The 72089-nt window shown below is 33.1% G+C and overlaps 3 protein-coding genes across 4 annotated transcripts; all 3 read left to right on the top strand.

The window, feature by feature from the left end:
* The first annotated feature begins 13479 nt into the window (after positions 1-13479).
* Positions 13480-18685, top strand: LOC103495852 (uncharacterized). The gene is made up of 5 exons (XM_008457529.3): positions 13480-14130; positions 16262-16374; positions 16454-16822; positions 17174-17888; positions 18022-18685. Exons 1-5 carry the CDS (start codon positions 13893-13895, stop codon positions 18093-18095), a joined length of 1509 nt encoding a protein of 502 aa, XP_008455751.1. The 5' UTR covers positions 13480-13892; the 3' UTR covers positions 18096-18685.
* Positions 18686-23377: 4692 nt separating this feature from the next.
* LOC103495851 (4-alpha-glucanotransferase DPE2) lies at positions 23378-44545 on the top strand. Of its 2 annotated transcripts, XM_008457528.3 has the most exons (23): positions 23378-24042; positions 24219-24608; positions 30275-30392; positions 30508-30563; positions 30677-30804; positions 30903-31029; positions 31115-31311; positions 36858-36936; positions 37070-37108; positions 37390-37509; positions 37723-37824; positions 37923-38006; positions 38113-38355; positions 38455-38580; positions 40717-40791; positions 40881-40952; positions 41480-41596; positions 41745-41842; positions 42005-42164; positions 42532-42630; positions 43515-43712; positions 43930-44023; positions 44178-44545. In XM_008457528.3, exons 2-23 carry the CDS (start codon positions 24255-24257, stop codon positions 44390-44392), a joined length of 2901 nt encoding a protein of 966 aa, XP_008455750.1. In that variant the 5' UTR covers positions 23378-24042; positions 24219-24254; the 3' UTR covers positions 44393-44545. The 2 variants fall into 2 exon arrangements, with proteins under 2 accessions (XP_008455750.1, XP_016901815.1); XM_017046326.2 differs by lacking the exons at positions 43930-44023; positions 44178-44545 and having other exon boundaries at positions 23699-24042; positions 43509-43658.
* A 14710-nt stretch (positions 44546-59255) lies between these two features.
* LOC103495849 (phosphatidylinositol 4-kinase gamma 8) lies at positions 59256-63193 on the top strand. Its single transcript, XM_008457527.3, has 4 exons — positions 59256-59659; positions 60200-60242; positions 60324-60434; positions 61014-63193. The coding sequence occupies exon 4, from the start codon at positions 61083-61085 to the stop codon at positions 62730-62732; it is 1650 nt and encodes a 549-aa protein (XP_008455749.1). The 5' UTR covers positions 59256-59659; positions 60200-60242; positions 60324-60434; positions 61014-61082; the 3' UTR covers positions 62733-63193.
* The last annotated feature ends 8896 nt before the right edge of the window (positions 63194-72089 follow it).

The following is a 72089-nucleotide window of genomic DNA, read 5'->3' as shown; positions in this document are numbered from 1 at the left end:
CCTAAATTACGCTATGTTGAATGATTTACTGATGAACTATTAAAGCAAAGGAAATGTTTCAATGTTTTTCAATATGTTTTATCCTAGTCCAAATATTCCATGAAACCTATTGTATACATATGGTCAACTCCACATTGATGGTAGGGTTGACGAGCCTATAGTTTATGGACCATCAGGAAGGGTATATTTTTATGCCTTAAGGAGGATTATAGTGAAAGTTGTTTCCTATGACTGTTTTGTCTTAGGACGAAGGAGTTTAGTATTGCCTATGACTATGGATCATGTCTTCCAAAAGCTATGCAAAAGTTCAATGTTTCAAGTATCATGTTATGAAATGACTGTTTATTGATAAATGTTATTTAAGCTTCAGTTTTATGTTAAACTATTTATGAAAACATGTTTTATAAAACGGTGGCTCACTAAGTCTTTTAACTTACTCTTTCAAAATGTTTTCCCTCTTTCCAGGTATGAGTCTCTGTGTGCTAAACATACTACTACTAGACTAAATCAATTTTCAATCATAAAAGGAAATAATTTATTAAAAGTATCATCATGTTTTTATGAAAATTTATACTTCCATATCTTATACATTTCATGTACTATTTATAAAAGTAATTTATAAATGGGTTACACTACGATTTAAAGTTATTTTCAAGTTTAAAGACTTCTGCTAGAAAATATTTTATGTTTTACACTACTAGAAAAAGACCCTTTCTTGACGGTTGGTTTTTTTCTTTTCTTGACAGTTTTTGGTAAAAACGTCAAAAAATTGGTGGTTTAATAGGAAAATCGTCAAGAATTTTGATGAAAAGGCGGAGGAGAGGTAATTTTCAGATTTCTTGACGGTTTTAAATCGTCAAGCAATATGAACGTTTTTCTTGACTGTTATAAATGTTGGGTTTTATGTCCTAAAACTTGTAGATAGTAAATATAATCAATTGATCGTCATTAATAACGTGTTTTATTATTATAATTTCAATAAGTGTTATTGATTACATTATTAGTTTTGTCTTAATAACCTAAATCCAATAAACTAACATCCTAAGTTGTTTGATGAGTCTTGAACAGTGTGTAGAGACATAAGGGGATCAATGTTCAAGATCAGCTTAAAGGGTCTATAGTATAGGGTTAAGGTTGGGTACCTTATCCTGTTAACACTATGGATACGACTCATTTGTATTTGATACAAACACATTCACTCAATGTGTTCGTGTATGCGACATGTGAGTGAGGGTATCCTATGCAATGAGTTTGCATAAGACTAGACCACGAAATAGTAATCACTAGATGTAACTTCGTTAACTAGTTGGATTTCTATTTCATTAGGATGACCTAGGTGACTTAGTCTTTATCCTGAGTGTATTATGAACTCCTGTTTGCGAGGAATTGTCCTTTAATTTGTACGGGTGAGAGTGGCCAAATTGTCGACTCAATATTCTTATCATTTTGGGGAGAAGACCGAGTGGGGAGCTAGGAATAACATAATTACACAAGATGAAATTCACTCTTTCCCACCTTTAGGGTAAGTAGATAAGTGTTCCCTTAAATGGTGTCTCCGGGACTTGAACAAAGGGCCCTACCCTCTCTATGGCACGAGAGGGGTTTCTGTTTAGTGGTTGGACCATAAACAGGTTGTTCATTAGAGAAGTATTGGTATTTAAGGACTAGAAGTAACCCAAGGATAAAACGGTAATTTGCCCCAGCTGGTTTTACGAACACTTATGAAGGACTAACTTACTGGTATTGGTCTATATCCGTGGACACAAAAATATATCTACAATGAAAAGAGTTCAACTGTGAGTTTTTAATGGAGTGTACACACAGTTAACGAATATCGATTAATGTGGTTAATGAATTTAGCCAATGAATCTCATATCGTTGTAGCTTCTGATCAGTAGGTCCATTAGATCCCCTTCCTAGCTCATAAAGAGTAATGTGATTTATTTATATTGGTTGTAATTTGAAATGTTCAAATTTACTTTTGGAATTAATATAATGTATATTGATACATTATAATATAAAGTTTATATTTTAATTAGACTTTATTATATAAATTTAATTTTGCATATTATTCAAAATTAAATTACGAGAGAATAAAATATTTGAATAAGTTCAAATATTAGTTTAATTTGAATTAGATTCATATTAAAACTATAAGTTAAAATTTAATGTGTAAATGATACATATTAAAACTATAAGTTATGAGAGAAATTTATGTTTGAATATGATTCAAATTATGAATTAAATTAAATATAAGATATTTAATTTAGAAATTAATTAATTGGAGAATTAATTAATAGTTTAGTTTAATTTGATTTAATTAAATTTGATTTAAGGAAATTAATTTAATTAAAACTATAGGTTATGCGAGAGATATTCATTTAAATATGATTTAAATGAAAATATTAATTAAATTTGATTTAATTAATTATTTAATTATTTAATTAAATTAATTAATTAGTTTAATAATTATTATTAAGTTAATAGGGAACGTGGGTGGTTTTCCCACGTTCCCATTTATTATCTACAACTTCCCACTTCTTCCGTCTGAAGAAGTGGGAATACTTTGCGAAACAAAAATAGGGATGCGTTCTGCGAAGTTTGAATTACTCTCCCATTTCTCTCTGAACAAAATTTTCTCTCTAAAAAAAATTCCCTTCTTCCAATTTTGGTTCCCACAAACCATCTCAATCAGAGAATAGGAAGGTTTCCAAGTGGTGGTGCCCAAATTGGTGATTGAAAGATTCAGAGTAGTCAATGAGCATAAGTTTTCTTCTCTGTATTTTTCTTCAAAGCATGTTTAACCATAAAAATTGTTTTTGTAATTTTTTGCCAATGTATTGGTATTTTTAAGGTTCCAATTAAAATTGGGTTTCTGTAATTCTTCCGCTATAAAGGGTTTTCATCCCTTCAATAAACTGTCAAGGATTATCTTCTAAATTCTTGACGTTTTTAAAACGTCAAGATTTATTATAAAATCGATATTTTTGACATTTTTCAAACGTCAAATAATATGTAATTATACTTGACGTTTTAAAAACGTCAAGAAATATCGATTACATTCTTGACGTTTTAAAACGTAAAAAAATATCGATAAAATTCTTGACGTTTTAAAACGTCAAGAATTTTAATGAAAAGGCGGAGACTGAGAAATTTTAAAATTTCTTGACATTTTTAAAACGTCAAGTAAGAGAATTTTCCTTGACGTTTCAAAAACGTCAAGAATTACTAAATTAATTCTGTTTTTAGGGTTGCCCGTGTTACCCTTTCCCCAAATGCACCTTTTCATTTTTCCTTCGTTCACGCCCTAGATGTCTCTCTTCCATTTCGTTTTCGTTCATTCAAGCCCCACCCTCAATTCAATCCTCTCTTCAATTCGATCTCTCTCCACATTCACTCTTTGATTTGTCTCAAACCTCTCTTCGATTTTGTTCACGCCCAAGGTCAGAAAAATTCCTCTCTTGTTGGTTGGTGTATTAGAAACTGATCTGAGTTATTTCAATCTTCAAATCTAAAGGAATAACAATTGCTTCCTTCATAATCTTTGGACACTAAAAATAAACACTACAAAGAGTGACAATGAGCAGTCTAGATGGTGGAGACAGAGGTTAATCTATGTCCCATGATTTTCTTCTCTGTCTCAAATTATGTTTGAGAGATTTCTGGGGTATTTTAGCCAAAAGAGGTTGTGGTTTTTACAGTATTAGTTGCTAAAGAAAGTGGTGGTGGTCAGCGACGGAGGATCTCACTATTAATCTTACTTCGACTCTCTCTTATTTTTTTTCTCTCTTTCCCTAGCTCTCTCTCTTTTGAGGGTTTATTTTTGTTATTTGGTTTATGGGATCTAATAGCATAATCAATCCCTCAATCTATTTGTTCTTCCTATTTCTATCTTACTAAGTAGGCATGAGAAACATAAATGCCAAAGAGTGCCTTCCCCTTTTTTGTTAATAAGTTTCGGACATGTTAGAAGGTAAAAAGTTTAGTTGATGGAAGCTTTGTGCATTGCTTTCATTGATGTCAAAGATATTGCGGGAAGCAAAAGCAATTGTATGTACATATAAAGAGATTTATACATGCATATTGAAGTCTAACATTGGATACACAATAAAGAAAAATTTAACAAGTCTAGCTTCATGAAATTACAATTAACCATAGCATGATTTAACTTTTCGTGTGTTGCTTTGTACATTAAGGGTGTGTTTATTTCTTTTCTTCTTCTCTGCTGTGTTGTTTTGTATTCCGATGGATTGTGATATCAATTTCTCCATTTAAATTCATTTCTTACCCTGAGGAAGAATGTCTTATTCTTTGTGATAACCAAAACATAGTAGGTTGTTGTTAATGTTGATGTTTTCTCTATGCTCTTAAACTATTTGATGAAATGCCCGAAAGAAAGTTAGAGTTGAATTCCCACACGTTTGTGTGATTATGAAGTTGGGTGGTTTTCTCGTATGTGTTTGTTTCTTTGCTTGGTTGTTAAAACCCTACATTTTTTTCAATTATAAAACTACATATCACTTTCTTTCATCTTTCTCTAGGAAACAATATTTAAATATCAGGTTTTTTTTCCCCAAATAGTTAATGTGTTCAATCAACTACACCACCCTTTGTGATTTTTTCCTGCCTTTCAAAATTGTTAAACAAGGAACAACATATCTAACCTCCATGTATTTTCTTTCAAAAGAAATTTAATTGTCTTCGATGGACGAATTCTTTGATTTACAACACATCAACCCAAAATTGAGTACACTAATAAATTGTTGGTTAGTTTCCATGAATAAAAAATGAAAGCTCCTTACAACAATAACTTGAATTGTAGCTTTAGTAGTTGATGGAAATTAATTTGTTCTTAACCAAGTTTGAGATGCATTTGAGTTTCTTTAATGCGGAAAAATTCCACATAAATGAAGGTTGACATAATGTGAATGGAATAAGCTTCTTGAACTTAATTGCAAAACTTTTTTTGTTTTTTTCTTTTTCTGTTCACCTGATTTCTTGATTTCAATTATATGTAGTACACATTAAGCATGTGAGAATGACAATGTGATATAAAACTTAGGTTTATACTTCCTGAGCATTACCCAATGGAAGCCCCATAGGTTTAAACATAATCCATCCAATCTTGAGGCTTGAAATCATTTCTATTGTATTGTGTTTGATTTTTGCTGCAGGTTATATTTCTGCATCCAGCTCCTCTGCTTCCTCATATCTATAGCCATGGTCACATTTGTCTAGGTTGGTAAATGGATAATTTTGTATCTATTTTTTTGTTGTTGGAATATATTTTGTTCTTTGTGTGTTTAGGTTTAGTGGTGACTATATATTGTTTGTTTCATCATCCACTTTACTTAAGAGATTGTGTACAAAGGAGTTTGTTTAGGAAAAATACTAAACTACATTTCGGGTCAGTACCTATCATAATTTGTTACTTGGCGCACACACACTCACCACTTGTTTATATAGACCCACACGCACAGGAACACAACCAAACAAAACCAACTAAAACCATCAATATGAATTTTTGTATCATTCACAACTTCAATTTTATTTTTATTTTTATTTTTATTTTTCTGAAAGTCATTAACATCAATATTCATAGTTTCTGTAATTTCTTATCTTTTTTTTTATGTTTGCCCTACTTTGTGGAAGGGATCTATGAGATATGCCCGTGAGGTTTACAGGTTAGCAATGCAATTTCTTGGTTTTTTTTGTTCACCCTTCAATATTGGTTAAATCATATTTGCCTTTTAAATAATATCATATTCAGTGAGAATTTATAATGTTTTGAAGCTTCTTTTTATTGCAGTTAAATCAGGAGGCAAGTTGAAGAGATGTGTCTTCCTCTACACTATGTGGAGATGACATTCTTCAATTCCGTACATGCCTTGCTGCTTCTTTTTCTCTCAATGCAACCAGATGGAATATACAAGCATTTATCTTATCTTGTACTTATCTTGGGCTTTGTTAAGCTCTTTTTATAGCATAAGTTTTGCTGATTACTCTATAATAACTTAATAGCAATATTCTTAGATATTTGTATGATTTTTTTTCATTTATTCCTAGTTTCTTAATTCTCAATCTAATTCGGTACACTTGATGATAAAATGCAAAGTTCATGGAAGTGGTGAGATAGAGCAAAATTATTCCTCTTTTGTGGTATTTGAAAAAAAAACAGATTATGCAATTTTTAACGAGTTGGTGCAAACTAATCATAAGTACATCCATAATATTACTTGAATTGATCAATTTTAGATGCCTGAATAGGTTCCAAATTGTTAAGATGGATGTGTTTCTATTTTTTTTTTTCAAGAGTTCTAAATTATTATCACATGGTTGTAGCGAGAGCTTTGTCATACTATTAAGCCATATGATTGTTATTGGAGCATAGGTACTTTAAGTTTTGTTAAAAAAAGAAGTGTAAATAATGTTAAATTCTCTTTTAAATTTGATTTATTTTTATGTAGCTCAAGTCCTTGGGGGTTGATAGCATAAATAAGAAGGGTGGGTGCATAAAGTTAATTGAAAGCAGTTTTTTATGCTCACATGGGTACTGAAGTTTTTGTGTTTATTATTTGATCATGTTTATGTGTCTACTTTCTTATTGGTAGTTTTTTTTCTTGATAGTTTTTTTTAAATCAATTCAACATTGCTTGCCACTAGTAGAAATGTGTTGTACTCTTCCTTTTACACAACTCACCACGTCTCTCTTTTGTAACTATTTTCTGTATGTTTATTTTGTATAGTTCCCTTTATTTTATATGTTTATCTTGTATCCCAGGACATAATTACAATAGGGCTTTGGTTGCAGCATCGATTGGAAGCTATGGTGCCTATCTTGCTGATGTGTAACGACCCAACTCCTTATACTGAGTCGAAGTCATTACTAAATGTAAAACACATGGTTTAAGTCACAAAGTTTAGTAAAAACAAATAAAATTTCAGAAATTTATTTATGAAAATCAAATCAAAGTAATATGCAAAAATAAAATTTAATACTAAAGTCCTACTCGGGCCCTATCTACTTTCAAAGAAATGAAATAGTAAATAGTGAAGAAAAATAAAATTCAGGCACTGAACGTCAAAAACAGGTGTAAGCGGAAGTAGAAATCCCTATGGCTCGCCACGGTCACTTATGGTCGCTCGCCAGCTTGCCTTTGCCCCTACCTCGGCCTCTACCTGAAAAACATGACATGAAGAAAGTGAGTATAAAATACTCAGTAAGGGACCCACTACCAGTCCCACTAGGTGCCTGTTAGCTTCCTATTAAAGTCCTGTAAATGGTACCCAATCTCTGGCACGTTCCCGAACACGTGCAACATGCGCTCCCGTAGGAACGAAAATCTGGTCTTCGGTGTCTCGGGGGAGCACCTAGGACATGCTGGTCTGTAGTGAACCCGGGGGTAACACTAAGACAATCGGGATGCGAGGACCCCGTCGAGTCACTCGAGTCATATCTATATCCATGCTAGACTGGCGCCCCGTCGGACCACACAGTCCTAAATAGGTGGTGATCCCGAAGGACACCCATGCAGGTACGACTCTAATAGGCTAAGCTAACAAGTACCCTAACCATAACATACATGCACGTAGCATCATCATGTAATCATAACAGACTAATCATCATCTCACTTTTCACCTCAACAACCAACGTACAGTCATAACAATTCACGTCATCACAATATCATGCCATCATGTAACCATATCATCAATCGCATCATGCTCTCATTAATTACACGTGTCATACAGTCTAGTCCTTAACATGCACAACTGAAGGTGTATGTGGTCTCATAGTTCTAAACATAGAGCTAGTAGTAGAAATCTCTTACCTGGAGATTTACTCGACGAGTCCTAACCGCAAGACGAGTGTGCTTTCCAAGCAACGAGGTCCTAACTTTTTAATAACGCCAAAATTCATAATTAAGTCACCAACGACTAGAGGCCCAAAAACTCAGTTGAAATAACTTACCCTAGGTCGAGGTTGAAATGCTTGAGCCCCTACTGAAGAAATCCAACGCTCCAAGTCAAATCGTCCAAGGTGGTCCTTAAAAGAGTTAATTTAATTTAGTCCAAATTAAATTATTTAGTCCAAAAATTGAGTCTTGCTGGGTAAGCCAAAACAAATAATCAATTTACCAAAAATTAGGTGGAAAAGGAACCGGAGCAGACTGGCGGCTCAAGGGCAGGGGGATCGGCTCGGCTAGAGAAGCAGGAACCGGCTCGACTGGAAGACTGGGATCGGCTCGGACACGGCGCAGACAGGCGCGGTGCGGAGAGAAGCGGCTCGGCTACGACGCGGACGCGGCTCAGCTTAGGCGCAGGTGCTGTGCGCGTGCGGATGCGGGTCGCGGGTCGCTCGGGTCGCGGGGCGGAGGCTCAGCCGGGTCGGGTTTACGCGTGAATGGGGCTCGAGGCGATCTGGCTAACACCGCGGCTTCGACGGCTGACCTTAGCGATGCTCGACGACGGCTTGCTGACGAGTTTCGACTGACGAGACGCGGCGGCTTCCGAAGCTCTCGACTCGACGCGGTGGCGCGAAACGGGCGATAGGGTTCGGCTTGCTTGTCGCGGCGGCTTCGCAACTCTCGACTCGACGCGGCTAGCTTCCGATCGATCTGGCTGGACACCAACGGCGAAGCGGCTGAGCTGACGGAAGAGGCTTGAGCGGATCGGGTACGCGACGGTGGCGGCGGCGGCGAAGCTGAAAGCGGCGACTACGGTTTCTTCCGTTTCCTTTTTCTCCTTTCTCTCTTTTTTTTTTATTTTCCAAAACACGGGTCCCAAGGCTCCTTTATAAAAGAAAAAGAACCCTTTTTCTTTTCCTTTAATTAAGTCAAACTAACAACTTTTTCTCTCTCCAAGTAAATCCTCCAATATCCTCAATTTGGTCCTCACATCTCTCCCTTAACCAACCAATCATTTAATTAACAACCAAAACTTCACCATTTTATTTCCAATTAAAACAATTAAAAACCAACCAAAATAAAAACTCCAAACTTTAATTAATCACAAATCAAAAGACAAAGTTCCTCAAAATTTGCATTTTCCAAAACCACACTTAACATTAATAATAAAAGAAATTAAATTTGTCGGGGCGTTACATGATGGCTCAGATTGCAGGTGAATTTGAAACAATTAGTTACAAGGAGTTTGTAAATATTTGGTATTGACGGTTCCCAAATGTCATTAAAATGTCATTAAAAAGCATACTCTTGATGGTTCCCAAATGTCATGAAAAAGAATACTCTTGACGGGTACAAAATGTCATAAACAATCACTTTCTTGACGGTTATTAAATGTCATGAAAAATGCACTCTTGACGGTTTTAAAATGTCACGAATATTCGTATTGTTGACGGTTTTTGTCATTCATAGCCACATTCTTGACGGTTCTAAACTGTCATTAAAACTTATAATTTTGTCGGTTCTAAACTGTCATAAATAATTGAATACTTGACGGTTATAAACTGTCAACATTAACAATTCTTGACATTTTTTACAACTATCAAGAAAATTGCCTTTCTTGACACTGGATTCAACGACGGTTTTAAAACCATCAAGAGAGTCAGTTTCTGTAGTAGTGTCAAGTTAAGGATCAGTTGAAGTTGTTTCAAAGGTGAATGATTTCAATTGACACCATGTCACCTTTCGGATATAAAGAGTAGGTGATCTAGGAGGGGGTGTGACAATTAGGGGTGTAAGAATAACCCAGACTACCCAACCCATATTATGTGGGTTGGATTGGGTTGAAAAATTTTAATTTTTTCGAGTTAGGTTGGGTCTCGAGTTGAAGGGTTGAAAAATTCGGTTCAACCAAACCCAACCCGAATTAATATAATAATGAATATATATATATATTTATATTATATATTATATTATTTTTTTAATAAAATATAAACTTAAAACCCTAAAAACACGTCTATTGAACGGCGAACGCCGCTTCTTCACTTTGCCTTCGTCTTCCTTCATCTTTCGATTTCATCCTCACCAAGTCGCCCTCATCGATCACATCATCGACCACACGCCCCTAAAATGTCGTTCCTTCGTCTGATCGTCTCTTCTTTTCAGCCTTCAAGTTCGTCATCTCAATTCTCTTCAAGTTCATCTTCAAATTCGCCTCTTTGAAATCTCTTCTCAGTTATCTTCAAGTCCTAAAAGGTTAGTACTCGAAATCTTTGAAATAAAGATTGTCACTGAAATTCTTGATTGAAATATAGCTGGATTTTGATTCTTTGAATGGCATATTAGAGGCTGACATTATTCATCATCATCCTTTTATGTTTCAATTTGTAATGGTTTTGGTACAAGAATTGTAAAAATTGGTTTGAAACTTCGATTTTTGGGTCTCAATTCCATGCTTTGATATTCCACCAACCAAGATTGGAAAACTATTGTAGATAGCCGATTGCAAGGGGGGTTTGTAAGTTGTACTTATTGATTCTTTTTAGTTTTTTACCAAACAATTCTGTAGCTTGATGGCTTAGAGAGGGTGGACTATAATTTTGTTTATTCCTGGTCATGAAGCCTACTGGGTACAAAAGAAATTGAAAGAAAATACAACTTGACCAACCCAACCCAACCCATATTTTATAGGTTGCATTGGGTTGGAAACTAAATTCGGGTTATTCGAGTTGCCAAACCAACCAACCCGAAAATATGGGTTGGGTTGAGAATGTCTCCCAACCCAACCCAACCCGATTACACCCCTATACAATTTACACTTGCCATTTAACATACATCTCTTTTACTCAAAATTATTTGATATATAATTTAACAATCACTTACTCGATATCACTTATCAATCTATCATAATAACCATGAAATAAAAGATCCAACAAATTTAACCAATATATTTTATTAACATAGCAATTAGATTGCCAATCAGATAACAATCCATGACAATCAAATAGAAGTCAATTTCAAATGATCCTCACACATAATGAATCTAAATCCACCACAGACCACACAAATGTCGAAATCTGCCATCGACAATCCTTTGATCAACTTCTTCAGCTCACCAATAGCTTCAAGTTCAAATCGCGACGACGGCAGCAACCATTGATTTCATTACTGACATTGGATGAAAACGAAAGCGGCGATGGCCGGTGAGTGCTGATATGGCTATATTACGTTTTCCTTATTCTTCATCTTCCTATTTCCTTCTCTTTCTCACACCTCTCTCATGTCCACAAAATCCATTTTATCCCATCAGTAGCAACTTCAATCTCTCTATTTCCATTCTTCTTTCAACTTCCATCTGCCACAATACTTTATTTTCAATTAGGGCTAAGAAAACCAGTAAGTTTATTTAATGATTTGCCACGACCTCCCATGTCTTCTATACAAATGAGAGAAACAAAGACTTTTCGATTTAAAAAAGGGCTATGTTTTTAATTTCCATAATAAGTTTTGTTTTCCATCTTAATTTTTTTAAAATGTCATAATTTTATTTTCTTAAAATGTCATAATTTTAGTTTTAATTTAGAGTATGTTTGGATTACATTTCAAAGTGTTTAAATTTTAAGGTGTTTGATAATTTTTCAAAATGTCTCTTTAAAAAATGACATTGAAAAATAATTTATCTTAAAAAAACATTCCAAACCAAAATTTGAGAAAATAGGATTTTAAACAAAATAACTTATGAAAAAATCTAACAAAAACATGCAGAGTATTTAAATTTTAAAGAGGTCTTTTCAAAAATATAAAAAAAAAACGGCAAAATATCTACCCTCTATAGAAAAATCCCGAAAACGAAAAAAGCCCAGAAGCACACCTTGTAAAATACCAAAAATGTCCCGTTAACCACGCCGTCAACAACTCGCGCCTAATATATTTGCAATCGTTTAGATTTGGTTATTGATGTTTAGATAGGACTACAATTTATACACAATCGTTTAGATATGGCTATAACGCGATCGTTTAGATATGACTACAATTTATGTTTTCAATTTTATAGTTTAATTTGTTACACAATCGTTTAGATTTGGGGACCCAAATTTAAATGATTTTTTTTAAAAAAAATTGGTACACGATTTTTTTAATTACACGATCGTTGTACACAGTCATATACCAGTCGAAAGAAATCAAAGCTGAAAAAAATGAAGAGGAAAAGAAGAAAAACAATGGAAAGGTTAGACGAAAAGAAAGATGGAAGGGCAAATCTGAATATTTAAAAATGACTACCTGTTTCTCAATTTTAAACTCATTTTAAAAAAATATATTCTTGAAAAATATATTTTTACATAGATAATCGAAACACGTTCTTAATTATTTTTAAACTTCAAAGAATGTGTTTTTTTTCTTCGAAAAATTTTTTTCTTCGAAAAATTATTCAAACTTTAGATAATTCATTTCGTTTTTAGTTGGAACAATAAAATTACTAACTATGTTTTGTAATAAGTTATTTAAAAATAAGCCATTCTAAAATAAATTTAAGTGTTTAACAATCTCTTCAAATGACTTTTGAAACACTTCTAAAATGCATTTTAAAGAATTTGTTTAAAAGTATTTTTTATGTGAAACAATCTAAACGGACTACAAATGGTGAAAAACCAATTAAAACTTCAATAAAAGCAAAGTTACTATAAAATGAATCTTTATTTTTTTAAAAAAAGATTGGAATCTAATTCCTAAAGATTGGTTACCTTATGTTGCATTTTTTATGAAATCCGAAATTGATATAAAGCAAAATACAATAATTTAGCTTGAAAATCTCAATTTAGTATTGACTAAGCAAATATATATCTATGCTAATTAAAAGTTGAAAACAAAATAATTCAAATATATCCTCTCTAAATGGAATCAAATGGCTATAATTAGAAGAATTTGAATGTCTAAATTAAAACAAATATTCATCTCAAGAGGTCACCAATAACAAGACAATATAACTTAGGTTTACGAAGTTTTTTTCACAGTTTTGCAATATATATATTTAAATTAAATTAATATCATTCTTCTTTTGATACTAACATATTTAAATTAATATCTATTTAAAAAAAGTTTTAAACTCTTATATATATTAGGTTAATGGAGAAAGTATCCTATAAAAAAATAATATAAATTGTATTATCTTTTTTTTAAAAAAATGTTATATAAATTCCAATTTTATTGAATTATATATAAATTTATAAATAATCATAGACATTTTAATACATTTATCAAAGTCTTCTAAAATATCTATAAGACTACAAAACAAATCTATAGTTATGTAAAGAAACACCTCCTATTATTTGTATCTTTTTCACTTAAGAAATCAAATGGGAAGGTATTATTGCAACTAACAATGAAAAGAAACACCACAAAGGCTTTAACTTTCAATTTCAAAGACATTTGAATTTCAAAAAATAAATAATAATAATAATAATAATAATAATAATAATAATAATAATAATAATAATAATAATAATAATAAAATAAAATTTAAAAAAATAAATAAATAAAAAGGATGGGTGGTAAGTTGAGTAGTCCACCATCCAAGAGGCCCCAAAAAGAGTAGAGTTGTCATTTGCAGTTCACTTACTGTTCAAGTTATTCATTTTCAATCCAAACCCTAACAGCAAAATTTAAAAAAGCAAAAGAAAAAAAAAAACCATAAAATAAAATGGCATAAAGTCCTAATCTTTCTTTAATCTTCAACTTGAATTTCAAATGACCCACTTCAAGAAATCAATCTAAGACAAAAACCCACAAAGTAAAGTAGAAAATTTCAATCTCCAAGCAATTTTTCACAATTAACATCTTTCATATTCATCGCACTCTTATTATTACACACACCCACATTCAAATTTCACTCCCTACTTCCTCTTCTCTTCTCACTCCACCGCAATAATGGCCGCACCCAACTCGGGCTACTGCCGGAATGGCCCTTGACCCTCTTCTACGGCATTGTTCCCGATGGGGAAAAACGACGGAGAACAGCCACTGCCGTCCGCCATCGACTCCAGGCCCTCCGGTCTGGTTGCCGATGGTCGATGCTGTCGTGGGTGTGTTTCGATTCGAAGACTCATTGGCTTCAGATGCATCTTCATTCTCCTATTATCCGTTGCCTTGTTCGTTTCTGCTGTTGTTTGGCTGCCCCCTTTTATCCATTATGCAGATCAAAAGGATCTGGGTCTCAATCCGTCGTATCGAGGTGGGATTCTTCATCGATTTCTGATATCTTTTGGGGGTTTTAAGAGTTCCTTGATTGTTGTTTCTTTTGTGGGGTAAATAGATCTGGGAATTGTTTTGAAAAATCTCGTTTGGATTTTTTAGATTTTGTTTCTTGTATTTCTGCTGATTGTGTGTGGTTCTGTGTTGGCTGAGGAAAATGAGGGCTGTTAGAAGGATTCGGATTGGTTTCTTTGGTGGATTTGAACTAATTTTGATCTGGAATTTGTTGAGTTTTTTATGGCGTTCTTCTTGGTGGGTTCCTAAAGGCTTGCTGGTTGGAGGAAGTGAGAAGTAGAAAAAATAAATAGTAGTTTTGAGTAACTGAAGGCCCTGATTTTCAGGCTTTGATTATCATATTTCCTAATTAAACATGCGGCAGCTCATTTGAGCTTGTACTAAGATTGGCCAAGAATCAGTTATGCTTGTTATCCTTTATATAATTAAATTAATTACTTGTCTTCATCATTAGTGAGAAACTTTACTCAGAGGAGATCTATACCTTCCTTTATCCCCCCTTCTTAAAAAAACAAGAAGGAAGAAGTATAGAGAGCATGGATTACTTGTTTCAACCAAAAAACTTGGCTTATTGGCTCAAGTAAATAGACAAAAATGTAACGTTTAAAATTTGTACGTATGTATGTGTATATATAACTTTTGAGTTCAGCAAATATGGGTGGAGATTTGAAATTACGACCTCAAGGATGGGAAGTGGTACCTGAACCAGTGAACTCTTATGTTGGCTAAAACTTGTAGAATTGACCTTCGTCATGTCATTTGTCAAAACTTGGATAAACATATAATTGTTTGATAATCAATCCCTTTTCTGATTAATTGGATGTTAGTACTATTACCCACTTCTTAGATTTTATGTACTTGTGGAAATGCTAAGATTTTTTCTCTTTTGTCTTTTTGAATATAATCATTTACTTCAGTCGACTAAGGCACATTGCTGTCATATACCTCTTCCCTTGAAAAGTTTTTCCGTAGATGTGAGAAGCCTCACCATTCAAATAAGAAATGGGAAGAAAGTAATTTCTCTAATTGGTTCGGCTTTTCTTTAGTGTAAAGTTAGATATTTGTATTTTAAATAGATCATCCATTTTATGAACCAACTTTGCGAGTTTCCTGTGAATCTGTGACTTGCTCTTCTCCTTGGATATTGGTTAGATTGGTAGGGTCATAGGGTTTGTTTTATAATGATGCGTGGAGATTCTTTTTTGCTTTTGGTTTGAACTGATCTATAGACTGTAGAAAGGGTTTTGAGTTAAAGGAGATTGGATTTGGCTTGTCTCAGCTTTTTAGTACAACTCATTGTCCAAATACTTCCACAATTCAAGAGCCTTATTGTGATCTTCTTTTCGGTTATGGTGGATTTCTTATCTTCCCCTTCCTTTTTGTCTAAGGTATAAATTGTTTTGTGCATAATGATTCAGAACAGTGTTTTGGTTTTTTTTTCCAAATGATCTATTTTGGCTGTTAAGTTGCATATATCAATTTGAAATCAAGCATGGGTTAATGGCTATTTCATTTTTTTAATCACAATACATTCAGTGGAACTATGGTTTCAAGTTTCAATCATCACATGACCAGTTATATGGCTAGTTCATAAACTAGTTTTAAGTTGATTTCAGTAGATCTATGTAAACAATGATGTTATTTGATATCCATCTGGGTAGAATGTTGCCTAGTATTCATGTGTTGAAGCAAGGTATTGATTCCACAATCCCAGATGATGGAAAATTGCAAGTTTTTTGAGGTCAGTACACGTATTGTTGCAACATTTCTTGACTTGTAGGTGGGAGGATGTATCATTTGTTTAGTTGCTCTTGTTTTTGTTGATGTCTTCAGCATTGTTTTTGTGACCATAATATAGCAAAAGTAGTATGTTGACTTCTTAAAATTGTTTGGCATCACAAAACCGTTTTATCTGGTTATAGTTAGAGCAATTGTAATTGACATTGTAGTTTCTAAAGATTATCCTTCCATCTCCAAAACTTAACATACTATGTTTGTGCAGCAAGAATTTATATTAATGATAAAAGTCGAGATAAATTCTTTAACCAGAATTGAAATGGCTCAATATACTTTCTCTAACTAATTTCTGTTTCCAGGTCATGATATTGTAGCAACATTTAATGTTGAGAGATCGGTGTCTTTGCTGGAAGACAATTTTGATCAACTCCGAACCGACATTTTTGAAGAGTTTCCTATACCTTCTATCAAAGTATTTACTCTTTCTCATTCTCATTGATTGTGCACTCTATATCCTTAACGCATATTGATGCGATGCTCTTTCAATTCAGGTGAATATACTGTCTCTAGAACCATTGTCTGGATCAAACCGTACAAAAGTTGTATTCAGCATCGATCCAGATACTGATGATTCGGAAATCTCGTCAACGTATCTAAGTTTAATCAGGTCGATCATTACAAGTCTAGTAACAAATCAGTTCCTCAGCATTACCAAATCCACATTCGGGGAGGCCTATTCGTTTGAAGTGCTGAAATTCCCTGGAGGAATAACGATAATCCCGCCACAGAGTGCATTTCTTTTGCAAAAAGTGCAAATTCTTTTCAACTTTACATTGAACTTCTCTATTCATCAGATTCAAGTACATTTCAGCGAACTGACCAGCCAACTGAAGGCGGGATTACGACTAGCTCCATATGAGGTTTTGTCTCTCTATCTGCTCATTTCATTTTTGAGCATTGATTTGATTGGATGAATTTAGGTTTCCTATGAATAATTTTTTTGTTTTTTATTTTCTGACTTTAAAAATAAGATTGTTAGCAATCAAAACCTTAATTTGTACTCTCATGAGTACACTAGCTACCAAATTGTTTTTATTGTTTTTTTCTGTAGAAAAAAGTTGTATTTCTTAAACTTATCATTATTATTCTTTTTCTTAATTTCAATGAAGTTGTGCTTTGATATTTGAATTACTTTGTACTTCTGTTGTAAAAACTAGCAAATGCTTGAGTTTGATCTTTGGTGGTTATTAGTTGTGTTGTGCTAAATGCAGATTTTATATATTAAACTTTGGAATGCGGAAGGTTCAACTGTGACAGCCCCTACAATTGTCCAGACTTCTGTACTTCTTGAAGTTGGAAATACTCCGTCGATGCGACGGCTGAAGCAGCTGGCTCAAACAATCTCGGGTTCTAATTCTAGCAATCTCGGCCTGAATAATGCGGAGTTTGGTAAGGTGAAACAAGTTCGCCTTTCTTCAATTCTTAAACACTCCCTCAATGGCAGCGAGGGGAACGGCCCCGTAAGGTCGCCTTCTCCTGCTCCTACACCCCAGCCCCATAACCACCATCATCCTCCAACTCACCACCACCACCACCATCACACCCCTCTAATCTCTGCAATTTCACCTGCCCCTGCAACCGAGAAGGGTGCACCAGAATATGGTTCGCCTGCCCCTGAAAGAAGTGCAGCATCACCTCAGAGAAGTTATACGGCTGAGCCGCCCGGTTGTCAATATAGGTACAAGAGGAAGTCTGGTAGGAAAGAAGGAAAGCAATCTCATTTAACCCCGCTTGCGTCACCCAATATATCTCCTGATCATTCTGCTGCATCGCCATCACCACAACATCAAATAAACCCACCAGCAGCTCCCGTCTCACCAGCTCCGGCATTAACTCCATTGCCAAACGTCATTTACGCTCATGTTCAACCACCTTCCAAAAGCGACTCTAATGACCCCGCAAATCCATCAGTTGCACCATCTCCATGTGAGTAACAAATTGATTCTGGTGGGAAACTAATTGGACAGTCTTTTAACTACAAAAGTCCCATATATTTCATTGAACAATCCCAAAATCTCCATTATAGAAAACCTTTTCGATTGACTCTTTGATTTTGCAGCTGGCGCAGATCGTTGTCATATGATCACTCAATGGGGATTCACACTGTTTCTTATTCTCGCACGCCATATGTAACATTAAAAAAGAAGACTACCGGTTTTCTGATGAACATGTGTCAGACGCAAGAAATGCGAAGGTTATTACAAAATGATAAAAAGTGCAGGAGTTTCTTTAAAAGTGTAAGCAGAGTAGAGGAAAGCAAAGCAAAAGAGGCATTGCTTGATGAAAGATGGTTTCTTTTCTAAGTGTGTAAATGTAAATATCATCTGATTAAGAAACTTGTTGCTGATGCAGTTTCAGGTCAAAGTCCACAGAGGTGGCAGGCCTTTAGAAACTTGCATATTTTCCCACTGTTTTTGTGTATTATTATGATCTTCTCCATAAAATGTAAGGAGATAGAGAAGGAAGAAAAAGTGAAAAAAAAAAAAAAAGAAAGAAAGAAAGAAAGAAAGAAGGAAAACAGAGCAAATGCGTAACTTTTTTCTTTTACCATTGTGTCTTTTCCCATAACATTTTGTTCTGAACTCTGTTTTAGGCTTTTTGTACTCAAAATGGCCTTACTCATCTTGTATTGCTCAAAATTGAAGCTTGTACGTATATATGAACACATAACACAGCTTAATCCCTCCACTTGAATGCAACAACTTTAGTAGTTTTTGGATTGAGATCATTGTATTTTCATGATTGAAGGATTTAGAATTTGTTGATCAATATTTGTAAGGGGCGATAAGATATAAGGTTTACGCAATTTTATTTTTAAATTGGCAAAATAGCAAAACAATAAACTACAAATACCCTCTAATTAATAGGAACTATGCAACACTTGAATATTCTAATTTTTCCCAAAGTAAACCATCTTCTCCCAAAATAAACCATCTTCTAGAAAACATGCATGCAACCACTTCACTTCTTCAAGAAAACCCTTTCCTTCGAAAAATAAGATCGTTTTCTCCATTCCTTTTTTTAAACGCCTTCCACCTCTGTTCTCTCATGTTGCGGTGACTTTTAGGATGGCCTTTTTAATATCGCTCCATCGTTCCCCTTTAAGATCTCTTTCCACCGGCCTTTCGTTTGTACCTTTAGGACGGCCTTTTTAATATCGCTCCATCGTTCCCTTTTAAGATCTCTTTCCACCGGCCTTTCGTTTGTACCTTTCTGTTCGTTCTTCAACCTTATGTTCATTTTCTGGTAGATAAAAAATACGCGGTCCTCAAATTTTCTTCTTAAGATTTGTTCCTGATTCTTCAAATTTTCAAATCACTTTCCATCGGCATCTGTTTTCGATTTTGTTCTTGACTGGTGTTCTTCTATTTTGAAAATATAGTACTAACTTTTTTTTTCACTTCAGTGTTAAATTTATAGATAGATATATTTATATTTTATTTGTTTAATTTAATCTTTCTAAAATAAAGGGCATGCCCTTTATTTTAAGAAGATTAATTGGGATTTGTTATGTAGTTATAAATATATATTGTCCTTAACAATTTTTATAAATCGTAGAGAATATAAAGATGAAAAAGGGGAAGGGAGAGATCAAAACAAGAACAAGTGATCGGTTAAGAGTTGCGGGGATCACTGGTTCTAAGAAATGATTGCCAACTAGAATTCAAAGTATGTCGAGTTCTTATGAGAAGGTACAAATACGGGGTATTTTCAATATCAGTTCTAGGTATTTCACTACTCAAATATGGGGTATTTCCAAAATCAGTAGCGGAGATACAATATCGACGACAACAAGTAGATCATTATCGGGGAATTTCGATATGACTAACATAATCCAAGACACATCCTTATCCTCAACAATCCGAATGAGGTTCGAATTGTTCCAATTAGTCTAGTGAGCAGTCAACCTAGAGATAGAAAGTTCTCAATTTGGAAAAAATCTACATTGGATGCAATTTACAAATTCTTGAAACGACGATGAAACTAGAACATATACATCAAGGACGCGATAGTCAATATATCGGGAAGACGCAATCCATCTACCATCGAATATGGTCTTCACTCATTGTGAAGCCATCGAAAAAATGGGAACATACGTTTATTGAGCAGTCCAAAAACTGATAGATTCTATATAAGAGGGATGTATATTAAATTAAATTATTGTTTCATATATTATCCAGACTCCATGGGTTAAATAATGAGTATCTATTTTTCTTTTTTATGTAGCCCTCATGTTTTAGTTTGATGTAGCAGTCGAGTATTAAGAAGATATGGTAGATTAGGGCGACGGAAGAAGATGTATATGTCATAATCTTATGAATTTAATCTTAGAAAGGCAAAATTAATGATTTTTCATAAATAATTTAGAAAATAAAAATGTTAAAATTAATAGAATGTAATCTTAATTTATTATGTGTGTTTTTTTGTTCTTTCCTCTTCACAGTATCCTTTCCTCTGTTAATTTAGTTTCTCTTAATTCTGACACTTTTATGCTAGATAATTAATATTTGCATTGTAGTTGACATGATTTTAGGGAGTGTTGAATTTTGAACTTAAACTTAACTAATTTACCAAAGATAATTATTTGCACTATATTTTGCGATGATTTTCGGAAAGAATTGGTATCTTAGGTGCATAAAAAAATTTGAATCTTTTAAATTATATTTTGTTAATTTTTAATGTTTATCCTAATAATGATTATTGCATTATCTTTGCTATAATTTTAGGGTTGAATTCAATTTTGTATGTATAATTTCAAAAAGAAAAAAAAAATTGAATATTTGAAATTACTTTTCGTTAATTTCTTAATTTTTATTCTAATAATTAATTATTGCATTATATAATTTTGAATCTATAATTCGAAAAACAAAAAATTGAATATTTGAAGTTATTTTTCGTTAATTTGTTGATTTTTATCGAGATAATTAGGGAATATTGAAACCAATTAAATATGATTTAGTTAATAATTATCCACTAATAAGTGAGTGTGTCTACAACAAATGTACTGTATTTATATATGGATGGTTGTCATACGTGGAGGGATAATTTCGAACAAAAAAAGATTGAAAAATATTAATCATAAAAAATTAAGAGTTTACCATTTTTCTATTTTCTATTCTTATATTTACTATTTCCACTGATTTCCTATTTTTAATACTGAATAGGCAGTATGGTCAAAATTAGTTTCAGATATGCTTTTTCATTGGATATTGTTTTGGTCAATTTACTTTTCTCACTTAAAAAATGATTTCTTTATCAATCTATATCTCTAAATAAGTTACTATGTTACTGATATTTTTTAAATAGCAAATTTTAATTTAAAATATTTTAAAAACATATTAAAATTCTAATCAAATCAGCTATGTTGGAGCCACACCTACATGCCCACTGGCATCATCAGTTCTCATTTGGAACTTTTTTCAATAAATTCAAATATATTTCTTTTACACAGATATTAAATTGAAAGTCATTGTTATTATTATTTCTTTTTTTATCTAATTTGTCCTAGTTTGTATTGGTATATGAGTATTTATATTTCAAAGTGAGTTTAGATTCACACTAATTCAGATGGTGTTTCTATCCTCATCGTAGATGAGTATCAATATACATAACAAACACCATCTTTTTAGGGAAAAAGCGTAAAGAATGCTATATAAAAGATAATAAAAGGTTAGAAGTCAAATCACAAAACTTTCCAACCAAAGTAGAACCTAAACTCTGTAAATGTTGATTACATTGTTCTGCACTTGTCATGTCAATTTACTTTTCTTATATAAAAGTGAAAGCTGAGATTAAAACTATGGTGTTTAGTCTACTGCATGAATGTAATAAACCAAGAGTCGGTGTATTCAAATTAGCATGTTTGTATTTGAAACGTAAAGTTATAAGTTTTTGATATTGTAAAAAGTAAATTAAGAAAAAATAAAATAAAATGGCTCGATAAATAGGAGAAATAGAGATAAGGGAGAGAAAATTTCTAGCGTTATGATAGTATGGAAATATCTACTCTATCCTATACTTTGCCACAATTGTAGCATTTAAAAATTATGTGAGGTATATGAAATAAATAAATGAGTTAACGACGTGTCAAATAGTGAATGAAAGGAGCGAGTATAAAATCAAACTTTAATTTTATTTCCCGTCGAATTGATTAAACCTAATTTATAAAGTTGGTGGAAGAAAGAAGTGTTATAAGATAAATTAATTAGGAAAAATATAAGTAAGTATATGCATTAATTATAATTTTACAAGTGGGTGGTTTAATCGGTCACTCACACATTTTAAATTAACCAAAGTTGGTTATCCTTTTTTCCTATCCATAAATCACCCAACAAGATAAGGTAGAGAATAAAGTAAATTTAATAGTAATGCTTTCACTTGAGAAAATAAAAACAAAAGGAGAAAGGGCAAGTTTTGTAATATAGCAATTTTGAACATCTAAAAGGGTTAGAAATGTGGTTTTTAAATGCAAGTCCCTAACTTTTAGGTACTTTATTTAATATGGGGAAAGCAAGTTGCATGTGAAACTGATCACACAAAGTTTGGAGCCACTTTTAGCCTTTGACTTCCTCATGAAAATTGTGGGAAGAGGTGAAATTTCAATTTATCATATATGTGTATGTATCTTAGGTTTTAATTAAATTTTCATATTACAATGTTTTTCATTTAAATTCATTGAGATTTGAATTTTAAAATTGGAGTTTGAATTAATTGGTGTGTTTCATCATTTAAATTTGTGTAACTAAAACTTCAAGAATCGAACTAATACTTAAAAATTTGTTAATCTTAAAATTCAAATTTGTTAATTATTTCAAGTATCAATTAGATCATATTTGATAGAGATACAATATGACCCTAATCAATATACATGAATTAATCTACATACTTTCAATATATGAACATGAATCAATAGATTAAATAATCGTACATATGTTCTAGAAGTTAAGTACTTGAATCTTTTATTTTATATAGATGAACTAGAAAAAAAAGACATATTTTATCATCTATTTATAAGAAAATTAGAATAATCATTTTTCAGTACAATTAAAATAATACTTAATCTACCCAAATTGATTTTCTTTCTTTTTTAAAAGGTCTATTAAGTACAATTTGGAGAGGAATTAAAACTAAAACCCCTTGTTTTCGATAACATACAAATGTAGCTATCAGCTTAGATTGGTCACTGATTTTCTTTTAAAATCAATGAAATTTGAAAATTGAAATTTTATTTGTTACTTTTTAAAAGAAAAATATATTATTTATTTTTCTCTTATTATTTCTCTTTCTTAGTCCGAAAAAAAACATAACAATATTATTAAATTTTAGTTTAGGTTCCTTAGTAGCTAAAATGAAAACAACTCAATTCCTATATTATATATATATATATATGTTATGGATTGAAAGGTGTATAGTCTGAGGTATCTAACTTATGTTAAAAGATATGAAAATTTGAATGTGTAATTTCAATTCTAATTCAAATAAAAAAATAAGTTGGAGGTAGGATGATTTTTACCATCATCAGATGACATCAACTTTGAAACCTTCTCATAGAGTTCAAAATGAATCATAAGAATCCAAGATTCTTTATAACTAAAAGTTGACTCATATTGAGTATTTTGTTCTGATTTTAGAAGAAATTTGTATAAATCCCCATGAGAATCATCAAAGGTAAGATATTTTACAACTTACATCATTCCATGTGCTTTTAAAATTTGATATTTTCATTCTCCTCCACATGGGTCCGAATATTTTCCGGGAAAATTTCGTGGAAAAAGTTTCTCAGAACTGTCCAAATGAATTTGTATAACAAGAACAGAAAGATTGCAATTCTATCGTCACCATTCACTTTTTCATTGAAACGCTAAACAACAACTCGTTCGAATCTCTCTCTACTACTACAAGACATTTTTCCCCAAAATATCAAGCAACCCCATCAATCGCTCTCTTACTTTCTATCTTCAAGAACGTGGTGATCACTGATTTCCCACTTCCCTACTATTCTACACCAGCAAGCGAGATTTCCCTTATTGCATTTTCCAACCGAACGAATCCGTCCCTTCAATTCCGTTCTTCCTGTTTGGTGAGTGAAATTTTTTTATGGGTTTAGCTTAATTTCTTTGAAATTTGATTGTGAAGTTGTATCTCGTTTGGTTTACCTAGTTCTTGTTTCCTTCTTGTTTTGAGTTTCAATCTGGAGGATTAAGCAATTTACATCTAGCTGAAATGTGAGTGCATGATTTGTGTTTTTCTGTGTAGAAAACTTGTTCTGGGTCTGTTTCAATTCTGAATAAGATGGTGAATTTGGGATTGTTTTCTGGAGCCAAACGTGCTAAGTCGGTGAATGTGAGATTCAGATTGCCATACTATACTCATTGGGGTCAAAGCTTGGTAGTTTGTGGCTCTGATTCCTTGGTTGGTTCGTGGAATGTGAAGAAGGGGTTGTTACTGAGTCCTGTTCACCAAGGAGATCAGCTTATATGGTGTGGAAGTATTGCGGTGTCTAATGGATTTGAATGTGAGTACAATTATTATGTTGTTGATGACAATAGAAACGTCTTGAGATGGGAGAAGGGAAACAGGAGAAAGGTGTTGTTACCTCAAGGATTACAGGGTGGGGAGGTCATCGAGCTCCGTGATCTTTGGCAGGTGCTGTCTTTTACTTTTTATTCAACATTGCTTATTCTTTTTACTATCGTTTCAATTTCTTTGATATTTCAGCTCGTTGAATTCTATAGGAGACTATTGTATGGCTTTGGTCTTATTTGGTTCTTGAACATTGTGTAAGCTAAACAAAAAACTATGAGGTAGTAAGAATAAATAAACTAAATAGAGGTTGAAACCTTTCACTCAAAGAAGCTTCTATCTTCCAAAAATTTTCCATTATTATCTCAGTGAAGAAGGAAAACACTCCTGCCTGACACAAAATCATCTCCTTTGCGAATAAATTAACCGATGGCTCCACCTCCTAGCCTCTATTGAGTTGCAACCATGTGATACTGTGCCTCCTCTGATAATAGTGGTTAGGGGTCTCACCCTGTCAATGCTACATTATAAGTATAAAACTTCATTTTCTTAGATAAGTTCACCTTTCATACCCTCAACTAGGATGAATGGCACCTAGAGATGACGCAACAACAGTGGAGCTGTTATGTGGTGCTTATATGAAAAAGAGTCATCAGGACTAGAGATTCACATATTTCTAACCATTTGAGCAACTTTCTACGCTGAACAAGAAAAGGGAAAAGACTAGTTGATTTTCTATCATTAAGGTTTCTTGTAGTAGTCAATTTCAAATTCCAAGAAATAAAAGAGCATGAGTCATGACATTGATGAAATGGAGGAAATTTTAGCAGGAGTAACATTCTAATGACAAGGGAATCTGAGAGTCAGAGTAGGCCCCAATCTTCTGCAAAAAATGGATATTTTTCTCACTAGCCAAAGCAAAGGAGAACTTCATGAAGAACCGATTGATGGCTGTTCGTGGCCTACACTTTGAGGGTCAGAGGGAACCCAAGAAGCATACTAGTTGTTAAAGAAAACCTTGACCTACAAGCGAAAATCTTATACTGTAAGGCAAAACTCTTCCATGACTGTCTGTCAACCACATGTCTAGCAGGATCTGATTCTTATGGACCAAAATATCTACACTGAACCCACCTTCGGTTGTGTATTGTAGCATGGTTTAGAACAAAATTTCCAATGACGTTGATTTTAGGTTAAGATGAGGGTCTGTTTGCCTTGGTGATTGAGAATTGTATTGAAAGCAATAAACATGAAACCGGCTTACGTGAAAACCCGAGAACCGGGAGAAAAACCACGATGTTTTTAGTTTTATTATTTTCTTATGAATAAAATAGGTACAAATGGAGAGAATAAATAGAGTATAATAGGAGTAAGAAAGGAAAAGATCTAGGAAATATTTAGGTAATAAAATCTCATATTTTATTCTTTCCAAAAATACTCTAAGGCCAAAGCCCTACTAATTCTAACACTCCCCCTAAAGTTGGGACGTAAATATCAATGAGTCCCAACTTGCTAACACAAAGGCTGAAGTGTGGTTTGAGAAGCCCCATGGTGAGAACATCAGCTACCTGTTGGCTTGAAGGAATGTACGGAATGCATATGCTTCCATTGTCAAGTCTTTCTTTGATGAAATGCCGATCAATCTCAACATGTTTAGTTCTATCATATTGAACTGGGTTGTTAGCAATACCAATAGCGGCTTTATTATCACAAAAAAGCTTTAATGGTGTCTCACATTCCTGATGAAGACTGACAAGACTTCTGGACCCAAATTTCGTCACATATTCCCAGACTCATAGCTCTGTATTCAGCCTTAGCACTGCTGCTGGCCACAACACTTTGCTCTCTTACTCCTCCAAGTTACAAGATTGCCCAAACAAAGGTACAATATCCGGAGGTAGACTTTCTGTCAATAACAGATCCTGCCCAATCCGAGTCAGTATTTGCCTCAATGGTGTTTCTATTTGTTTTTCTAAACATCAACCCTTTACCAGATGTATTTTTCAAGAATCTCAGGATTCTGTTAACAACTTCCATATATTTCTCATAGGGAGCCTGCATAAACTGGCTGACAGCACTAACAGCAAAGGAAATATTAGGACGAGTATGGGATAAGTAAATTAATTTACCTACAAGGCGCTGATATTGTTCTTTATCAACTTGAATTTGATCATCAGAGTTTCCTAGTTTACAGTTGAATTCAATAGGAGTATCAGCAGGACGACATCCCAACATGCCTGTCTCGGTTAGCAGATCAAAGGTGTATTTTCTCTGAGAAACGGAGATACCTTCTTTAGATTTGGTCACCTCTATTCCAAGGAAATATTTCAGATTTCCCAAATCCTTGATTTCAAATTATCATCCATTCTCTGTTTTAGTTGACTGATTACTGTTTGATCATCTCCAGTCAAAACGATGTCATCCACATAAACTATTAGAATAGCAATCTTCCCTGTCTTGGAAACCTTTGTAAATAAAGTATTGTCAGAGTGCCCTTGACTGTACCCTTGGGACTTGACAAAGATAGTGAATCTGTCAAACCATGCTCTTGAAGACTGTTTCAGACCATATAGGGATTTCTGGAGTTTACACACCTGCTGACCAAATTGGGCTTCAAATCCTGGCGGGGGGGCTCATGTAGACTTCCTCCACCACGGTTCTTTTCTTCCATATTTTCAAGAACAGCAACATCAGACTTGTCATTCTCACTCATCGTATTATTAGTACAAGGTTCTGTAGGGTTTTCCATACCTTGGTCTCGAGGAGGTTCGAAGTCTTGGACTGGAGCCGGCGGTTGACTAGTAGGGGACCCAACTTCCTTTATGAGATTCCTCCTGTAATATGATTTCCAGGGAACTTGGTTTGGGGGTAAGATTATGGGATGAGGATCAACGTCAGATACGGTACTAGAAGTAGGTTCAATAAATTCAAAGGTGCTGTTAGACTCTTCACTCACACTCTCCCCCTGAAGATGGCTAACAGGAAAGTAGGGTCGGTTTTTACAGAAAGTAACATCCATAGTGACAAAGTATTTCCTAGACGGCATTTATAACCGCGCTGGTGAAAGGGATATCCGACAAACACACAAGCCTGAGCTCGAGGGGTAAATTTGGTCTGATTAGGGCCAAAATTATGGACATAAGCGGTACACCCAAACACAAAGAGGAACCTCAGAAACAAGGCGAGTAGAGGGGTAAGACTCCTTAAGACAATCTAAGGGAGTTTGAAGATGGAGGATACGAGAAGACATTCTATTGATTAAGTGAGCGGCTGTAACAATAGCATCTCCCCATAGGTATGATGGAAAGGAAGTGGAAAGCATAAGGGAACGAGCTACTTCCATAAGGTGACAGTTTTTTCGTTCGGCCACTCCATTTTGTTGAGGAGTGTAGGCACACGAGGTTTGGTGAACAATCCCCTTGGAGGCTAGAAATTCACCAAGGTTATGGTTTTGGAATTCCCGACCATTATCACTCCGAAGAATTGCAATTTTTTTATGAAATTGTGTTTCAATGGTATGATAGAAGTTTTGGAAAATGGATAAAACCTCGGATTTATCTGTGATAAGGTAGACCCAGGTAAGACGGGTATGGTCTCGATGAAAGTTACAAACCACCGCTTTCTTGATGAGGTGGTGACCTTGGAAGGACCCCAAACGTCAATATGGATGAGGGTAAACGGTTGTGTAGGTTTATATGGTTGTGAGGGAAAAGAGACCCGATGTTGTTTAGCCCGGATACACACATCACAAGATAATGAGGAGACATCTATTTTAGGAAAGAGATGAGGAAACAAATATTTCATATACGTAAAGTTCGGGTGACCTAACCGAAAATGCCACAACATAAAGTCATGTTCAGAGGTGCTAAAATAGGAAGACAGTAAACTAGTCGTAGAGATACTACTACCAGAGGTATTATCATTAAGGATGTAAAGTCCCCCGCTATGTCGGGCAGTGCCAATCGTCCTCCCCGAATTCAAGTCCTGAAAGCAAATAGACTTAGGTAAGAAAGTAGCTTTACAATGCAGCTCACGGGTGATCTTACTGATAGATAATAAGTTGTAAGAAAGCTTAGGCACATGCAAAACATTCTGGAGGGAGAAACCGTCAAAGATGACTATTTGTCCTTTCCCAGCAATCAGGGCTAAAGAGCCATCGGCTATCCAAATTTTCTCATTACCGGCATAGGGGGTATAAGAGACAAAGTGCTCCGAGAAACCTGTCAAATGATCTGTGGTCCCCGAGTCCAAAATCTAGGGATTTGTCCCATCAACACTAATAAGACCAAGGGACTGAGACATACCTGATTGAGCAATGACGCTTAGAGTAGGAGAGCTGGTCTGACTAGCAGTAGGGCTGAGAGGTGCTGGTAGTCTCCCTAACATCGGTACGCCCTAAGTTCTGTTGCTCTTTGGAGGAGCGGCTGTTACCTCTTGGGGGCCGACCGTGGAGTTTCCAACACTGATCCTTGGTATGTCGTTGTTTCTTGTAGTGCTCACAAACGAGTATTGTTTTCCCATTATCATGGGTCAAGGATCGAGCACTAAAGGCAACAAAGTTAGTTATAGAAGGCACGTTAGGAAGCAAAATTACCGGGTTCTTGGAATACATCGGTAGATCGGTCTATGTCACGGATGTACTAACTTCAAAAATAGCTCTCCTGTAGGTTTGATTAATCTCGAGACCGCGAACATATGGCTGTCCATAACCGGAGGGTGCCGATGACTCGCCCGCTTCAATCCTCGATCTGTTATGGTGTTGGTCAGCCCCGTTCCTATAGAAAAAGGTTGCTGTAAAGGGTCGACAGACAGATTTGCACTGCTATACAGATTTGACAGTTTTGAAGGTTGCTGTCCGGCGGCGATGGGCAACGGATGACCGGAAGGGTGAGATGGTTGGACAGGCGACGACACGTAGAAGCGGATGGGATGGGCGGTGAGATTAATGGACGGCAGTGCGTGGGCCCACATGCCCGACTGAGACGGCGCGTGAAATAGTTTTTGGCCGGAAAGTTGCGTGGATGGCGGCGAGGGTTGGCCCATTGGATAGATCGGCGGGGTCTGAATCCGTTGGAGTAGTTTTTCCATGGTGGTGTCCACGACGGCTGTTTTGGTCCAGGTGATTCCTAAAATTTTTTCTAGGGTTTCGTTATTGCTTTGCTCTGATACCATATTGAAAGCAATAAACACGAAACCGACTTACGTGGAAACCCGAGAACCGAGAGAAAAACCACGATGTTTTTAGTTTTATTATTTTCTAATGAATACAATAGGTACAAAGGGAGAGAATAAATTGAGTACAATAGGAGTAAGAAAGGAAAAGATCTAGGAAATATTTAGGAAATAAAATCTCATATATTATTCTTTCCAAAAATACTCTAAGGGCAAAGCCCTACTAATTCTAACAAATTGTAACACTAAAGTGATGTTCTGGGCTTGGGGAGTGGGAGTTTATTCATTTATTTTTGGTGAAATTTCCATTTTTTGTTAGAAACTTTCAATCATCTTGACTTGACATTAAAGTTCTATATAAAACTTGTTTAAGAATATGTTTCATGCCAATGAGATGATGATTAATTATGCTTGGATTTGTGCAATTCTTTTTTACATTTCAAAGACTTTGCAATACGTTGTTGCCTTTCGGTTTTCTTCTGGTTACACTCTAATTTTTCTTCTGAAAATTTTGTACATTTTGGTATTTAATTGATGAATGTTGGTCTCTGGAATTTACGAGCATTAGGCTGATTTTAAAGATCTCATCTATTCTTCTCTTTGATACATCAACTCAGACTGGTGCAGATGCGATTCCTTTCAAGAGTGCTTTCAAAGATGTCATCTTCGGAAGAAGTTCAACTTTGAGCATAGAAAGACCACTAGGAAATTTCATTCATAGTTTGGATGAGGATGGTAAGTTTAATATTTCTTTGTTATTTTGCGAACATCATTCTTTAAAGTAATATGATTACTTCTGGGTAATCTCATCTTAACCAAGTTGTCATTTTTTATTACTTGACTGAAGCAGATTCTGTTCTTGTCCATTTCAAAATTTGCTGTCCAAATATAGAAGAAGATACAAGAGTAAATATTTAATTCTCTACCCTGCTTTATTTCTTATCTTCAAATAGTTACTTCAAACTGACTGGCGTCCAATTTCAATTCTAGTTATAATTTGTGAAATTTTACTAGTGCAGATCTATGTCATTGGTAGTTCTTCGAAGTTAGGACAGTGGAAGGTACAGAATGGAATTAAACTTAGCCACGCCGGTGACTCAATCTGGCATGGAGACTGCATCTTGCAATTCAGTGATTTCCCCTTAAAATATCCTTTTCTGTTATTTTCTTTTACAATTGGAACAATTTCCTATGTTTATGTTTATTCCTTTCTTCCCCCTTCCTATTCCTTAACAACAATTTCACGTACAAGTATTGTAAATATGGAAAAGCAGGAGTTATTTCTTCAGAATTTGGGCAAAACCGGGACCTTCTCCTTGATGCTTCAAATTTTCCACCAAGATATATTTCACTTTCAGATGGCATGTTGCGAGTAAGCTATTGTGAAGAAACTTCTTCTGACGAATACTAGTTAGTTAGTTCTTTAGAAAATTAGTTCACAAATTTCTTATGCTCAGGATCTTCCTTGGCGTGGTTCTGGTGTTGCAATCCCCATGTTCTCTGTTAGATCAGACGATGATCTTGGAGTTGGCGAGTTTCTTGACTTGAAATTACTTGTAGACTGGGCTGTGGAGTCTGGTCTCCATTTAGTTCAACTTCTACCTGTTAATGATACATCCGTTCATGGAATGTGGTGGGACTCGTATCCTTACAGGTAGGATGCTGTTTAAATGCTGGATCTAAGGTCAACTCGTCCAATTTTCACTATTTTACTGGTGATAGTAAATAGATTGAAAAGCATGTGTGGTTGCACTTGAATTCGTTCAACCTGCTATTTTTATCTGTCTTTAGTTTTCATTTGCTTCACAGCATCTGGATTCTTTTAACATCTACCAATAAAAATGTATGGTTTTTCAATTTTCTTAGAGCCTGAAGAATGAGACTAGTATCCATTGTTACCGTGCTGATATTTTATTGAATATAATAATTGTGTGTTATTACATCAAGAAAAAAGGGAGATAAATACAAGGGACCTTTGTGGTAATAAGGAAACAAATAAAATCAAATAATATATTCCTAATTACAAGAGATTTTACACATTAATACCCTCCCTCAATCCCTCAAACTCAAGGTGGTAGAGTAGCTGTCAGCTTGAGTTTGGTAAGTAACTGATTGAAGCGGGTAGATGGTAAAGCTTTGGTAAAGATATCTGCTGGTTGCTCAGTGGTGGAGACAGATCGCAGAAGAAGTGTGTTGCTCAAGAGATGATGACGAATGAAGTGACAGTCATTTTCGATGTGCTTTGTACGCTCATGGAAAACATCATTGTGGGCAATTTGGATGGCACTACGATTGTCACAATGAAGGAGGATGGGACCCTGCTGGGGAACCCCCATATCAGCAAGAAGCCAATGAAGCCATAGGAGTTCAGCGTTAGCATCAGCAAGAGCACGATATTCTGATTCAGTACTAGAACGAGAGACAACTCTTTGTTTCTTACTACGCCAAGAAATGAGAGAATCTCTTAAATAGAAACAGTAACCTGTTGTAGAACATTGATCGGTAGGGTCCCTAGCCCAATCTGCATCAGAGTAGCCAGACAACACGAGGGAGGATTGAGAAGAAAACTGAAGTTCATGCCCCAAGGTTCCCTTGATATAGCGAAGAATACGTAACACGGTGGTAAAATAAGTGGTTCTAGGAGCAGCCATAAACTGACTGACAATATGAACAACATATGCAATGTCTGGACGATTCACTGTTAGATAGATGAGATTGCCAAAAAGTTGTCGATATAGACTCATATCTTCAAGAGGAACACCATCATAAGGGATCAAATCAAATGAACATTGGGACTTAAAGGTGTCGAAGCTGTGTTGGAGTCAGTGATTCTTGAGTGAACTAAAAGATTTGAGGCATATTTGGCTTGAGATAATAAATACCCGTCTGAGCGCCGAGAGACTTCAAGGCCAAGAAAGTAGTTGAGAGACCCAAGGTCTTTCATCTCAAAATGTTGACCAAGATAATGTTGGAGATCGGATGTGGCCTGTGGATCATTACCAGTAATAATCATGTCATCAACATAGAGAAGAAGAAGAACAATACCCTGGGTTGTATGGCGAGTAAAGAGCGCAGTGTCATGAGGGCTAGAAGTAAATCCAAGTTGAGTGATGGTAGAGCTAAATGTGGCAAACCAAGCCTGTAGAGCCTGTTTCAGACCATATAATGCTCGACGAAGGAGGCACACCTTGTGAGGAGGAGGAGAAGTACTAGAAGGTGGCTTCATATAGACTTCTTCAAAAAGAGTCCCATTAAGGAAAGTATTTTTTACATCCATCTGAAGAAGAGGCCATTGCTTGGCAGCAACAGTAGCTAACAAACTTCGAACAGACGTCATCCGAGCCACAGGAGCATATATTTCTTCATAGTCAATACCATATTCTTGGGAATATCCTTTTGCAACAAGACGAACTTTATAACGCTCAATAGTACTATCAGAGTGAGTCTTGATTTTGTAGATCCACTTGCAGCTAATAAGTCTTTTACCATGAGGTAAGTCAACATAGTCCCAAAGTGTGTGTCTGTTCAAGAGCCTGTAATTCATCATTATCGCTTTCTGCCATAAAGCGTCAGTACTAGCCTCTTGATAAGAGGTAGGTTCAACAAGGAAAACAATAGTGAAAAATAGTGATAATCTTGGAGATGGATAGGAGGTTTCCTTACCTGAGTAGAATGACGAAGAGGGGTGTTTGGAGTAGGTTCAAGACCATCATCGGAGACGGACGACTAGTTTAGGGTTTGCAGGAGTAGGTGCAGATTGAGCAAGCTTGGTATCAGGAGTGGACTCAAAAAGAGGAAAAAGTTCAACAGATGTATTGGTGAAGAAAGGTTGAGGACTAGAGAAAGAGGAGTGGAAGGATGACAAGCGAGAGAACATAGTATGCTCCCAAAATGTGACATGGCGAGATATACGAAGTCTATTGGAAAGAGGATCTCAACAACGAAAACAACAGAGGTGAGCACGTGGTTCAAGTTTAGTGTGTTCATGCAGGAGAACAAAGCAAGCACAACCAAAGACTTTAGGTTAGAGTAGTTGAGAGGGGTACCATATAGTCTTTCAAATGGAGAGATGTTCTGAAGAACAGAGAAAGGAAGACGATTAATGGTATAGACGGATGTAAGCACTACTTCACCCCAAAATTCTCAAGACATGAGACAGAAAGAAGAAGAGCACGTACTGAGTTAAGAATGCGGCGATGTTTGCGCTCAACACGTCCATTTTGTTGAGAGGTGTGGGGGTAGGAGCGCTGAACAAGAGTGCCCTGTTGTGAGAGAAAAGATAGAAGAGTGGAGTCTTTATACTCCAAGGTATTATCAGCGTGGAAGGTTTTGATAGGACAAGAGAATTGGTTGTGAATCATGTTAGCAAACTCAATATAAGTGCAAGATAATTCGGAGCAGTGTTTGAGAAAATAAATCCATGTAAATCGAGAGAAATCATCAATGATAAAACATAATAGCGATAGCCATGGACAGTGGTAGTAGGGGCAGGACCCCAAATGTCATAATGGATTAAATCAAAAGGTTTTATCACATATAGAAGTGGATTGTGAAAAAGACAAAGCAGGTTGCTTAGCAAGTTTGAAATTTAAACAATTAAAAGGGACAAACTTGGGAACATTATTTAAATTGTTAACGGAAATTAAATGACAGTTTTTCAGGAGAAGCATGACCAAGACGAAGATGCCACTGATATGTATCAGAGTCGGTGACAGGAGCAGAAATGGATGAAGGAGGAGGAACCTGAAGTGATAAGAGCTCAAACAATCTTTCTACTTTGCGACCCGTCCCAATCGTCTGTCCCGTCTGTAGATCCTGAACTTGACAACCATTGGAAGAAAAAGAAACAGTTAAGCCAAGATCACACAGTTGACCAACAAACACTAGATTAAAGGTTAAGTTTGGGACACAATAAGTATGGGGAAGACTCAAATTGGGGGTATTAATGGTGCCAATGTGAGAATGTGAGAATGTGAGAGATGTTAATACAATTGCCATCAGCAGCATAAATCAGAGCTAAAGATTTAGCAGGACTAGAAGTGTTCATAAGGGAATAATTAGATGTCATATGATTGCAATAGGCAGAGTCAAGAAGCCATCGATTACTTGGTGTGACGGCAAGTGCAGAGGAAGATGATGAAATTAATTGATTTAATAGGCTCTGAAGATCACTTATCTGAAAATGGGGAGGTGGAATTATCTGAAGCAGCAGCAATAACAAAGGAGGTACCAAGTTTAGCAAAGTTCTTTGCTTTTGTAGGATAGCTTCGAGGTCGAGGTTGTTTTATGGGACAATGATCCAGAATATGACCTAGCTTATGGCAGTATCTGCATTCTATTTTAGGACAATTAATAGATTTGTGACCAGTGAGCTCACAACATCAAAATATTTGAAGAGATTGATGCCAAGATGTTTTTCTTCAAATAATATCTCTTGGATAGCTGCATCCAATGAGGGCAAGGGACTGCGGAGTAGTAAGACAGCCCTAACAAATTCATATTCTGGACGTAATCCCATAAGGACTTTAATAAGACGAAGATGATATTTACGGATTTTAGCTTGATCAAGTTGAGTCCAGATAGGTTGAAGCACTGCTAGATATTCATTAACAGATTGACCAACTTCTTGATTGAGATTGACAAGACTACTGTACAACTGATAGTAATGAGCTAATCCGACAGATTTAAACCGTGTAAACAAAAAATCCCATAACTCCTTAGCATTTTCGAAAGCATCAAATTGTGTATGGATAGCATGGATTGATGTGTTACTAAGCCAGGTGATAATCTAATGATTTTTGTTGTCCCATTCTTCAAGGCTTTTGATAAATTTGCTATCATAAGTCCCATTCTTCAGGTGATAATCTAAATTTCCTTGTCTTGTTTGGTTGGTTTGGTAATATCGCCAGTGACAATATGTCATAATTTCCCCGTCCAATTAAAAAACTTTTCATTTGATTTGCCTATGTAATATAATTAGAGCCATCAAGAATCGTGCTAATTGGACGGGCAATTTCACTTTTCTCTATCCAAACGAAGCAGATGGAGAATGGGGGCGGCGGATGGGTTTCATGGAGGCCAGAGAACATAGAACTGAGATCGGAGATCGGAGAGTGCAACCGACGAGGAAACAAGGACGTTGGAGAGTGCAGCGGAGACAGACGAAGAGCGTCAGTGAATCAGAAGACGTCGTCGGCGAGTTTCACGGTAGGGGAAGCGGCGGTGGCTGAACAGTAGACGTAGGTTAAAGCTCTGATACCATGTCCTGATATTTTATTGAATATAATAATTGTGTGTTATTACATCAAGGAAATAAATACAAGGGACTTTTGCGGTAATAAGGAAACAAATAAAATTAAATAATATATTCCTAATTACAAGAGATTTTACACATTAATAGTTATACTTTCCCTCTCTAGAAAGTTCCAACATAGCTGACATGAGCAGATTTAGGTGGGGCTAGAGTTGTCTTTTGAATATGTATGCATAAAGTGTATGTGTATGTATTGTCTTTCAAATCCTTTTAAAAAAATTGTGGTTATATGTAAATGTAATATATTGGTATATTTTGTTTTAAAACTGAATTAAACAAAATGATTAATGTTATTTGGATTTTTTTTGAAATTTTGATGGGCCACGACATTTTAAAAATATTTTGCAAATTACATAGCATTTTTTTTTCTTCCAAAAGATAATTACAAATTGAACTGTTCTTTTTTTTTTTGACACAATGTTACTGTTTTTCTAAACTTTAAATCATCAGTGACATAAATAGTGGTAACTAATAAAGTTTTATTTTATGTGATAATCACTTATTAACACAAATCAATGATTACTCTTAGATATTGATTAAGTACAATCATAACAATCAGTGATCAAGCTTTACATTGAATAATTGTTACCACTAGTTTACATAAGTTATTATTATTAAATACAAACACAATTTGTGTTGTGCATTTCTGTCTGTCTGTATTTTTATAACTTAGTTTGTTGGCTGTCAGCCGTATTTCTTAAGTTTGGCCCTTCAAAGTATGCTAAATGTGCAACTGTTAAGTGCTTCGTATTTTTCTTTGTTACCTTTGTCAGTTTACTTCAACTTCTATGATCAGAATTACTTACCAACCTTAGCTTTTATCTAGAGAATTTATGGTTCATTACATTAATTTATGCCGTAGTGATTATTTAATTGGTCCTTTGCAGTTCACTTTCCGTCTTTGCCCTGCATCCATTGTACTTGAGAGTCCAAGCACTTTCAGATAATATTCCAGAGGATATCAAGGTATACTTTTTTTCTTTTGTTAGAACTATTTCATGTTTTGCTAATTACTCTGTTATCCTTACCTATTAACTTATATAGTTCTTGTTCTTTTACAACTTTTCTTTTCTTTCGGGGTGTGTGGGGGTCTTTGCAGCTGGAGATTCAAAAGGAAAAAGTTGAACTGGATGGAAAGGTAGTTCTCATGCTTAGTTTATATTGTTTTGTGCTTGCTTGTAACAGTACTAGGAGACAGAACACCATTCTAATTAGTCATTCATATCCTTGGTATTTTCATTACTTTTTGTTTACAGAGTTATGAGAAAAAAAAGGTTATCAAATCCTGAATTTTCATCTGCTCTCCTTTTGTGGATTGTTTGTTAAAGAAAGATTATGGCGGAAATTAAAATGCTTGCTTGGTCTATAATTATGTTATGCTACAGTCAAGTTACACGTTCGATTCTGGGATATATGCAGGATGTGGATTATGAGGCTACTATGGCTGCTAAGCTTACACTTGCACAGAAAATTTTTGCTCGAGAGAAAGATTCAATACTGAATTCCAGTTCCTTTCAGAAGTATCTTTCTGAAAACGAGGTTTGAAGTTTGCTTTTCTCCTGAAAAATTTACGTAGTAGTGATGAAACTGAAACCATAGTTTTGACACTTCTTCCTATTATAATTAATATATTGATACTGATGAATATTAGGTGGATATCACATCCATTGAACGTCATATTTTATTTGTATATTCTGCCAACAGTTTATAACTTTATGATACTGTGCTCATCCCTATGTGATTTACTTAAAGGAATGGCTAAAACCCTATGCCGCATTCTGTTTTCTGCGAGACTTCTTTGAAACATCGGATCACAGCCAATGGGGTCGTTTCTCTCAATTTTCAAAAGACAAGGTGATGTTTCTTAATATGTACAACCTCCCAAGGAATTAAATTCATCTTACTTCTTAGCATGTATTCTAAGTAGATTACTGGCTGTTGTTCTTTCACAGCTTGAGAAGCTTATCTCAAAGGACAGCTTGCATTATGATGTCATCTGCTTCCACTATTATATTCAATATCATTTGCACCAACAGGTACTTAAAGTCATTAATTATAAGTTCCATTAATTGTTTCTGCTGTTAAATGAGATGGAAGAGGACTTTTGTATCTTCATTGTTTGGCGACATTGTTAAATGACAGTTGTTGGAGGCAGCAAATTATGGAAGAAAGAAAGGAGTGATATTGAAAGGTGATCTTCCGATTGGCGTCGATAGGAACAGTGTAGACACCTGGGTTTACCCTACTTTATTCCGCATGAACACGTCAACCGGAGCACCTCCAGATTACTTTGACAAAAATGGACAAAATTGGGGATTTCCAACATACAACTGGGAGGAGATGTCAAAAGATAACTATGCTTGGTGGCGTGCTCGTTTAACTCAGGTTTTGCTAAAGTTCCGAAACCTTTTATTGTATGTCCTTAACCTTTGTTGGCCTTGCTGTTAACCTTATGCATATCTAACTTTCATGCTTGAATTGTAGATGTCAAACTACTTCACAGCTTACAGAATTGATCATATATTGGGTTTCTTCCGAATTTGGGAGCTTCCAGAGCATGCTATGACTGGTTTAGTTGGAAAATTCCGCCCTTCTATTCCATTAAGCCAGGTACGTTTAGTTATTCTAGGCCCGTTTGATAACATGTTTCTTGTTCCTTGTCTATCATTCCTTGTTTGAGAACTAGAAACGAGACTATGTTTGATAACCATTTCTATTTCTTGCTTCTTGAAAAAATGAAACAAAAACAGAAATTTGTTTGATAATTATTTCTTATTTCTCATTTCTTGTGTTATTTTTCATAATGTTTTTACTTTTTTAGTTTAAATATAATTTAGTTATGCAAAAAATAAAAAAATGTAGAATTCATTAAAATATAAAAAGAATAATTATAAAACATTAACATTATCAAATACACATAAATCCCATTACAAAATTTATAACTATAATATAATAGATTTAATCATATGTTTAAAATTTAATTGGAAATATTATTTCTCATTCAATTCATTTGTCTTAAATGGTGTTAATTAAAATTTAACTCAATTATATTATTATGTAAATGTCGAGGTTGTAAATTATTTAAGATAACCAAAGTGAATATTTTAGTGAAAAAATGTATATAATGTAAAATTATAACTAATTTAGAAGGAACTAAAAATAATAAATTTAAATTTAAAATAACATATAAACATCTGTTTCAAAATTTTAAATTTTAAATTTTTAAGAAATAAACATATTAAACATTTAAATTTGGATGTTCAAAATAATATATAAATTTAAATATTGAACATTTTAAAATTCAAAATTAAATTAAAGATGTAAATACGAAATAGAAAAGAAAATTAAATACTAAATATGAAATTTGAAAATCAAATAATACATAAATCTAAACATTAAAAAATTTAAAGAATAATTTACATAAATGTAACAAAACCCAAAAATATTTACGGTATGTGTAACGAAAAAATTAAAGCCCACGAAGCCACCGTTGTATTTTCATAAATTCTAGATTTGTTTTTAAATATTGCGATTCATCACTTTTTTTCTTTTTTCTTTGCGATTTATTCATCTTCTCTTCATATTATTACTTCTCCTTCTTCATATTCCCACTTCTTCTTGTTCTTGATTTTTTCATTTCCTCTTCCAAAATTTCTTCCTTCTTCGTCATCTCTTATCTTCTTTTTTCTTCTTGGTACAAGATCTAAACGATATTGATACAGGATTTAAATGATCGTGTACAGATATTTAAACGATCTTGTACCAATATTTAAACGATCTTATACTAATATTTAAACAATCTTGGTACAAGATCATGTACCAAAATAGATCGTGTACCAAGATTGTTTAGATTTGGTACAAGATGGTTTACCAAGCTTTGAATCATTGTATACCAATATCTAAACGATCTTGGTAGAAGATCGTGTACCAATATCGTTTAGATTTTATACAAGATCGTTTAAATTTGGTACAAGATCATGTACCATGATTGTTTTACCAAAATGTAAACGATCGTGTATCCAATATCTGAACGATCATGTACCAAGCTTTTTGTGTGCTCGTGTGGCTGATTAATTTTGGGTATTTTTGTTATTTCACGTTGTGGGCTTGTGAGCTTTTTCTGTCCTCAAATTTGTTCTCCAGAGTGTAAATATTTTCGCGTTTTGTTCTATTTTTTGAAAAATCTCCAAATTTAAAATTCAAAATTGAATTAAACATATAAATATGACAAATAAAAGAGAAAGGAAAAAGGATTAAACATATATGGAAAATTAATAAGGAAGAAAAAATAAAATAAATTAAGAAATACAAAACATATAAATATGAAAGATAATTATGAAAAGTTAATAAAAGGAAAAAAAGAATACAGAGTCATTAATGTTGGGAGGTGAACTCTAAGACTTGGAGGGAAAAAATTGTTTTCAAGTTCCTTGGGACCAATGAGCCAACTAACAATTTTAAGAAAAAAGGGAATCTAGTCGAATAAAATAGGAACAGAACTAGAAAGAACGAGGAGAAACTGTTTTACATAGTTTCAATTTTTGTCTAATTTTTAGAAACGTTCCTTAAAACTTGGGAACGAGAAAGGAAATGGTTATCAAACACATCTATTTCTTGAAAAATGAGAAACAGAAACAGGAAACAGAAAATAGGTACGTTATCAAACGGACCCTTTAGAAGCAAACATTTATATTTTTAATGTGAATGGTTTTCCAAAATTTTGTTTGAATAATTATTTTTCCACAGGAAGAGCTCGAAAGAGAGGGAATATGGGACTTTGATCGCTTGAGTCGTCCATATATCAAGGCTGAGTTTTTACAGGTTGCTATGCGATGAATCGACTTAGCAATCTTGAAAAGCATTATTTGATTCTAATGACCTGAAGTACGGTTTACCTTTTCTTTTTCCAGGATAAATTTGGAGCTGCATGGGGGTTTATTGCGTCACACTTTCTGAATGAATATCAGAAGAACTTTTATGAGGTGATAATTATGATGAATGCTGCATAAAATTTGACCTTAAGTTGTCCATGGTATATATCCTATGAAAACAACATCACGTCCTTGCCGAATTGACAAATCTACTCTGTTAACTATTACTCTTGTGCATTCCATTTTCTTCACATTGGAATGAAATTATGCATTTTTGTATACATTTTATAATTTTTTTTTTCCAGAATGTAGAATTGAGAACTCTATTATTATTGATACTGAAAGTGATATCATATCTAGTGGACACTGGACAGTTTCCTGTTTTGAACCAGATTGACCTATAGAACAATTGTCAATTGTAATTATAAATAACTGCAAGAATCAGAGTAAAAGTGGTTGGATTGATCTTGATATTTTCAACACTAGCAAAGACGTGTGAACATTTATTTCTCCAATTGATTCCAAAACTTTGATACATCGCTTTGTTATTTCTACTTCTGCTCCAATCTAATATCTCTCAAGTCTTATCTGGGCATTTTCAGTCTTAATTGTGGTGAGCATTCGTTTCTCTTTTTCAGTTCAAGGAGCAATGTAACACAGAGAAAAAAATCGCCTCCAAACTGAAGTCACTTGTTGAAGAGACACAGTTGCAAAACCCAGACCAGATACGACGCAGTCTTTTTGATCTTATACAGGCAAGAAGACGTTACATTAGAGAATGCCTGGTCTATGTAAACTTGTTCATGGAAAACATCAACCTTTTTCTCTCAAGCCCTCTAGATTTGATTGGACTTGCCATTTCTATACAGATCATGACCTTCAGTTTCTTTTTATTCTTTGCAGAACATAGTTCTTATGAGAGACCCAGAGAATCCAAGAAGTTTCTATCCACGCTTCAATCTTGAAGATACTTCTAGCTTTAATGATTTGGATGATCACAGGTTACCTAAAAACTCCTATCATATTTTATTTCAAAATGAAGTTTTAACAGTTATCCTTTGAGATGAACACTTTCTTTTATCATTCTTTCTACATTTCTTCGCTTTTCAATATGAAGTTGACGTCAGTTGCAAGGTCTTAAAAATTTTTCTTTTACGATGCAGTAAGGATGTTCTGAAAAGATTATACTATGATTACTACTTCCATCGGCAAGAGGATCTTTGGCGGAAAAATGCTTTAAAGACCTTGCCTGTTCTCCTGGACTCTTCTGACATGCTGGCCTGTGGAGAAGATCTTGGTCTCATTCCTTCATGTGTTCATCCTGTATGACTAAATTATAACTGATCCTCTTTTTGAAATGCACATACCCACTTGCATGGCATAAATCATGTGGTCAACAGGCAAAACTGCTTTTTGGGAGAAAACGTACTTCTGAGTAAAAACACTTCTTCTACATGTACTTCTGGAAGAAGCACCAATTAAGTGCTCCTCATGAAATCGTTTATAGTTCTTTCAAAATAACATTTTATTATTAAACCAAACACTTGAATTTTTTGGAAAAAGATATATTTTTAGTGGAACAAAAATACTTTTTATCCTTAAAAAGATCATCATAAACTCACATAATAGACCGTCAATCCTAAGTGGGAGGGCGTGTGGAGTCTTAACCTTATTCTTGATTTTGATGCAGGTTATGGAGGAGTTGGGATTAATTGGTTTACGGATTCAACGTATGCCGAATGAACCTGATCTAGAGTTTGGGATACCTTCTCAATATAGCTACATGACTGTAAGCCCTTGAATCTCATTTTTTTTCCATTTTAAAATTGACAGAACTTTATCCTATGATGAGGAAGGAATGCAAATATTATTTTTGAGAAGAAAACAAACCCATGCATAAATAAAAATAGGAGCTATGCTATGACAATAGAACGAGAAGGATCAGCAGGTGCATCCCGACATCTCAACTAGGTTGACACTTAGCACCCTTATCATATTCTAACAAAAGGAGTCCAACCTAAGTAATTAGATCAAAAGGCTACACACAATGACTACAAACCAAGCAACCATATGATCAATCCAGCTTAAACATAGCCACTACAACCCAGAAAAAATCTTAGAACAATACAAACAGATACAGAAAACTGGAATATAAAACTGGAAGAAGGAGACAGCTATCATAAGGGTCATCTAATGCCAGAGTCCAGAATTAGAGCTTCAGTCAATGGGGAAAGATGAAAGCCTTCCAATTTAGCAAAATATCTTGTAGAGACATCTTTGTATTGTTTACTGAGCGCAGAGACAATGCGAATCTGTCCTTGCAGAAAAGAAGTCTATTTCCTACAGAGTTTATGCTACTAGTTCAAGGTATAATAAAGCGAACAAAGTATAATGCTTTTCATTACCTTAAAAACAAGAATCTATAACAGGACCAAAATAGGTTCATCTGCCTTTCATGACTAAGGAGGAAACTATCAAACCTCAGTACAATGGAGAAGTATTGATTTCCTGACAATTTTTGTTGTATTTGTATACTTATTTTGAGAAAGTTGCACATTCCTTTCAAATTCCTTCTATCTGGCATACGTTATACATTTACCATTGATAAGTTTGAAAATTTTTTCCAAAATGATAACACACTTTGGATTGGCTAACGATGGGAACAAGTTTTAGGTGTGCGCTCCATCCTGCCATGACTGCTCGACTTTGCGTGCTTGGTGGGAAGAAGACGAAGAAAGAAGGCGACGGTTCATGAAGAACATTATAGAATCTGATATATTGCCACCTAGCCAATGTATTCCAGAGATAGCATATTTCATCATAAAGCAGCATTTTGAAGCTCCATCTATGTGGGCTATCTTCCCACTTCAGGTGACAGAGTGGTCCTAACCTTTTCTTAGTTTTCAATATCAAGAGATTTACATCTCAAATTATTAGGATCGAGTTGAGTAACAAACACATGCATTTTTAAAAATGACTCCTTACTTTCCTATGTCCTTTGGTACCCCAAGTTATATTCAATTACCATTTTCAGTTGATTGTCTCTGGTCTTCATGAAGTTCATCTTCGTCTTTTACATCAATGTCAGGACCTATTAGCACTGAAAGAGGAATACACAACACGACCTGCAAAAGAGGAGACGATCAATGACCCTACAAATCCAAAGCATTATTGGAGATTCCGTAAGCCTGTCTTCATAATTCATGTTTCCTGGAAAAGGAAGAAAAAGAAAAAGAAATATCTCAAAGCATATTGTATCGTATCGGTTTCACTGCAAAGTGGAAATGATGTTTCTTGTCTCTAAAATCATCGTTTTATATCTATTATGTTTTTCAGGTAGTCATGTGACATTAGAATCTCTAATGAAGGACAAAGAACTCCAAGCAACCATCAAAGGTCTTTCCCTTGAGAGTGGAAGATCGGTTCCTCATGATGAAGCCAAACCAGCATCAAAACCAATACCTGTAGATGTTGAAGCTAAGAAAGAAAAGAGTTCTCTAGCAACAAAGTCTAATGGAATACCACAAAAGGAGACACTCGCAGTCACATAAATGCAAACAGATTTGAGGTAAGTTTTCCCAATTGTACAATAAAACAATTCGAGATAGCGATGAAATAATAGCTTCTATGAACGTTGTATGAACATGTGCTTCTTCTAAGCCTGCCTAATAAAAGGAAATTAAGTCTTCTCTTGTGTTGGATCATTGCTGTTTATTGTAATTTAACCAATCATGAACAATTGCACCCTACAAAATGACTTCAAATCCAAGGTACTTTCATGTGCTTTTGATGAAAGCTGTACAATGTTTTCTAAAGTGGCTGAGGTGCACCAAAAAGCAGTGCCCGTTGGAACTTAAGTTTGAAAGCAGTGAGTTTTTCAGAAAGTTTATTTACTTATTTTTTTAAGGTAGACACACAATAAAACATGGAAATTAATTACATAGGGATGGTGTAGAGCTTCTGAAAGAGTTTCAGACCCTTTGGAGAAACAAAGGGTTCTTCTCAACTTTTGACATTTTTATATATCTATCCTTCTTGTTTTATAATTTTTCTTTTAAAAAATTCTATTGAGATTGGCCTTTTATCACTACCCTATTGGTTTTGACTACCGAATAAACGTTTGTAAAATTGGGATGGGTAAGGGAAACTACCGGTAGTTTTTATTGACTCGTTGAATTTTGGAATCAAGTATGTGGCTGATCATTTAAACAGTTGAAAGAACTATTGGGATTTGAATAGAATCATACAAAATCCTTTACAAGTAAAGTTCAAAATATGTACGTTGATAAATTTAAAAAAAAAAAAAAGTAACAACTTTGGTGCTCAGAATTGTAATGATTTTGATAGAATCTAGGATATTGCTTATAGGTCATCCTATGTTGAAAACGTTAAAGTTAAACAAATAGAATGGTCATCTAAAAATGAAATTGTCATGAACAAAGTCAAAATAAAAGAAGATAAATTATGATTACTTACACCTAAGTTGAGTGTGCCAAAGTATTATTACCTTAATCAACACTTGACAAGTACATTATTTGCAAATCAGTATCAACTACAAAATTTGATTAGAAATTCTTAAAACACTATAGATTAAATTATTAATTAATACATACTACAAAATTTGTATAACTTCCAAAACTATTTAATTATTCTCTCAAATTTTAATTTTGTATCTCACTCTCTAACGATTCAATTTTATTTCAAAAATTAATTCATCTTTACTAACTACTTGTTAATCAAAATATTATATTTAGCCAAATTCTATAGGTCGGTTTGATAATAATTTGGCTTTTAGCTTTTATTTTTACTTTTGAAATTTAAGGCTATAAACAATTACCTATTTTTATGGGTGTTTTAAATTGATTAAGTCAGATTTGGAGAACTAAAATCTCATTTAGTAATCATTTTGTATGTCGTTCAAATAACCTTGCAACTCAAACTATTCAACAAAATAATAATAATAATAATAGAAAGATTTAGAGAAAATGTCTAATTTGGCTACGAAATTTCGGAAAGATCCTAAATTATATATCTTTTTTACATAAATAGAAAATAATTTTTTAGGACTATTTTATCCTTATTATTATCATTTAATAAATATAATTTTCGATTTTAATAAATAATATTTTCCTTATTTAATAGGACATCACTTTTCGTTTTTAATAAATAATATCATAATTGTATACATTAGAATTTTCTTATTTACATTTTTACTTAATATGCAATAATTGAATAAATAAAAAATGTTTCCCATTTTATCTTCATTTAATTTCTTTAATTATAAATGCAATCTCTTTATAATGAAATAATATATGTTTTAATATAGAAATATTATTAAAAAAGTATATCTTCATATAATATTTTCCATTTTTTCCTCCTTCGTACTCTATCTTCGAACTTGCCAGTTGTTTTATACTTCAAATCGTTCTTCAATTTCTACACAGTCGTACTCTATCTTTTGCACGCCCAAAAATTTCTACACAGTTGGTTTAGAATCTTCTTCCATCGAAAATCCTCATTCGTCGATAACTTAAGGTTATATTACAGAGCTTCACCGTCGTTTCTTGATAAATCCATCCGCCTTCACATATATCCAGTTAGTTAAGATTTTGTGATAAATACCCAATTTTCAGTAGTTAGATTTACAGTAGTTATATTAGATTTTGTCAAATATACCAAATTTACAATAGTTAGATTACATTTCGTTACAGTAGTTATTTATCTTTTCTGTTCATGTAAATATATACCCAATATACTGTATTATATATTTAGAGCTTCTATTTCAGTACTTATTTATCATGTATGTGTATCTAAATATATACCAGTTCATATTAACAAAGTACATACATTCGTCCATATGGACATTCTTGAAGTATATTTAATTTTATATATACCCCTTATTATTTACAATACTACATACATTACGTCATATAGTAATACTTTCATATATTTTTAGTATGTTTGTAAGGATGACCAGAATTTCAGTATACTTTGATGGGTTTTTCAATGAATCGCACAATTACGTTAGTTTTAGTGTGTCCGAAATTACAGTTAATGAACATATGTACTATAAAGATTTGTACAGTAGCCTTAGATCCTAGTTGGGCAGTATTATTGATATGAACAATATTGATATATACCTTTGCCTAGGTCCTCTAGAATGTGTTAAGAAGGAATTGTCTATAACAAATGATAATGATGTTTAATGGGTTTACCATATAATAACATCAAATGTTGAGCGTCATATTGCACTTATTGTTCATTCTGTTGGTCCTTTATCTATTTGTTTGGGTTCGTCGTCGTCAAGTTCTTTTCAAACTCAAATCCATAATGATGGGGGTCGATTTTTTGAAAACATAGATATGTCTAAGGTCGATTCCAATTTTTCACTGAAAGTCCAAGACATGTTCTCAACCAAATCTTTGTTTAGAAAGTGTGTACAAGTCATTGCTCTTAGAGATAATTTCCAGTATGTTACTGTGAAATCGAACAAGGAAGTTATATTTTAGTCAATTTTCTTTTCACTATTGGTACATTGTCCTGCACATAATCAAATATAATTAACGTTAGTTTCTATTTATACATAAAACTGAATATAATATACAATTTTAAAATATGTACAAATCATAAATATACCTCATCAGACTCCGATGAGAAGTTTACTTGTACATCATGCGATGTTTCTTCTTCATTATTCTACAAACAAATATAATTACGGGAATCATCATCAATATATATACATTAGTACATATATGCAATATATACACTGAAGGAATGAAATTCCCAATGCGGAAGCGTATGAACGCTGTGCAAATGGAATTCAATTTGTAAAACCCAAAAACAACAATTCATAGAAAAAACAAAACTCAAACCTAAGCATGCTTCTATGGAGGAAAAAGGTAAAGAAACTAGCTTTTGTAGAACCTTAAACAACTCTTCTTCCAAGCTTTCAAGAATACCACGAAGTCTTCCTTGTTATTCTCAAGGAAAGAATCTAACAGAGAGGTGTGGAGCTTCTGTAATTTTGGTGAGAGAAAAGTTTGGGAGAAATTTTCTTTTTCTTTTCTTTTTAGAACATAAAGAACCAAACAAAGCAGAATGAGAATACAAATACTGTATATCTCAACCAACTTAAGAAAGATGGAGGGAAGTTATCAAAATAACTCCCTCACTCTCTCTACATAGGAGTTATTTTATTAATTAAATATATATTAATAAAATAAGATTAATATAAATTTAATCATATTATACCTCATATAATATAAGCAATGATTTAAATCTCTCATATAATCTATAATGTTAATATGAATCAAATCCATATTAATTTTGTAACGATCCAACTCTTTATACTAAGCTGAGGTCATTACTAAAACGAAACAATAACGATACACTTTCTTGAAAAGAGGGAAGACAAATTTTTTATTAAAAACGGAATACTAAAACACTTATACATATACGCAGAAGCAAAACTGAGTCCCCATATGGCATGTCATGGATCCTTCTCTGTCGCTCGCCAGCTTTCCTCTACCTTTACCTTTGCCTGAAATATTAAACATAGAAAGAGTGAGTATAAACATATACTTAGTAAGGGACCTACTACTAGTCCCGCTAGGTGTCTGTTAACTTCCCATTAGAGTCCTGTAAAGAAGTACCCTTGAATTGGCACGTTTTCGAATACGTGCAATCTGTGATCCCGTAGGAACATATCTAGTCTTCGATGAACCAAAAGGAACGCCTAGGACAATCAAACTGTGAGTGACCCCGTCGAATCACTCATAATCATGTCTATGTCATACTGAACTGGTGATCCCGTCGGACTACACAGTCATAAAAAAGTGGTGATCCCGAGGGACACCCATGTGGGTACTGAAGGGATGAAAACCCTTTCTATAGTAGAATAATTAACAGAGACCATAGCTCAATTTAATTGGAACAAAAAAATACCAATACATTGGCAAATTAAATTACAAAATTCTATGGCTAAGCATGCTTTCAAAAAAAAAAGAGAAGAAGAACTTACGCTCGTTGACGACTCTGAATCTATCAATCACCAATTTGGGCACCACTACTTGGAAACCTTCCTATTGAGATGAGGAACCAAAATTGGATTGAGGAAATTTTTCCAGAAAGAACAAATTGTTTAGAGAGAATGGAAGGATCTCGCAAAAATCACAGAACTCCTTCTGTTTTGTTACGTAAAGAATTCCCTCTTCTTCAGACGGAAGAAGTGGGAAGTTAGAGAGAATAAATGAGAACGTGAGAAAACCATCCACGTTCCCTATATTAACTTAATAATTATTAAATTAATATATATTAAACTAATTAATTAATTTAATTAAATAATTAATTAATTTAATAATTCATTAAATCATATTTAAATTAATATCTCTTGCATAACCTATAGTTTTAATTTAATTAATTTAATTAAATCAAATTTAATTAAATCAAATTAAACTAAACTATTAATTAATTCTCCAATTAATTAATTTCTAAATTAAATATCTTATGTTTATTTTAATCCAAAATTTGAATCATATTCAAATATAAATTTCTCTCATAACCTATAGTTTTAATATGAATCTAATTCACATTAAATTAATATTTGAACTCATTCAAATATTTTATTCTCTCATAATATAATTTTGAATCATATCCAAAATTAAATTTATATAATAAAGTCTAATTAAAATATAAACTCTATATTATAACGTGTCAACATACATTATATTAATTCCCAAAGTAAATTTGAACATTTCAAATTACAACCAATATAAATAAATCTCATTACTCTTTATGAGTTAGGAAGGGAACCTAATGGACCTAGAGATCAGAAGCTACAACGATACGAGATTAATTGGCTAAACTCATTAACCACGTTAATAAATACTCGTTAACTGTGTGTACACTCAACTAAAGACTCACAGTTGAACTCTTCTCACTGTAGACATATATTTCTGTGTCCACAGATATAGACAAATACCAGTAAGTTAGTCCTTCACAAGTGTTCGTAAAACCAACTGGGTCAAATTACCGTTTTACCCCTGGGTTACTTCTAGTCCTTAAATACCAGTGCTCCTCTAATGAACAACATGTTTATGGTCCAACCACTAAATAGAAACCCTTCTTGTGTCATAGATAGGGTAGGACCCTTTGTTCAAGTCACAGAGACACCATTTAAGGGAACACTTATCTACTTACCCTAAAGGTGAGAAGGAGTGACTTCCATCTTGTGTGATTATGTTCCCAGCTCTCCACTCGGTCTTGTCCCCAAAATGATAAACATATTGAGTCGGCAATCTGGTCACTCTCACCCGTACAAATCAAAGGATAATCTCTCGCAAACAGGAGTTCATAATACACTCAGGATTAAGACTAAGTTACCTAGATCATCCTAATGAAATAAAAATCCAACTAGTTAACAGAGTTACACTAAGGATTACTATTTTGTGGTCCGGTCTTATGCAAACTCATTGTATAGGATACCCTCACTCGCATATCGCATACATGAACGCATTAGATCAATGTGTTTGTATCAATACAAAGTGAATCGTATCCATAATGTTAACAAGATAAGGTACCCAACCTTAACCCTGTACTATAGACCATTTAAGCTGATCTTGAACTTTGATCCCCGTATGTCTCTACATACTGTTCAAGACTCATCAAACAGCTTAGGATGTTAGTTTATTGGATTTAGATTATTAAGACAACTAATAATATAATCAATAACACTTATTGAAATTATAATAATAAAACATTTTATTAATAACGGTCAATTGATTATATTTTCTATCTACGAGTTTTAGGACATAAAACTCAATCGGTACGACTCTAATAAACAAAATTAACAGAACACCTGTCCATAGCATGTAAAATATCATAAACATAAAAAACAAGATATGAATATTAATCTTAACGTCCTTAATCATGTAATTAATATATCATGTATTAACATCAACATCAACAATCATCATCATCAATATACTACCAATCATTAACATAATATCAGTCATTGTCATCAATCATCCATATAATGACAGTCATTATCAATAGCATCAAGTTATGCATTTTAGCTACCATCAATGCATAATCATAATTACATGCGGTCTCTAAAATTCAGTTCAAAGGTCTAATAGGAGAATCTCTTACCTGGAGATTTTAGTCAATCAAAATACTCCCTAGCTGACAGTAAAAATTCTCCAATTAATTTGATCCTAACTATAAAAGAAAATTTTAGTATCTTAATTAATGAAATTAGCAATTAGTTATCATCCAAAAATTCTCCCAAATTAATTAACTTTCTAAAAAAAAAGATTGAAACCAATTCAACCTTGATTAGAAAAAATCCAAGATTAAATCTTAAAGAATTAGTCAATTGAACCTTTAAAGAAAGGAAAACTTTCCTAAATATAACAAACTACTGAAATATTTACGGCTCATGGAACAAAACCCATAAATTTAACCATTTTTTAAATATTCCAGATTTTCCCTTCCATCATTTTCTCCTCTCTGCGATTTTTTATCTTATCGTCTTCTTCCTCTATACTCATGCATTTCTTCTATCTTTTTCTTTTTAGATTTGGGTAACCAAATCTATTTCTTTTATTCCTGTTTCTTCTTCTTCTTTTTTTTTTTACATTGTATCGTCTTTCTTCTTTTCTTTTTTAAACATATGGTGTATAAAGAATCTTGAAAAAATTGGTTAGACATTTAAATTAGAGTAACCAAAAACTAAAAGATTGTATAAAAAGAATATTGAAAAAAATCGTCTTTCTTCTTTTCTTTTTTACACAGGTGTATAAAGAATCTTGAAAAAATTGGTTAGAGATTTAAATTAGAGTAACCAAAATTAAAAGATCATATATAAAGAATATTGAAAAAAATCGTTTATACCAAATTTTGAAAAAAAAAATCTTTTAAATTTGGGGTAGCTAAATCTAAACAATCGTATACCAAATTTTGAAAAAAAAAATTTAGATTTGGAACCCCAAATGTAAACGATCGTGTAACCAAATGTAAACGATCGTGTAGCCAAATTTAAACGATCGTATACCAAATTTTGAATTTTTTTTTAGATTTGAAACCTCAAATCTAAACAATCGTGTAGCCAAATCTAAACGATCGTATACTAAATTTAAAAAAAAATGGTTTAGATTTGGGGTAGCCAAATCTAAACGATCACAAATCTAAACGATTATGTACCCAATTAATCAAACGATCGTTTACCAAATCGCGTTACCAAATATACTACGCGCATTGTTGAAGGGGCATTTTTGGTATTTTACACGGTGGATCTCTAGGCTTTTTCCAATTTTTTGAATTGTTCTATACAATGTAAATACTTTGCTGATTTTTTATATTTCTGGAAAGACCCAAACCCCAAATAGATCTAAAATTAAATTAATAAATTATTAATTTAATTACCTTAGCTTACTAAGGTTACTCAAATGGAGGTTGAAAAATTCTCTTATCCTTCATAGAAAAATTCATCATTTTAAATATTCAAGTTTTGCCAAATAGACCAATCTTAACTAAAACTGGTGATGAAGAAGATGAAGAATCTTTTTCATTTTCCTTTTCTTTCTAACTTAAACATTCCAATGCTATTTATAGACTCAAATAATAACAATAATATTTATTATTATTATTTCTTTTTCCTTTTATGATATATATATAATACAAAAATATACATATATCTTTATTCTCATTATCTTTCCTCAATAAATTTCTTAAATGCATAAAATCTTAGACATTTATAACCATTAATAATGATAATAATAATACTTCTTTATTATTATTATTTTTCTCTTGCCAAAATCTATAACAAACATATATTTATTTAAACCATTATTCTCTTTTCTAAATAAATATATCTTTTCTCGTCCAATCAAATCAATCATCTCCCTCCTCATGAATTATTTTCTTTTCCAAATAAATATAATTATATTCCGCCATATAATTAACTTCACTTTTTCATATTAATTATTTACACAAAACCAAATAATTAATATCATATTCCACAAAAAATCCATATATATATATATATACTCAATTAAATTAAATTCCACCAAAACCAAATTTTTCCTCCAAAATCTCAAATTAACTTAAATCCTCAATTCTTTTAATCAATCAAACATTTTCCGATAAATCACTCATAAAATTTCAATATGAATTATATTAACACAATCATTAAATTCTAGTTCCAATCCTTAATATAACACCCAAATAATTTAACCTAATTAATAAAAACTCCTTAAAGATTTGAGATGTTACATTCTTTTTTCCTAATAATTATATTTCAATATATAATTATCAACTTTCTTTTAAATAAATCAAATTTCTCTTTCCTTAATTACCCAATCATAACAATTTCTCTTTAGAATCAATATTTATCTTTCTGCAAAATAATTAATTATTATTTATCTTTATCTAAAACAATTAATTATCTTCCACAATAATTAATTATTATTTATCTTTCTCTAAAATAATTAATTATTGTAATAATTAATTATCTTCTACAATAATTGATTAATTATTAGTTATCTTTCTCCAAAATAATTAATTATCTTCCACGATAATTAATTATTATTTATCTTTTTCCAAAATACATATTATCATTTCCTTAAATAATTATATTTCAACAAATATAATTATCTTTTCTTTTAACATAATAATTATATATATATATTTCCACATATACATATAATTATCAAATCTCCAACAAACTTTCTACTCTACAATTTAATTAAATAACATCCACAATTATTTAATTTAGTTCAACTTCAACAACATTAAAAATACACAACTTTACTTAATCCTCTTGACCTACCATTTAATTAACAAAAACCACATGCCAAAACCTCTAATTAATTAAATATTCATCCAACAAATATTTAATTAATTTCAATTCCCACAAAAATCAAATAATTCTCATTAAATGAATCCAAAATATCGCCCAATAAACTAAATCTAATTAAACAAAATTAAGATAATTAACTCTAAAATTATCTTAATTTTTTTTTAATTATCTTAATTTTTTTGGCATTACAATCTTTCCTCCTTTAAGAAACTTTCGTACTCGAAATTTCTAATCTTTGAACAACTTGGGATACTGGGCTCTCGTATCTTAATTAATAACAATTTCTACCAAACTCCATAATCTTTAATTAAACATACCCACCCATGTATATATATTCAATTAATCCAACACAAAACAACTGAATACATTCCTTAACTTTGAATTTTATTTAATCTAACACCTAATAAATTCCATAACTTCCAATTCCACTTAATGTAATACCCATAATAAGTTCCTTAAATTGTTTTGGGGTGCTACAATTTTAACCTATAGTTTATTTATGAATCTTATTCATATTATTATTATTATTTGAATTATATTCAAATATTAACTTCTCTCATAAAAAATTTATATTATAATGTTATAGTTTATTTATGAATCTTATTCATATTATTATTATTATTTGAATCATATTCAAATATTAACTTCTCTCATCGAGACTCTATATTATAATGTGTCAAATACATTATATTAATTGTATCATATACAATTTATTTCCTTTAATCAATTTGAAAATTTCAAATTAAACCAAAATAAATTTGATTATCATTTATCCTTATTGAGCTAACAAGGGGACCTTATGGATCTACATTTTAAGCTTCAATGAAATGAGATTAATTAATTAAACTCTTTAATTAAATTATTAATTAATCTCTATTCATTAACTGTTAGTCATTTCACTAAAGACTAATAGTTGCACTCTTCTTACTGTAGATATATTTTTGTGTCCATTAGATATAACCAATCAACAGTGCAATGACTCTTCACAAATTTCTCGTAAGAACAACTAGGCCAAAAATTATCGTTTTGCCCTTGTAATTACATCTAACTCCTTAAGTACCACTGATTCCTCTAATGAACAATAATTATAGTCCTACTAAAACTGAACTCCTCTCAAGCCAAGAGAGGGTGCGACGCCACGTTGTTCAAGCCCTAGAATCAGCCCTTAAGAGAGCAATTTCTCTACTTACTCTATCTATAGAGAATGAGTGAATTCCTTTTTGTGTAGCTGTGTTTCCAGCTCCCTAATCAGACTAATCCCCAAAATGGTAGGCATATTGAGTCGACGACATAGGCCACTCTTACCCATGCAAATCAAAGAACTGCCTTCATAGGCAGGAGTTCACAACTCACTCAGGATTTAGGTCAGGTCACCTATGGTTATCATGGTGAAATATAGTCTCAACTAGTAACGGTGTTAATAAGAGAGACTATTAATTTCATGGTCTAGTCTTATACAAACTTTTTGTATAGAATACCTCCGCTCTAATGTCTCTACATGAATGATTGGGATTAAATCATCTGTAGCACTTTAGAACAATTGTAACAACTACATGATCCACTTGTATGTCTCCAGATACATGTTTAGGTTACAAAAGATAACTTTGGATGTTAGTTTATTGGTTTTGTGGGTTAATGCAACTAAATGTCAAATAAAATAAAACACTTTATTTTATTAGATAAATAAAATGTTTGTATAATATATACAATTACAAACTACAAAACTATGAGATTTAGGGCATCAACCCCAACATACCCAACAGTACATATAACATATACTTGTTTTTTTATGTTGTTTTCTTTCCTTCTTTTTGGGCATTTTGGTTTCTGGAGTTTAAAAAACAATATCCATTCTCATAAAATTTTGATCATTGTACAACACAATCTGTGTACCTGTCAGCCCTTGTAATTCTTCTTCATCATCATCAGGATAAATTGTTTGTATTGGTTCGTATTCCAGTGGTTCTTCATTTCTTATGTCCTCCTACGATATATACACATTTTAAACATTTGTTTAACTATATATACAATATAGAATTTTAATTCAGTAACTATAAAGTATACCTCTGTATTATCTTCATTCATAATAGAATTATCCTCGTTAGATTTAATCTTGTTTAGCCTTGATCCAAGGCATCTTTTGCTTCTTCTAACCATTGCTTTTCAACTTTATTTTAAAAATTATGCAACAATATAAAATATTCAGATTTTCGGTATAACAACAAATTTATAGAACATGCATTACTTAAATATATGTACATACTTCAAAATGCAGGTTTAATATACAATATAGAATCTACAACATGCATTACTGAAGATATGTTTTACACATTGACGGTCTATAACTTCGCACGAAAGAGAGTTCCATATATACCCCTTTCTTTCCACTTTAGAATCGGATAAAATTAACTTACCTGAACTGTAAAACTCTTATGAACAGAGTGTTGCAACAGAGATTGTCGAACCTTTAATTTCTGCTGAAGGATGAGATTTTGAGAACCCTAAACACGTTTTTGACGGTCTATCACTACGCATGAAATAGATTCCATATATACCCCCTTTAGTTCACAATAAAATTAGAAAAAAAAAACTCACCGGAATGGAAGAATGCTGTTAAACACTCATCGAAAGGGAAGAACGCTGATGAAGGGATGAGTGAGCTTTCGAAAATCCTAACGATTGGTTGCATATAATTTTCAACACACGAAGGAGAGTGTAATGCCATTGTTCTTTTTTCCTTTCGTGTTTAAAAAATCCCTAAATATACAACATTAACGTATCAGTTGCCATCTTGATTTTTTTTTTCTGTAAATAATTAAATATGGGTAATGTAGTCATTTAGGCCAGACTTTTTGGTAAAATAGTAGCTCATTAAGTATTTTATTGTAATATATAAGCAATTTAGGTCCATTATGTAAAATCATAGGCCTATTTAGGCTATTTGTGTTAGAACCCCATAATAATAAGAGGTTGAGTTGGGTTAAACATTTTTCATTTTTGTCGGATTGGATTGGGTTGTGGGTTGGCTAAAAAATAAAATTGGATTGACCCAACCCAACCCAAATTACATATATATACATTTTTTTTTAAGTTTGACTACTTTTAATGGATTAATTTGTGAACTTTTAATTTTTTTTTAGAATTGTTATAATATTTGTTTTTGCTTAAAATTTGTATTAAATACTATAGGTACTTAGTTTTTATATTTGAAATTTACGAGGTTTTAGTTATTAATTATGTGTTATCAATAAACTTAAGGGGGTGTTTGGGAGAAGGAAATGAATAAGGAAAATGGGGATTATGAAAAAGAAAAAGATTATAATAATCATTGTTTGCTGAAGGAATAAGTGGAAGGATTACGAGAGGTTATTTATAATCCATGTTTGAGGGAAGAAATAAGTAGGAGGATTATGTAAGATTATTTATAATTCTTGTTTTGGGGAAGGAATATGACAATTTTTTTCATTATTATCTTTTAATTAGTACAAATATATATTTTTTAAAATTGATGTTGTAAGTGCAATATCAGAAAGTTGTGCATCGTTAACAATCGATTTAAAAAAGTTTATTATTTTTTTAATTCGTACAAATGTATAATTGTTTAAATTTGTATTGTAAATCAAATACACAAATATTCATATTTTATTTGCCAACATTTGAAATTTTTATTGGAAACATGTTTTATTAACTTTTGTAAATACGATATTAATTTTGAACGTTTTGTACACAAGCTTTCCGTGCCAAAAAATTAACTGATACGCTACGTGCAAAATAAATTACATGTATTTTCTTTAAATTGATGTTGTAAGTGAAATATCGGAAAATTGCATATCGTTAACAATCAATTTAAAAAAATTTATTTTTTTTAATTCGTATTGTAAATCAAATATACAAATATTCATATTTTATTAACTGATTTTTTGAATTTTTATTTGAAAACATGTTTCATTAGTTTTTGTAAATATGATGTTGATTTTGAACATTTTGTACGCAAGCTTTCCGTGTCAAAAAATTAATTAATGCGTTACACAAAAGAAATTACATGTATTTTCTTTGAATTGATGTTGTAAGTACAATATCGAAAAATTACTCATCGTTAACAATCAATTTAAAAAAACGACGACCAACGTAATAGCATTGAAACGAAACGAAATATGAGAAACAAATGTTTTTTCTTTTCAAATGTAAATTAAACGACGAACATCAATTAGCACAACTACATTTTGAAATATAATATTAAAATAATTAAAATATTAATAATAACAATTATAATAATAATAAATTAGTAGTAGTAGTAACAATTATAATAATAATAAATTTCTTAATTTAAAATAATAATAGTAGTAGTAGTAAAGAATTTACATATTTTATATGTATAAGAACCAAATTCTTAGTCATTTTCTAAAAACAAAAATAAATAAAATAAATAAAATAAAAACCATTTTAAAGTTGACAGATTGATCCATCCTTATTCACTGATATCAAGGTCGATCTAAGCATTTATAAAATCGACTATGATTAATTCACGATCGGTTTTGTCAAAAAACTAACTACAACCGACCAATGATCAACCCTAATAAATAAGGTATTTGTAAGCTTAATTTTACAAACTAAAGACAAAAAAAAAAAAAAAAAACCAAATAACTACCACATGAAATTTTTAAAAAAATAGTTTTTGATATTTAGAATTTAACTAACTTTTCTAAATAAAATAGATGCAAATTATTTTATTGCAAATGAAGAAATCTTCTTTTCCATATTTTTTTATCTTATCTTTCAAATTTCCTTTCTTATATTTTTAAACAATTAGTTCTTATGTTTAAATCTCTTATTTCATTTTCACCATTTTTGGCAAAATTCTTTTAAGCTACTTCATCTTTCTCATATTCGAAAATATCAAGATTGTTTAAATATCATTTTGACATGATTTAGACGATCGTTTACCATTGTCAACACGATTGTTTATTATGGTCAACACGATTGTTTAAATTTGAAGCACTTTTTTCATCGTTTTAAAAGAACTACACAAACGTGTTGATATGATCTAAATGATCACTTATCATAGTCAACACGATCTTTTAGCATAGTCAACACGATCGTTAGATTTGAAGTTTTAAACTATCATTTACATTGGACTACATAATTGCTTATCATAATCAACACAATCGTTTGCCATGGTTAACATGATCGTTAAATTTGAAGCCTTATTTTCCATCGTTAGAAAATAATTACACGATCGTGTATCATGACTATAGTACACGATCATTCAGAAGGAAATTACTTATTTGCATGTGTGACCGATTAACCACATGTTGACTCAGGTATTTTCTGTATTTTTCTTCGTAAATTTATAAAATTTTTCCATTTTTAGAATCGTTGTAGATGTGAATATTTTATGAAGGTACATTTTTAAATTTAGCTTTTTTTTTTTGAAAAGTTAAGAGGTGAATCGTCAAATTTGTCATTTTTACCGTCTATTACATTTTTCAAAAAAAGAAAAGAAAAATTGTGTAAATGAAAATAAAACAAAAACCGGGGGGGGGGGGGGGGGGGGGGGGGGCTGTTGTCTCTAAAGAGCGGATGATGCGGCCATGGAAGCGGATGAGAGAGAGCTAAGAGAAAGTGAAAAAATGGGGAAGAAGGGGTTTTGAGGTTAGTTATTGACAGTTTTGGTTTTAGCAAAATAACCTGTCCCAATTCAGCCAAATTTGGAAAATGGCCAAAAAAAGGAGGCGATGGATGTGGAAGAAACAGAGTGGGGAAATTGGGATTGATAAAAGGGGTTGGGGTTGTGGGATTTTTGGGCACTGCATTGGGGTTGAGGAATTTCTTCTTCTTTTATACTGGTCAAAGGGGAGCGGGAGGGCTCTCTTTCTGAATTTTGCCGGTGACCCAACTGGTTTCTCTCGCGCTCCCATTCTCCTGTTTGTCTCCCTGAATGCCTTAGCCAGTGTTCAGGGTAATTTCACTCTTCTACTTCCCACCATTTTCGTTTCCTGCTCAATCTGCACCAACCTCATCAATGATTAATACTTCTGACTTTAATTTTTCTCTTTTTCGTTTTTGTTTGGTTATTGGGTGGTTAGATCGGAGAACGGTTTGTTGTTCTGTTTACTATGAATCTATTGAATGATTAACGTTTGGTTATTGGGTGCTTAGATTGAAGAATGGTTTGGCATATGAATCCCATGAATGGTTAATAGTTATGGTTTTGATTCTCTTTTTGGTTTTTGTATGATTATTCGGTTCTTAGATGGAATAACAGTTTGCTTTTTCTGTTTGGTTCCTTCTAGAATAAATGAGTGTAATCGACGGTTGAATCGTTTGAAAAAGCGAAATGTAGATTTTGGAAGTCATATTATGGTTTTTGTTTTTGTATATTCATTAATGTATCTCTCTTTTGGGTTTCTATGTAGATGGAAGTACAGTTTATTTTCTTTTTGTTTCCCGGAAAATGTGTATGAGTCTGTGATTCTTTTTTCTATTATTTTGGTTTCAGATCATTCTGGTGACTTAACTGCAAAGGGGCGTGGGATTAATAGGTTTGTTAATATCACTAGAGAATCTTTTTCTTGATTTTCATTACATGATATTTAGATTTTCTGATTTTAACTTCTCTACAGGTTGTGATTGATTCCAGAAAAATGGGTGGAAGTCGGCATGCGTTTGTTGTAAATCATGCATGAAGTACAAAGCTGCATCTGATATTTTACAACTTAATCTGACCTTAATGGGTAAGAAAGTTTAATAATTGCCCACCATATTGTTTCTTGCTTGCGTGGTCCTTCCAAATTTTCTTGTTTTAATCAAATAAATATTGTTTTGTGATTTTGAACTTTATGCTAAATTGTGAAGTCAAAGCATTGTCTGCGGAAAATTACTTCTGGAAATGTCCATTTTCTGAGGATTAAGGATCTGCAAATGTTGTTTGATGTTTGAGCATCTTCTACTTAACAATATGGAGATAAATTTCATTAAATGTAGATTGATATACCACGGTTATTTGATTGCATTGAAGCACTCTTAGAAATTTGTTTGAAAATGGTATGGATAGCATGGATATGAGAATTGGGAATTTGGAAAGCAGTAATTTATGACAAAAATAGATTCATTTAACAATGTATCAGTTTCGTTCAATGATTTCTGTAAGTCCATCAAATAGATATACTTACAAAATTATACTTTTCTGCACACATTTTTATTCTTTTATTGGATTCTTGTCATTAGTAGTTCAATCTGAGTGCACTTCTTGGAAATGAGAAATGAACTGATTCGAGATTGTCACTTTTGATTGGGCTGAGTGATATTTCCAGGAAAGGCAGATCCTTAGGGAAAACCGCGATTTTTTTTCTTTCATTGGCATACAATTGTCATTCAGCTGTATGAAATTGTACACGATGGCCGTTGTAGTTGATCAGCGTCGTGAATTTAAGGCATTTTGCCGGTCTCAGAGATGTAGACTTCAATCTTATACCCATCTTGACTTCAGCAATTGCGAAATTGATCAAAATAATTTTGTCAACTCCTTGAGAGAAGCATTTGAAGTTGCTTGTATACATCGAAGCTTTTCAACACCCTGCCTATCTTTGGTAGAAGAAGTTGACTACAAGCCAAAAATTAGAATCATGGTTGGCCGAGGTACAAGGCTACATGGTGTCATAGAAGAGGCTGTAAATGCTTTGGCATCCGGTGTTGATCCAGTACCGGTGTCAAGTGGTCTAGGTGGTGCGTATATCTTGCGTAATGAGGGTGGAGTTAACATTGCTGTGGTAAAGCCTATTGATGAAGAGCCATTTGCCTGTAATAATCCAAAAGGATTTGTTGGTAGGTTGATGGGTCAACCTGGTCTGAAACGCTCAGTTCGGATTGGTGAAACTGGTGTCCGTGAATTGGCAGCTTATTTGCTCGACTACGGTGGGGTTGTCGGTGTTCCTCCAACAGCTTTGGTAGAAATCTCTAATGTTGGATTCCATGTTAATAATTCATACGGGATTCCAGCTGCACCACGCAAGATTGCTTCACTCCAGAGTTACGTAGATCATGATTGTGATGCTGGAGAGCTCGGTCCCTCTAGTTTCTCTGTTGCTGCAGTTCATCGCATAGGAATTTTTGATATAAGGCTCTTAAATATTGATAGGCATGCAGGCAATTTACTCGTGAAGAAGAAACAAAGGCATGAAAGTTGTGATGTTGGGGTGGTCGAGCTTGTGCCAATTGATCATGGACTTTGCCTTCCTGAGTGGCTTGATGATCCGTATTTCGAATGGCTTCACTGGCCTCAAGCCTCGGTTCCTTTCTCTGAGACTGAACTTGAGTACATTGCCAATCTTGATCCTTTCAAAGATGCAGAACTCTTGAGATCTGAGCTTCCTGCTATAAGGGAGGCCTCCATTAGAATCCTCATCCTGTGCACCATTTTTCTGAAAAAGGCTGCAGCTATTGGACTTTGTCTTGCTGACATTGGCGAAATGATGACCCGGGAATTTGGCAGTGGAGAAGAAAACTTAAGTGCATTAGAGAACCTTTGTGCTCGAGCTATGGCCATTGTACCGATTATCATTTCGGGCGAGCATGACGGTGAACAAGAAAAAAGTGACCTAGAAATGTTTAAATTTGAAAGTGAAAGCAAATATGATGGTCACAACAAAGAGGTTTCTTATCCTCAACTCCGAGGAACTTCTGAAGTCCCCAAGCCTCCAAAAGCTCCTAAGCTCCAATGTCTTGATTATCCAACTGAATCAGAGACTACACCATTAACCAATATCGAAACTGATGAAAACATACACAAGGATGACATCGACTGTAACTACATTGTTCCAAAAAGTAGTAACCATGGTAGTTTGATCAAGAGCAAGAGTTTCTCGGTGCAAAACCTTCAGATCGAGAGTGAGGCAATCATGTTTGGAGAAATGAGTAGGGACGAGTGGGAGCTGTTCTTGGATAGTTTTGAGAAGCTTTTACCCGAAGTACTTGACAAGACGAGGTGTGTGGGCTCAAAGCTTCAGAGGATGGGAACTTCTTGCAAGTTCTGATTTGTTTCCTCCGGAGGAGATTGAATTCGTAGCGAAATGAGATGGAAGTGAAATGCAGTTTGCTCATCTTTGTAACTAGAGAAGGAACTGTACATTATATTATTATGGTAAAAGGAGACCTTTTCATAGAATAGATGACCACGACGATAAAGATGATGGTGATGATAACGATGATAGGGTCAGAAAAGGAAAAGTGAGTGGTGAGTTAGGCAGCCATCCTTTCCTTGGTGTAACTTTTCTTTTTTATTATAAATTTTCCTCGTGTTTTCTTTTGCTTGTAACACAAATCAAATGCCTGCATTGAAAATCTTTTTGTTGCAGGTCGTGATGTGTTCTTTAGAAAATATTCTTCAGCTCTTTCCCTCTTTTGTAATCCCATATTTCATTTACTTATATAAGTATATATGTATATGTATGTGTACATTTTGTATTCAGCACACAAACATTTTGTTGATGTTCTTTTTCTTCGACTATTCTTTTCGTCTTTTATTATTGGGTTAGATTTTTAAAGCTATGATGCGAGATTTATTAGATTATGATCTATTAGTAATATAACTCTAACCGATAAAATTGGATTGATTTTAAGTATTCGTACCATAAGTTTTGCTCTAGAGAGTCTTGTTCAAACAAAAAAGAAAAAAAAAAAGAAAAAAAAAAGAAAGAAAAAGAAAGAAGAAAGTTTGACATCGTTACAAATGGTCTATCTTCGTTGTTTAACTTAAATTTGCAATTTGTGGAACTTCTAATTTTGGAAGTTTTTCACATTTTGTGTAAATTTTAATTCTACACACCTGAATTGTTGTTGTGTATCGAAGTTTTTAAATCGAAGTTTTTAACCTTGGCTATTTATGTTTTAAGCTATCAAAGCTAAACATGTTTTTGTTGGTTCTAGTTATCTTTTTAGGTTATTTTGAAAATTTCAAATGGTTGTTGCTACATACAATTAGTTGATCGTTTATGAACTTATCGTCTATTTGATTCATTATGAACTTTATCGATTCATTCATTGGTGGAGGATTTGATTCACTCAAAGTGCTCGACTTACCGACAACTTTTGATTATGTTTTTGTTCCTGTAGTTAATTACAATGGAAGATGTTTCTTGTAATCCACATAGGACATAGGATTTCTTTTAAAACTCCCATTCAGTTTATTTATCAATGACTTGTTTCTCATTCTAAATAAACTTGTAGTTAAGTTTTGAGGTTTTGATTGGTTGTGTTTTTCTCTTGCTTAGTCTATTTTATATCTTGATTTTAAATGTTATATTGGCTGAGTTTCATATTTGACTGTATTCTAGTTTGATTTCAATAAGTTATTAATATCATTATTCTTGATTTTTGTTTGTTTGACTTCCCACATCTAGACTTGAACTTGAGTTTGAACTTCTCCGACTCTTAATTTTGTTAAGGCAATATATAATTAGGTGCAACCTTATCAATGCAACTCATTTTTCGTGCACGGTAAAAAGTTGAGAAATTGCTATGGGTGGTAATTTGAACGGTGAATCTTCAATTATTTTTTTTAATTTCATATTTGTCCTAAACAATCAATTAATAGAGTAATAGAAAGAAAGAGAGAGAAAAGTGGATTGGATGTGCCACGGTTGACAGAGGTTAATGGCAAAAACAGGTGGAGCGGTGACATAAGACATGGTGTAGAGCAGTGGCCTTTAGCCCAATTGAAAAGATCATTTTTAAACGAAGAGGACCACAAGTAGATAACTCATCAAGAATCAACTATATTGAATTATATGACTGCTACAAGATAAACGATTAGGCTCCCCTAAACCACTTGATGTGTGAACAAGGAATTAGATCTAGGCCCCCTAGATCATATGCGTGGTTCATGCTTCATCCTTGTGTCTCAATGTGGAAACTCCCTGTAAGAGACTCCTTAGAATAGCCTTCAATGTTAGGCTTCCTCTAACTTGCACGGATTTTCTCAAACTAGTAACTCACACACCACTCAAACTGAGTACTTTATAAAAGACTTTCTCAATACATAATATTGTTCATGTTTGCCACTTCTGTCTTCAATCACAACAATATCACACGGCCACAAGCTTATATTTTTAGGTCGCACGTCGTATAAAAGAACGAAAGCCAAATGCATCAATTTATTAATAAACATTAACCATATATTTATTAATAAATATTAGGGGCATTTGCAAAAATAGCAAAACATTTTCTTTATGATAATAGACCATTACATTTTCAAAATTGTAAAAGTAGAAAATTTAAAAATAGAGAGCCTCTGATATTCATTTGATAGGCCTATAATATATCTAATTATTTGTTGCAATATACAAAAGAGAGGTGTTGTCACCTCTAAATATTTTTGTCATGCAATTTCCCAAAATATTAACCAACTTTGAGAGAATATATATATAGTAACAACCACAACCAACAAAATATGTTTATTAATAAATATTAGTCATATATTTATTAATAAATATTAACCAACATAACAATTAACAATCAAATCTCAACAACCGAATCTACAAAGCCAACTACAATATTTCCTTCATTAATAAATATTATCTATATATTTATTAATGGATATTAAAAATCAATCTCCAAATTTGGCTTTAAAAAAAATAAGCCAACCAAACTCAATAATATAAATAGATGCTAACTAGCATGATGATATTAATGCATGACCCTAAATTTAGCATACCAAGCTCAATTTCATCTTACCTATCTAAAAAGGTAAGGAGATTTTATCGGCAAACTATGTGATTCTCTTATCATTTTGGGACTTTTCTCAACTTCAACACATGACCACAACCAAGAGAAAGAAGCCGAACTTTTACCCCTCTTCAAAACCACTGTATCTCTTTTCCTTACTCACCCACTACGCGATTCAAGAGCGGACTCTGCCTCTTCATTCAACTGGGAATTCTGACTCCTACTCCTACTCTTAGTCAACGGGTAATTTCCTGGGCTTTAAGTTACTCAATTAACAGAATTCTGGAAACTAATAACTAGAAACGTAGAAGTAGAAGCACTTTACGGGTGAGTTACCTTCTCTCATTCCTATTGAAGGGGAACTACTTAATTAGATTCGCCCCCTAATGAGTTTAGTTACCTTGACTTAATTGATCATTTGGGTGTTTGCAAGAGAGCTCTCATCTTTCCTGAACACTTGATCGAGTGCACCTTTTCCTCTTGAAACAACAAATCTGATCTGCTAGGAAAACGATCAGGGGAAATATAAGAATTTACACTCAAACAAGGATCCAAACTTACTCCATACACCTCCTGCTTGATTTCAATGGGTTCTTCATGTTCATCTGTAGAAGTTAAGATAGATTAGCATATACGATGACGAAAAAAGACCAAATTTAAACATCATATAATAAATCCTAAATAGTGGCAAAAAGTTTTAGATATAAATGATTGTGTAGGGTACCTTGAACAATCACCATATGGATGGAATAAAAAAAACATTAGAGACATGCAACAACAGAAGATATAGATCATGCTTTACTCTATATGCATCTAAACGATTTAGAAGTTAACATGCAACTACCATGCGATGAATCTAAACGAAGAGAGAGGAAGGTAAACGATGAACTTACCTTTGTAGTTCTCAACTTCTTCTTTGATCCAAAACTTTTTCTCTTCCTGAAAATCACGAGCAAGGACAACTACCAAGCTGACCTACTATGCTCAAGACCAAGAACGGAGTTGTGGGACTCGGTTATGCGAAGAGAATTTTGGAGAGAGATGGGAGTCAACCATTTAGGTGTTTTTCCAGAGAAAACCTCATCCTTTTCTCATTCGGTAATGATAATTTTATATGAAATTTACATGTAAATTGCATGTAAATTATTTCATATCTTATCAACACCTAATCAATTCATTAACTCTTTAATGGAATTAGTGGCTTCAAATTCATAATAATTTACCACATTTCTCATTTAATCGTTAATTAATAAAGTAATTAGTCAAAGGGGCATTTTGGTCATTTGACCAACTTAAGTCAAAGTCAAACTTTGACTTTTCTTAGTTAAAAGTCAACTTTTTTGACTTTTTACTAATTTTCCCGTCTTGACTAATTCTAACCTCCCGAGTATGAATCCGTATTCATTTCTCCAAAATTCAAATCATATTTGAATATAAATCCGGTCAAAGTTCAAAATCAACATGTTGACTTTTGATCGTTTTCTAAAGTTTTCAAGCTTTTAAATATGAATCTATATTCATATTTATTTAAATCATATTTAAACACAAAACTTAAAGTTTATTTCTACCGACTTACATCTATAAATTTATCGGTTTCTCTCTCTTATCTTTATTCGAACGATTCAAATTACTTCAACGTACTTGTTCTTAGTTGAATCCATATGAGCTAGTAGGGGAATCTAATGGACCTATAGATCATGGGCTCCAACGATCCGAGACTAACTGGCTAAACTCTTTTAGACCAAAGTTAATCAACATTCGTTAACTAAAGAGTCATTCCACTAAAGACTCTTAGTTGCACTCCTCTCACTATAGATATATTTCTGTCCACCTGATATAACCATAATGGGTAAGTCGATCCTTCACCGATTGTTCGTAATCTTGGCTGGGTCAAAATACCATTTTACCCCCGAGATTACATCTTGCTTCTTAAGACCCACTGATCCACTATTAAACAATTTGTTTAAGGTCCAACCTATAAACCAGAATCCTTCTCGGACCAATGAGAAGGTGGGGCCCCTTGTTCAAGTCTTGGATTCAGTCCTTAAGGGAATAACCTATCCACTATCCCAGAAGTGGGTAGGAGTGAATTCCATCTAGCACGCTATGTCCTTAGCTATCCACTCGGTCTTACCCCTGAAATGGGAGGCTTATTGGGCCAGCGATGTTGAGCTGCCCTCACCTATACAGATTTAAGGATACTACCGAATGAACAGAAGTTCATAGTTAGCTTAGGATTAAGATCAAGTTACCTAGGTCATCATAATTGAAATAGTCAGTTTATAGTTTACGGTGTTATAACTAAAAGTGACTACTTCGTGGTTCCAGTCTTATGCAAACCATTTATATAGGATGCCCCTACTCCCATGTCTCTACATGAACGATTCAGGATTACATCGTTTGTACTAACTACGGAGTGGGCACATCCATAGTGTTTACCTTATTCATACACTATAGACCATTTGAGTTATTATAAACTTGAACTTAATCCATGTTTATATCTCCACATAAAGTTCAAGTATATATGACAAACTAGTAAATAGCCTCGGGACCTTAAAGATTATTGGTTTTAAGATTATAGTACTCAATAATAAATTTTATTGAATCAAATAACAAAGTATGAGTTTTAGGACACAAATTCCAACACATATATGCATGATCGTTTATGTAAGTATAAATGATCGTTTAGAGAAGCCCAATAGAAGCCAAGTCCAATCACCCATAATTACAAAAATACCATTAAAATCAATGCCTTATAAAAAGGAGCCCATTGTTCAAACTTTTTCTCTTCTTCACACCGCTTTGTCTTCTTCACATCATTTTCATCATACATCTTCAATCGTTTATTTCCACTTACCTTCTTCAACAAAACTTTCGAAATTCTTCTTTGTCTTGTTCCGTTCTCCATCAATCTTCCAAAATTTATTTTTGGCATTTTGTTTGTTGCTCAATATTTTGGTTCCACAGCCAAATCTATCTCAATCACTAGAAGAAATCTGACCTTTAATGTCGATTGGCAACCGACATCTTTGCTAGTGTTATTGAAGGCCTTGGACTTTAATGTCAGTTCAAAAATGACACTAAAGGCCTCTTTAATGTCGGTTGAAAACCGACATCTTGGGTAGCGTTATTGAAACTCTTTAATGTTGGTTGGACTTTGATGTCGGTTTAAAACCGACATTAAAGAGGCCAACAAAATTTGGTTTATAACCGACATTATAGATCCCCAATAATGTTAGTTTAAAACCGACATTAAAGCCTTGTTTTTGGGTCCATTTTTATAAATTTATTTTTACTAGCTGTTGCATTATTGTCTACTTTTTATAAACCGATATTGGGTCCATGTAGATAAATATTTTTTCGTGTGAACAAATCAATAAAATTAATATTATTTTAGAAACTATAATATTTGTCTTTTACATTTGTATACACAAAATGAAATCTTAATATTGTGTTTATATATACATTCTACAATAGTACATGAAAAAAATATCCTAATACAAGATTTAAATAAGAAATCATAAAGGCCTTCTCAGTCTTCAACCTTCAACGGTTGCCTGGCTATCTACACAATCACTTAACTTTTAACCTGATATGACTTCAACCATTCTACAACTAATATCAAAATGAACCATTTAATCTTTAGAATTCTAACAAATGCAGCTTTGAAAAAAAATATGGCCTGAAAATAGATCCTACCCGATTACTTGGCTATCTACACGATCCCTTAGTTTCACATAATGGTTTTTGGCCTGAAAATAGATCCCTTCTAAGAAATGAACAATCATATATACAGAAGTTTAAGAATCACATGAAAAAGTTTGAGTAATGCAAAGTGAATGGTAGGTGAAAATTATCAAGGAAAGAATCAAGGAAAATCTCAAGTACTAATATTTTATGAGATTAAAAAAAAAAAAAAGCAAACCTGCAAGAGTTGGCTAGAACTGTGGGAGACTTTATAGCAGGCACATGAAAACCGAATTTCAGCAAATCCCTATTCTCCAAAAGAAAAAAAATGTATATGCAACAACAATAAAACAATAATTTAAATGAGTCGAAAGGGTGACATTAGCACCTGTTGGCTTTCAATGTCTTCCCTTAACTGCCTACAAATGTTTATCAATCACTGCAAATGATATAGTACCTCACTTACGTACATAAAATAGATAATTAAAAATAAATGACTCATAAAATAGATAATTAAAAATAAATGACTCATACCAAAAAGAAATTAAACAGAATGCATACTATACAAAGTTAGGGTCAACCAAATTTGAGAGAATAACACCTCAATTTGTATGGATCAAGGCTACCTCCTGTCCATCAATACCAACTCCATTGACTTCATGGATGAGAGAATTCAAGTCAAAGTGAGTTATAGTGATCTTGAATGCCTACACAAAAGATGGTTCAAGTCCCTAAAATCTTCCAAAATATAGATTATTCTTTTAAGAAGCAAAAAAGAATGCATATCTCAAAAGCATGACCATATTTCTGGTACAAAGGTCAACCAACATGGATATATAAGTCCTATAAGAAGAACAATACTACCTTAGAATTATAATTTAGTATTTTCAACAACGAAAACCTTGATCCCCCTCACAAAAATACAGTTGAATATTAAGGTCTATTTTTTTTCGATAATGATGACAACTTGCATTGAGATGAAAATGAAAAAACAAAACTAGCCGACAAAAATCTCATTTTTATGCAAATGCATACCTTTAGTTCATTGAGCTCAACCACATATGCACACTCGACCACCTCAATGCCAACTTGCACTGCCATATGCAGTTCACAACCAATTAATAGAAACAAACACTAGTTATTAAAAAATACTACTGATTAAGAAAAGTTATAAAGAGAAGGATCGATCCGATTCGCAGTTTTCTTCTAGTGCGTAAACAATCAAATTTAAGTATAAGAGTTGAATCCTTACTCGAATTCAAAATTTATCCACTAAGGAATTATTAAATCGCCTAGAAGGTAATGAATTACTCTAATTTCAATCTCATTATAGTTTTTTACTTGAGAATGGTAGAATTATGGTTTAATACCCCCATTTACTCTAATTTCAATCTCACTATAATGTATTTGCTTGAGAATGGTAGAATCATGAATTAATACCCGAATTTGTCCTTCAGAAGGCAATATTTGCAAGCAGTGGGTAAGTGCATGATAATTTTATAATTGTACGGTATTCTTCTTTGTAAAAGCAAAAAGACCTGCAACTGCTGATTCTAGATTATCACTTTTCTGATAAAAATACAAGTATATTCAAATAGAAGTCAAGACCTATTTAACAAAAAAAATGGGACGCACGACGGTGGGGAAGAACTTTAGCAGATCTTCGAAGATCTAGAACGAGAGACAGTGGTGGGCACGAAGGCACGATGTTCTCGCGGGTGGTGGATCAATGGTGGAAGAGTGACTGACGATTGATGAGAGAGGGTTTGAGCGAGGAGTTTGTCGTGAGATGAAGATGAGAGGGAAGAAAAGGAGTAAAATGAGGTATACTTAATTTTAAAAACATTAAAAAAATTTTAAAAAATAATCATAGCTTTAATGTTGGTTTTAAAATCGACATTAAACATCCGCCTTTTAAAAAACGACACTAAAGCTTCTTTTTCATTTTTTTTCCAACCAACATTAAAGGCTGGATTTCTTCTAGTTGATCTATCTCCATCATCTATCTTTATCTATCACGATATCTCTCCCATACAAAGAGGTCTGAATCTATCGTCGTTTTATTTAATCTAATAATAACTATTATTCTATGTAATTTAACCCTAACCTCTTTTTTTTTTTCATAAATAAGTCTAACATTTTTTTTCATAAATAAATGATGAGCAAGAAGCAAGCAACGTCAACTAGCAAACCAATGAAATCTAAAGGAATGAGGCAATAAAAAAAATTAAGAAAGAAAAAGAAGTGAAGGTAACAAAATAGAATGTCAGTGTCGGTTTGTATGGATCTATATTTGTTTATCATTGTCTGATTGCTCTATCTTTGTCAATATCAATTTGAATAGTGTTGCATATTTGTGTATCTGTTAGCACGAGCTCTTGGTTTATAACATATTGTTTATTATATCTTTTCCACAGGTCAACACCATCCAAATAATATAATTATGGAAGATGAATACAAAAATATTAGAATTATTGTATACTACAGTTTAGAGACCTTGAATCATATTAAATAAAAAATAGATCAAACAATTATTTCTAGAGTTTTGATAAACAACTCTTGTAACCACTTCCTTAACATTAAAATGGCCAAAATACCAACACAATTTATGACTTTTTTAATAAGGAAGCAATGCCATACAAAAAAGGCCAATGTTCTAGCTTTCAACTTCAATCGACATATAGCAGAATTTGGGCTGAAAGAATTCTGTTTGGTGACTGGATTAAAATAGCACAAATTTTCAGAGTTAAATCTAGGAAAAAGAAAAGAGAAGTTTGAAAAATGTCATTTTCCCTCACGATGACTTTATAACAAGAAGAGATATAGTGAGAACTTCCAAAGCACTACGCAATGATGAAGACTCATTTAAAGAAAAATTAGTTAATCTCTATACCTTAGAAGTCTTTTTAATTCCCAAGCAACAATACAACCACATCAATCTCCAACATCTAGACATTTGATCATGAAGCAACCTTAAAAAA

This window comes from Cucumis melo, chromosome 8 (genome assembly GCF_025177605.1).
Source record: "Cucumis melo cultivar AY chromosome 8, USDA_Cmelo_AY_1.0, whole genome shotgun sequence".
Classification (NCBI taxonomy): Eukaryota; Viridiplantae; Streptophyta; class Magnoliopsida; order Cucurbitales; family Cucurbitaceae; genus Cucumis; species Cucumis melo.
This window is presented reverse-complemented; position numbering and strand designations above follow the sequence as displayed.

What these genes read in the sequence shown, in the direction of transcription:
- LOC103495851 (XM_008457528.3), top strand. Translation starts at nt 24,255, where the DNA reads ATGGTGAATTTGGGATTGTTTTCTGGAGCCAAACGTGCTAAGTCGGTG. An exon ending in AGCTCCGTGATCTTTGGCAG is followed by an intron (nt 24,609 to 30,274) that starts GTGCTGTCTTTT and finishes ACATCAACTCAG; the next exon opens with ACTGGTGCAGATGCGATTCC. An exon ending in GGCGTGCTCGTTTAACTCAG is followed by an intron (nt 38,356 to 38,454) that starts GTTTTGCTAAAG and finishes CTTGAATTGTAG; the next exon opens with ATGTCAAACTACTTCACAGC.
- LOC103495849 (XM_008457527.3), top strand. Translation starts at nt 61,083, where the DNA reads ATGAAATTGTACACGATGGCCGTTGTAGTTGATCAGCGTCGTGAATTT.
- LOC103495852 (XM_008457529.3), top strand. Translation starts at nt 13,893, where the DNA reads ATGGGGAAAAACGACGGAGAACAGCCACTGCCGTCCGCCATCGACTCC. An exon ending in TCTCAATCCGTCGTATCGAG is followed by an intron (nt 14,131 to 16,261) that starts GTGGGATTCTTC and finishes TTCTGTTTCCAG; the next exon opens with GTCATGATATTGTAGCAACA. An exon ending in TTCCTATACCTTCTATCAAA is followed by an intron (nt 16,375 to 16,453) that starts GTATTTACTCTT and finishes CTTTCAATTCAG; the next exon opens with GTGAATATACTGTCTCTAGA.